The sequence below is a fragment of the Scylla paramamosain genome, chromosome 29, assembly GCF_035594125.1.
Source record: "Scylla paramamosain isolate STU-SP2022 chromosome 29, ASM3559412v1, whole genome shotgun sequence".
In the NCBI taxonomy this organism is placed as follows: domain Eukaryota; kingdom Metazoa; phylum Arthropoda; class Malacostraca; order Decapoda; family Portunidae; genus Scylla; species Scylla paramamosain.
The window spans coordinates 444832-516920 of NC_087179.1; the positions used below are offsets into that span (position 1 = coordinate 444832).

Sequence of the window (72089 nt, forward strand, 5' to 3'; positions counted from 1 at the left end):
GCCACTGGATGGTCTTATTATTATTATTATTATTATTATTATTATTATTATTATTATTATTATTATACCCGTCGCGTGTTCCCTCTGACATCTCAGTACATCCCCCTATGGTCAAGGTCGTCTCGACTACCCCACGTGGTCCCGTTACCTGCCCATCCTTTTACCTGGAGGAAGCGTCTGTGATGTCTGTGATGTCTGTGATGGAAGTGGCGGCTGCCACTTCCACTTTCACCGACTACCAGCGGTGTCGCTGACGTAATACTTATTATTATTATTATTATTAGAAAGGTTATGCAGAGTCGATGGGGCGTTTTATTTTTTATTAGGGCAAATACAGCTCATTGATTTATTAGGGCAAATACATCTCTTTCATTCAAAACATTTGCGAATTGAAGGCGAAGAGATCATCGTCATCGCTGTCAATGACGGGCGTAGTTTTAATAACTCTAGGAATCAGCTTCTTACGAGGGGTAGGTGGAGCAATGGGTGTGCTGACATCCTCTGTGCAAGTTTTGGTGTGCTGACATCCTCTGGCGTGTTAGGGGGAATATTTTTTTTTTTTTTTTCTGTTTTCCTGCGACTTCCTCTTCACCTCCTGATCCTCTTTGCCGCCTACTGCCGACTCATCTGACCGCCGCAGCTGTGTTTCGGCGGGGGATGGCATCAGCGACTCCTGAGGTGGGGGCATCGACTGCTGTGGTGGTTGCTGCTGTTGCGACTCCTATCCTAATGGAGCATCAGGAGGTGGACTGACCAGCAGCGGCGACATGTCGTCATCGCTAAAGATCAGTTTCTTCTTTGCAGGTTCTGACATTCTCTCCACATTGACATCCTCATAGTCGGTGCGGCTTCGCTTGCCCCCAACATCGCCCAGATAGATATCAAAGCAGAAAGAGATACGTTCTGTAACAGACAAAAAAAAAAAACGATGAGAACAATGGAAAAGTGTTTATTTTCCCCTCCCCCTCCCCCTCTTCTTATTCATTGGCAAAGAACGTTAATGTAATTTACAATGGCGAAGATGCAAGATGGCATGCAAGGCAATGGTGTACTCACCCGCGGTTCTCAAGATGAAATGCTTGTCAGCTTGCTCCATTCTTGGAGATGAGGCTTCGACGTCCGACTGGGTTGAGAGGCCATGGTGAAGTGACGCTTATCCGTCAGCAATTACTCCATATTGACCCCTTTCCCATCCCCTCAATCTACCTTATTAACGCTTTACAGATGTTACGACATCTCGCTCGGTTGCCGGCTGGGCAAAATGTAGGCATGCAATGGGGCATTTTACGAAATATTATGTAAGTCATACGAGTAATTTTTCTGTCATTATATAGATACTGATGCTTTTTGAAGGTGGCGTGAATAATGCACATTGCACGTTTTAATGTATGCCAACTCAGTAGAAGGCAAAAGAACATGCAACAAATGCCACACACAAGGGAATTCAACCCCTGAAGTCGATAATTTAATGTGCTAATTTTCATATGTGGACAAGTTTGCATAAAATGATGTAAGACAGCGGAATTGTATTTGGGGTGTAAGTTATAGCTATCGTAATAGCCTATGGTCCGACTTTGAAAATTAAGGTAAACAGTAATCCAGTGACCCATGGTCTTTGAGTCACTCAATGTATTTAGAATGAAAACGCATGGCTTCGCCTGTTTTCTGGCAAGATTTATCAGCTCTGTCACACGGCGACGGTCGTGACAGCCTAAAAAATAAACTCGATCGCCCAAGATGCCTGCTAGACCGGCTTGTATTTCACGTGCATTGATGACGGCTTATGCGCGGACAATGCAGCGAACGTGACGATAATGATCAATTTCTATGACGCCAGTAGTGTCGGCGAGAAACATTGTTTTTCGGTTGTGATTACGTTCCTTAGCAAAAGACAGATTAATTCTTAGATTTCCTGATTTATACAGAGGGATGGCATTGTGCACATCCTCTGTCACAAAGTTAAAGAAACATACTGTCCGATCTTTATTAAAAGCATCAAATGTTAGGGAATTACGTGTGTCCAATCCTAGTGACTCAAGGGTCGTGTAAAACAATTTTGACACGTGATGCGGGAAAGAGCTGCGAACGTTATAAATGGTCGCCCCGTTCACGGTGACATGTACATGTGACAGATCAGCGTGATGAAAATATAAACCATTCTTATCAATTACGCCTTGTAAGCTGTCCGTATCAACTATTGCCATGGCCAAATTTTGAGATATGATTTGCGCGAAAGGTAATTCGACAATCAAAGGTGTTTGATTGGCGGCTAATACATACGTCTTATTGAGTGTTTTATTGAAAGTGTATTGCATTAGATTTAGAGTCAAGGAGTTATTTAACGATTCTAAGGCGGGTGGATGCGGCGAGAAGCGGTCAACCCATAACTTAGCCATCTCGAGCTTGAATTTGAAACTGCTGGCGTCTTGGTGTGAATTAAGAATCCATGTTTTGTTAGCCAATTCTAATCGAATTCTCACATCAACAGAGTCAAGCAGATAAGCGTCCAGACTTGATATATCCGAAAACAAAGGCGCAATCATCGAAATGCCGTGCGTTTTACAATCTTTTATCATTTGTTTCTCGTCTTTATTCCCCCCCGTGAAACAGTCTTCATCAAATTTATTGATTATGCCTTTTGATCTATCATAATCGCAGTGGTAGAAGGCGACGCGACCGATAGATTCAATTTTATCCTGAGGGACAGTTGTAATCATTTTAATGAAGGCGTGATAGCTGAACAAAGAGGATGACTCCACAAGCTGTTCGTTAAAATAACAAGCGCATGACTTAAACATCGTATTATTCAAACCATTACTAAAAACGACGTGATCGTCAACGTCTAGTGGCGCGCCGTTCGCCTTCGCCACGCTAACTCACAATTCTAGAGACAGCGTTGATAGATCCAAAAATTGTCCTGGAATACCAGGCAGTCTAAATTCAATGTAAGGATCGTTAATCCCCGCATGATTATTAGCATTAGCGTCTAAATTAATGGGTAATATGTCCAACTTTCCCCTCGTAGCGACTGACGATTCGATGGTATGCAGGCGATTCACCCGCGGGAAAATTCTCACTCACGGCCGTCAGATAATTGCTCAGGGGGGTGGAGGTCACTCCCCCCTGCTCATCCGGCCCGTAATGAGTCATCTTCGCGACTAAGCTAAATATTGAAGGTATCTGCTTTATAGCAAGTCTTTCTTTTCAGTTGCTTGGTTGGTTGTTTTCTCTTTTTTTTTTTTTTCCCGACTCCAACTTTCCTCTTTTTCATTACTCGTCCGCCTCGAACTATCCTTTCGCCCACGCCTTTCACGGCTGCAACATCTCTATTTCTTAATGATTCGCGAAGTCGCTTCCCCTCTAAAACATCTGTTAATAAACCTTTTCCCATTTGGAGCGCTTCGGACGCCACAGTGCGCATGAGAAAGGGAATTGCTCTTTTACCAAAGCCACTCAAAACAGAAAATAGACCGCCACCTCTTCTTCAATGGGGTGGAATAAAAACCTGGATGTCGTCTAATCTCCCGCCTTTGCTTTGCGTAAAAAGCAAGTCATATTCCGCTCGAGTGGGAGATGTGAACGCTCTCGTCATGATGGACGTCACGTCATGAATAAGACGTCGAGCATAATCACCGGCTATTTATTTCTGTCTGATATGCAGTAAGAGTGTAATCCATTTACCCCTCCCAAAGTGAATGGCTCGGCCAACTTGATCCGAGTTGAATTGCAATCGAATCGATAATAGTTTTACTGAACGATTTATACGCAGTCTTTGGTGTTGCCCAGACTCGTCAAATACACATAATGCCCCGCTCCCGCCATGATCAAAATAAATAATAACGAGCATCCCAATTAAGGAATACATTTATACTCGATTCGTCAAACACACATCAACTTTATTTTAATAATTTACATGATATAGTTTATTCAGACTTCCTCACCAAAATAGTTTCAACTCCAAAAGGTTGAAGTCGCTGCGCCAGCCCTTCCACCATAGGCAGGTAATTATTCGTCCACTCATCCTGGCAGCGACCTCTACATCCCAGTCCTTCCGGGATAATAATTTGCTCTACTTAAGCGTTCGCCATGGCTAGCAGGGCAATCTTTTTTCAGGCAATTCTGGAAGGGTTCGCGTCACTTCACGCTTGTATCCATCTTGAGTCCTTCCATGTAAGGCAAATCCTTCGACGTCGCAATTGCCTGTCGCGCCTTCTCGTTACCCTCGACAGCCTCGCCCTAACCGTACTGAGTCACGCAGACCAGGTGAGGGAGATTTACGCTTCCTGTTGGAGGCGCGTGGATAATGATACGTCCTGGTTCATATCTCGTGTCTGCCGTGGCCCGATGAAGCGAGTAGAGTCTCTTTCTAGCTGCATGTGTATTCTCGTATGGATAAATCGTTTTGAGATCCTGCGCAATCATAACAGCAATATAACAGCGACGACCGCGGAAGGTGCCGTCGGTCAGCTTGCCCTCGACCACCTTCATCTTGACGAGTAATTGGAGGGTTGATCCACACATTGATCCCTCAGTGAGGGGAGAGAGGGGGAAATGTGACATCGCGGACCTTTATTCGCACGTATTGGTCGATATTACACCTCTTGCGTAGTAGAATTTATTAATTCAAATTAACGCAGGTGTTATTTTTTTTCCTTTGTTGGTGGGAAGGGATGGAGGGCAGGGAACGTATTATTTATTAGAGGATGTGGGTGATGGGGGCGAACCTTTTTTTGACCATAACCCATATCAATTATCCATCTGTAGGTCTGCACCCCTGACGCGCCTAACACGTGCTCTCATGTATTATTGATTTACTTACTCGTTTACAGAGTAAGACGAGGGCCTTCTCATTTAATATGCTTCCCAGATGTTACCGATCCCGCTGCCTATCAGTTTACTTCGTTGAGTCGTATTTCTGATGGCATCCGCTGGGAGTTGCGCCAAGCGAAGTAGCAGTGATAATAATAGACGCTTATCGGCTGAAAGTCTTTTCGCGTCCCCCTTTCCATGGCTGAGTACTCGTATGAGATCAAGCACGCTTATCCCTGAAAACGAAAAACGTTTCAGTGTCGGCTTGTGAAGCGTATAAGTGCGGTTGCCCTGCAGAAATGCCCTCACATCGCGAAATGTTAGATTCTTATGTCTATTTTTCCCCTCTCTGTAGAGTGCTTGCACACCTCCTAAAGCCGCAGGATTCGTCATATCCCGGTAAAGTTCGTCCAAAACGGCGTTCATAGCAGATAGACTTTGTCACAGGGTGCTTCATCCACAATATTCGTGCGCAGTTGAATTTCTTCGGGTGCGTTCGGGGATAAATCACACAACAAATAATTGTGATCTCGTCTAAGCACGACATTTTTATAAATTTCCACAAAGTGTTTGGTGCGCTGCTTTCCATAAAGTTGCCTGGCCAGACATTCAGTTAGATATATATCTCTATTTTTCATAAGAATGTAATGTGAGGCATTTAAAGTTATCGTTCCAGCATACTTTCCGGGGAAAAAGACATTCTGCGCTATCATTATAACTGACAAATTTTTATGTCTCCCTATGGTGAAGGATTCTGTATCGTTTGAGAATTGCCAGCCGTGAGGAAATTGTCATCTAATATCAGGAGTGTGTGCGTTTGCGGGTCAGTGTATGGGCTGTCATCATCCATCACGGGATCAATAATTTTCTCATGCACTTCGACCTTATCTTGAAAAGGAGAATTCTGCTGCAGCGAATGCGATGATACGCCACAAATGATAATTCTGTTAAATCCGTGCTGATATTTCTCTATAATTTTATTGCAGAGGTGTGTTTTGCTGGAATTTCTATAACCTGCAATAATTATACGTGCAGGATATCTGAAGAGATTCAGCATCTCTTCGCTAAATGTCTTGTCCATGTTAAGTTCAGAGGGGTACTAAAAGACGCTACGATATGTTTACAGTATTTATTGCTTAACCTTTATTTACATGGTCATGTAGGTAACAGCATAACTAGCCTCCCAGCTGCATTCTCATCCCTGCCTTCTAATTATGACGTGGATCTCCCCCGACTCACACCTCTTCCTCAACCTCCTCCTCCCTCTCCTTAACCTAAGTACAAATGTTCTTACATTACCTCCTCTTCTTCCACCTCCTCCTCCTCATCCTCCTTATCACACGTGGACAGTACAAATGTTCTTACATTACATGAACAATTCCCCTCATTCCCCTCCTTAACCACGTGCTCAAATCAAATGTTCTTACATTACATAAATGGCAGCTGCTAGCGGCCGCGGCCTCTCTCCACCCCTTAATTATGACGTGAATAATGTCATGGAAGGTCCCTCCCGATCACGTCACAACCCACTCATTAACCCATCCTCCGCCTCCTCCTCTTCCTTAGGCTACGTGGTCAGTGCAAATGTTTTTTTACATTACATGAAGGGCAGCTGCTAGCAGCGGCGTCCTCTCTTTCTCTACCCCTTAATTATGATGTGAATAATGTCGCGGAAAGTCTCTCCTGATCACGCCACAGACCACTCATTATCCCATCCTCCCCCTCCTCCTCTTCCTCTTCCTCCTCCTCCTCCTCCTCCTCTTCCTCATCCACCTCCACCTCCTCCACATCCACCTCCGCCTCCTCATCCATCTCATTCTCCACATCTCTTTCCCGCTGATCATTGTCGGGGTGATAATACGCCCTTGAGGTATAGCCATCGACGTGAAAGCGCTTGTCGTCAAAATGTGACAACGTACGCTTTTGCATCCGAGTGGTACAAATTTGTCCTTTCACATTCCTGATATTATAGCAATCCACCATCCCACATGCGACATTATTAAGTGTTTCCCTATACTGCTGATGCAATATATTTTGCTGAAGGTGAGTTGGAATGCCTTTACCTCGTGATACTTGCTTGTCATCTTCCAACAGCAGCGAATACATCTTTGGCTTTAATATAATCGCCTCTTTGATGAGCGTGGATCCGGTTTCAGATTTCAGCAAGCCTAGTTGACCCTTCCACTCCCCATTAAAACACGGGTGATCTGAAGCAAAGTTACTGGTGTCGAGAAAATTTGCCATGGGTCCATGTTTCAGTACATCATTTAAGTTTGTAGGTATGTGTAGACTGAATATGAAACTGTCAGTATCTTCATAAGCTAATTTAGCTCTCTCCCCATAATTAGCTTTGATGACACGATACCAAAAGTTGTACATGTACTTCTTTGCCACTTCTAAAATATGGTATCCCAAGTAATTTGGCTGCCTGATTTTAATCGTATTCTTACTGTTGACACATATGACTCGGTCCTCGCCTAATTGGTGGACCCTTTTAAAGGATGGATTTCTTGCATACTTCAGGAAAGACTTTCTTTTTGTCACTAATTTCTGTTGGAGCCCATACTTCACTTCAATTAACATGGATATGCCATAAACTGCGTTTGACATCAGTTTGGAAATGCGATTTTTAATGGCGCACGTCTCATTTTTACGCTGAGTGACGTTCCTTTCTATGAAAGGTTTCAGGTATGGAGCCTGTCTGAAGCTATATATAGCATGAACACATTGTATTTCCAGTCCAAGTGAGAGTAAAAGTTGCAGCAATTCCAGACTGATGAGATGATCTTTCAACCCCTTATGACTGGCCATGAGTTTACGATTTTTCCTCCCCAGCTTACGACCCTCAGCTTCTAACAGTCTTTTACTGTACGGCGAGATGTCATCTTCTGTAATAGTCATGTGTGCGAGGCACAGAGGGAACTCGTCCGTGATCCGAGCCACGTCGGGGGAAACGTCACAGCTGTCCAAATGCAGCCAGTAACCGACATCACCATCTGTCGCATGATTCTGGATGCCAACTTCAAAAAAATCATCCATCTCTGACTGAGAAAGTTTTTTGATATCACACATAGGCAGGGGGGATCACATAACGCTTGCATATAATGAATTATAGTCCAGATGGAACACATAGGTGCCGGGTCCGCCGTCGGGTTCGTGGTTTGACTGCAGGTGTGGTCTGACGCAAGTTATAAAGCCTCCTCGTACATTTCTTTTGATCAGGTGATACATGTTAGGGTCGTAAGGTGGATCAAGTTGAACGCCTGTCAACTTTAAAAAAGCGTCATAAGCATAAGAAGACAGTGACACATAATGTGCCACGTCCAACCCATAAAATTCATGTAGGTATGATCTATATTTGAGATATGTGTCGGCTAATAACCCCACATCAATTTCACAATACAGTCTTATGTAATCGCCTAAAGTGCGACAGGATGTCATACTCCTCACGCTTTGAGTGTGTTCATATTCTCCAGGTGAGAGAGCCTTCCCCTTGAGCGTGTCATAAAATGGTTCGCGAGGTGGCAATTGTCGATCTTCTAAGCGGCCAATGTCGGTGATGTACTCATAACAAAGAAATTGTTTTTGAGTGCAAAAACATCCTCGGGGAAGTAATTCACCATTTCCTGGGCGTGACGCATGCTATAGCCCGCCTGCACGTGACTCTGAGCGAGATGATCGAGGCCGGCATTTATAATGGAAAGCGTGTCCTGAAACTGCAATACCTTAATCCTTACTTTCAATAAATGCGATTCTGACTTGGCAAGGATGTCCACGTGCGACTCTGGCAAGTGAAGGTCTTTTATGATTAAGGAGACGTCAAAGCTCATATTATGTGCCAGAGTGATGAGATATTTCCTCATGTCATGACACTGGAGGTTGCATCACGCACACAATGCCCCCTTGTAATTATTTTGTGGTAATGAGTGGTCGTGATGTTTATGAGGTGGGATTTTCACATTAAAGGGTTGATGGAAAAGCTCGCAGTGACGCTGACGTTTGAAGTGGACTTCATCCTCCGCAGACATGCTAATTGGATAGCTAACTACACTTTCCTTGATGAATCGCCAAGCTTCGGATAGGCTATCAATGAAATTATTCACGGGATCTTCACCGAAATAACTTCTCTTTTCCACGACATCTCCATGCCTATTGATGATGAGATACGAGTAACCAATTGGGTCATGTTCAGCTATCACACTCCTATTCTCCTTAGGTTTTATCATACTTTCAAAATCAAAAAATGCTAAGTAGGCAGGCTGATAGGTGCAGGCAAAATTTTTGAATTTTACTTTTTCGCTGTCACCTGGAAAAAGAAGAGTTTGAGTGAAGTCGCAGTGACACTCGTGATCGCTCAAGCTGACAGACTTGGGAACTGAGCTGAAACATATTTTCCAAAACTGATGAACCTCTGGGGTGGGACAGCTTCTCGTTAATTTCCGGTGCAGCTTCTCCACGTCTTTAATGAGCGTCATATGTCTTCCGCCTAGTAAAAGGAGTGAGGCTACAATTTTATACTTGCGTGCGCCTTTTCTTGATAATGTTAAATAGTATATCTCACTGCTTTTGGTCAGTGTATAAACATCCAGAGACCGGCGACTTAACCTTTCTAACTGACTCAAGTTCTCCCAAGTCACTGGACTCTCTACTTTTCCGCGCGTGACGTATTTCTCTCCGCCATGCCATCTCCGTAATATTTTTGGAATTCTTTTCCAAGGTACACCTCGAGCGTGAAGTCTGAAAGCCGCCAAACACTGAATAACACAGGATGAATGTCGGCCGTCAGGATTGAAAATTCCACTCCCACCTCACACGCATCTAGGATAAGCAACATAATCTCCTTTGCCACTACATGCGATGTGCAAGCAATAGTTAATGAAAAAATTCTGTACTCTTGAAATGATAAAACCAGATCCTTCAGTCTCGCTGGTAAGGCTTTCCAGCCGACTGTTCAGCTGATGGATCCATAAATCAACAAGGTCAGGCACATCTTGATAGGTGATCAGCCGTGCTCTAAAAGCAATATCAATGACTCGATGTTCATCCTCGCCTAAGAGAGAGAATTTAACTAGTAACAGAGAAATGTGTGGAAATATTTTCAGGGTGGGGGGAATGGCGAGCCATGTGACGTGAAATATGATCTAATTTCCCGTATAAAGAACTCCCTGTATTCGGTAAGTAGGCCGAGTGGATCTCTGCTTACATGATCAGGTATGTCATATTGATGTCTCGTGAAGCTCCTCATAAAATTTTCCCTCGAGTCAATTAACCGCGGTTCTTCCGGCGCCCCGCGCTCATCAAGGTCTGCTTCCGCCGGTTCTCCCGCCATGCTACGCTCATCGTGGCCTGCTTCCGCTTGTGACGTGTCTGGGAAGAAAAATAGAAGTAGTAGCGACAGTTTATTATTATTATTATTATTATTATTGAAATTATATTACCTTGTGTAGGTAGTGAAGGACTTGAAGTCTCGGAAGAATTGAATACGTCCTCCGATAATCCACTCGGTCCTGGCCGTGGCGAGTCTTAAAAAAAAAGAATATTAGTAGTGGCGGCGGCACCGTATTTATTGGTTTATTATTTGTAGTATTTTTTTTTTTTTCTCACCTCTTCCTCCGCCTCCGCGTGGGATATTGCCTTGTGACGCTTGCCGACGTGTGTCTTCTACGCCGCCGTTCTGCTCAACCTCAATCGAGTGTGAGCCTGTACAAGAAGATGTGCTCAGAGCTCAAACTTGTAAAGATTGACAGTCATTTCATCTTTATTATTATACATTCCCGCCAAAATAAGTAATAATACTTACCAGAAGAAGCAGGATTCCCAACTTCACAGGTCTGTTCTGGTGGAGGATGTGGAAACAGAAATCCACACCGCTCGCATAAATCACACTGGTCTTCCACACGAGTGGTAGGATGGATTAGTGCGCCATCTCCCACACACTTCACATAAAAGCCGCGTCTCTGCTGTTCCACAGTGAACGCTCATTTTTCTTTTTCTTTTTTTTCTATAACATTGTCAACAATTGTGCCCCGTCCGCTATGCCGCGCGGGGAAACACTGAAGCTTCCCGCGCAGATGGATATGAGGCGCGTGGCTCGACTTGGAAGTAGGTAACACCTACCTGTTTCATTATCCTCCACTCCACCCTTATCCCACCTTGATCGATTCTCTTCAAAACTTTATGTCCGAGGCGCAAAGTTAACGTGGTCTTATATGTAACACGCAAGTAACACTGTTTTTCCGATCTTCAAACTGAATAGGTTTGCCTCTTTGATTAGCAATTTTGATGGCCACACTCTCTATAGTTGATACAGAAAATGGTTTATACGTAATTGAATTCGCACCTTTACTGGTGCTGTCGCCGAGGAGTGGTATGACGTCTAATATATTAACTAGTTGGTTACCAAATCGCGTGGGGGAAATGATATCGGTATAAACGTACATATAATCCGTCCCTGCATCAACTCGCGGCATGTATTGAGCGAATAATTTTATGGGTGATGAGGAGGAAGCTTCGCTCGCGCTGGAAGATGAAATGACGTCGCCAGATCTTTGAAAGTAGACGGTGTAGCGAAAATTTGGATTGAAACCCATAATGCGAGCTATATGCGATGCAAATTTTATACTTATATCACTGTAAATACGATCGTCATTAGGAGGCACGATCGCGTTGTTAACTACGACCCTCTCTAAGTCGTGGTCGTAATAGATTATTTCCGAGTAAGGGAAATAGATCTTAAAGGAGTCATTCAAGATTGTTTGAAGTTCTCTCACTATCTGTCCATTAATCGCCTTAATTATTGCCGGTATGTTCTTATCGGTAAAATTGGAGATGATATTCCTTTCCGGTAGATAAGTATACATGTTATATTCATACATATCAAACTCTGACTGCTTAACCCGACCATAAAACGATATACTGGAATTTGGATCCCCTTCCGTAATGCAGTAGAAATATTTAGGGAATAAGATATTACACAGGCCGACTTCATAATCCCTGCTGGTGTCTAAATGAATGGGTAAGATTCTGTTTTCAAATTCTGTTGTTGTGTTTTTGGGAAATGACCTACCACCTGCAAGAGAAGATAGGTATACGTATATATCGTCACTATCTCTCAATGACATGTTTTTTATACCTTGTCAACTAACAGACTGACTTTAAACTTTACCTTTTCATATCATATATACGTCGACAGGCTGGAGATTATAGCGGTACAGCGTGGATAGTCTCGGCGACCTTGACCATAGGGAGATGTACTGAGATGTCGGAGGGAACACGTGATGGCTATAATAATAATAATAATAATAATAATAATAATAATAATAATAATAATAAGGTGACCATCCGTCATAAGTATTACGTCAGCCACACCGCTGGTGGTCGGTGAAAGTGTGAGGTGGCTGCCACCCGCTCCGGCCATCACAGACGCTTCGTCCAGGTAACGGGATCACGTGGGGGCAGTCGCGACGACTATGACCATAGGGGAGGTACTGAGATGTCGGAGGGAACACGTGATGGCAAGTCTCGCCACCCAGACCGTCCAGGATCCGCGCGGGCGACTAGCGCGTGGATGCCACGCGCTAGTCGCCCGCGCGGATCCTAGACGGTCTGGGTGGCGAGACTATAGCCCTCAACTTCCCGTTCCCGCCCAAAAAAAGAAAAAAGAAAAAAAAACCCGCATGGTTCCTGGCGGCGTAAGGTCGCATGGGGCCTGGCGGCGTCACCTGCCACTTTCCTGACATGTGCAGGCCTCCCCCACTCCATTCCCCTTCAGCCCGACCTTGACCATCCAGTGGCGACGACCTTGGAATGTACTGAGGTGTCAGAGGGAACACACGATGGCAACACTCAGTCATCCCACCCTCCAGGATTCACATGAGTGAAAAGGCAACCTACATGGCTTGCCAAGAGAGTTCCCTAACCACGCGTGTGTGATGGGCGACTTCCACTTCTAACCGTCAGCCCCACCCCCTTTCCATTCAATTATTTTCCACCCACCATCATTGATTCATTTAGTCATTCCATCGCCGCCGAAGGATAAGGACACACGCCCCCACCTCTCCGTCAGTGTCGCCGTCACCGTCCCCCTCCCCCTGGTGGCACCGTCGTGAATCTCCCCATTCCCCCCAACCCTCACTAATTTACAGCCTGGGTCTCCATCCTGAAATGGACTGCCACTGAAGTCTACGGAAAATTGCTAACAGGGTCCACATTCACAATTTGGCCTGTCGTCAGGGTCGCCTAGGGGACCTGGCTTTGCTGTCAGGGTCACCTAGGGGCCCCCCTGAAAAGGCTTGCCAAGTGGGTTCCACATGGCAAGCCTTTTCAACGGGGGCGACCCCCATGGCAATTTCCCAACTACTCCCGCGGCCTCGTTGCACAAGACTTTCTTCTTTCTCTCACCCCTATTCTGTCCACCTTTCTAATGCAAGAGTTAAGCAGTATTCTCAATCATTCATTCCTTTCTCTGGTTAACTCTGGAACTCCCTGCCTGCTTCTGTATTTACGCCTTCCTTCAAGAGGGAGGTTTCAAGACACTTATCCATCAATTTTTGACTACTGCTTTGGCCCTTTTATGGGACTGGCATTTCAGTGAGCATTTTTTTTATTGGATTTTTGTTGCCCTTGGCCAGTGTCCCTCCTACATAAAAAAAAAAAGACGAAAAACTTTATGATCTTATCGCGGACATTTGCTCATTAAATAACTGCATTTCGGTAGGGGACTTTAATCTTCTAGTTACGAAGTGGGGTGAACCACTGACGGCTCATGCAGGCCAGCATCTCTATGGGTGTATACTTGAAAGCTCCCTCCACCAGCACGTCATGCATCCGACGAGAGGTAACAATATCCTAGATATTGTTTTAAAACTTGTGAAGAGTCAATAAAAGACGTAAAAAGTGAACTAGAACTTAGTTCCAGCGATTATCGGAGCTTACTTTTCACCATAAATTTTGACAAAGCTAAAGTAAGCGAAAGTAAAGAAAAAGTGCCAGACTAACGGCTTGCTAACTTTGAGAGACTTCGCATGCAAGTTGCATCTGATCAAATGCAGCAAAAAAAAAAAAAAAATCTGTTGAAGCTCAGATCACCAACTCATGTAAAACGAACCAAAATAATCTTACAGCAATGTAAAAACAAAAAGGGTTTTAACATCAACGGTTGGTCCACTAATAACAGAAAATGGCAAAAAAAAAAAATAAAAAGTGAAAAGGACATGGTGAACACCTTCAACGAATACTTTTCAAGTCTTCACGACTGCGGATGTTCAGGGCAGTTTGCCGACCCACACCATTCAATCACGAGGCACCACGCTACCGAAATTCACCATCACAGAAAATGAAATCCTCTCAGTCACGAAGAGCACGAACTTAAACAAAACACTGGGCCAGACAAGATATTATCCAGGCTTCTTAAAGAAGCAAAGAAAGAGCTCGTGAAACTGCTTGCGATTTTATTCAATAAAACTTTACTAGCGGGTAAAGTTCCCCACGAATGGAAACTGGTGAATGTCACGCCAATCTTTAAAAAAGGAAACAAATCTCTCCCAGGCAATTACAGACCAGTCAGTTTCACTTCAATAGTGTGCAAGCTCATGGAAACAATAATCAGAGATAAAACTATTAAATATTTAGAAGAAAATAAAATCATAAAGGATTCGCAACACAGTTTCAGAACCAAGCGTTCCTGCTAAACGAACTTACTAGACTTCTTTTATGAAGTATTTAACTCGTAGGACGAGACAAAAGCTGTTGATATTATCTACCTTGATTTCCAGAAAGCTTTCGACACTGTTCCCATAAGAGACTCATCAGTAAAGTGAAAGCTCACGGCATTGCCGGAAACACCCTGAAATGGCTGAGAGACTAGCTCTCTCATGTTGTGATGAATATAAAAGAGTCAGATTGGCATAAGGTAAATATCAGCGTTCCTCAAGGCTCTGTATTAAGACCAGTACTTTTTTTTATAATGTACATTAATGATATTGATGAAGGGATGAATTGCAAAATAAGTACTTGGACATCTGTGAAAAGACATGAAAAAGTGCAGGATGGTATCATCAGTGTAAGAGTGGATAAGACAAAAAGTTTGGTTTAGAAGATCATTAATGAGTAATAAGAAGAGAGTGGGTGACAGGACAGAACCCTAAGGAACACCACTGTTAATAGATTTAGAAGAAGAACAGTGACCGTCTACCACAGCAGCAATAGAACAGTCAGAAAGGAAACTTGAGATGAAGCTACAAAGAGAAGGATAGAAGCCGTAGGAGGGTAGTTTGGAAATCAAAGCTTTGTGCCAGACTCTATCAAAAGCTTTTGATAAGTCCAAGGCAACAGCAAAAGTTTCACCAAAATCTCTAAAAGTGGATAACCAAGACTCAGTAAGGAAAAGCCAGAAGATCACCAGTAGAGCGGCCTTGACGGAACCCATATTGGCGATCAGGTAGAAGGTTGTGAAGTGATAGATGTTTAAGAAGGTGAGGATAGATTAAAAAACTTTAGATAGGTAGAAAATTAAAGCAATAGGACGGTAGTTTGTGGAATTAGAACAGTCACCCTTTTTAAGAACAGGCTGAATGTAGGCAAACTTCCAGCAAGAAGGAAAGGAATAGGTGGCATGAAGTAGTCAGAGGGTGGAGAAGAGGGAGGAAGAAGCCCAGAATCGTCCAAGGTAGAGTTTTTTACCAAAGTTTCTAGCGAAGAGTTCAGCTTTAGAAATAGATGTGATAGCAGCGGTGCCATCTGGTTGAAATAAAGGAGAGAAAGAAAAAGGAAAGTTATTAGAGATATTTTTAGTTAAATGCCAGAAGTCATGAGGGGAGTTATATCTTGAAAGGTTTTGACACTTTTTGTTAATGAAGGAGTTTTGGCTAGTTAGAGAACAGACCTGGCATGTTCCGGGCAGAAATATAAAGTGCATGAGATTCTGGTGATGAAAGGCTTAAGTATCTTTTGTGGGCCACCTCTCTATCATGTATAGCACGAAAACAAGCTGTGTTAAATTATGGTTTAGAAGGTTTAGGTCGAGAAAAAGAGTGAGGAATGTACGCCTCCATGTTAGACACTATCACCTCTGTTATGCGCTCAGCACATAACGGGTCTCTGACACGGAAGCAGTAGTCATTCCAAGGAAAATCAGCAAAATACCTCCTCAGGTCCCCCCAACTAGCAGAGGCAAAACGCCAGAGGCACCTACGCTTAGGGGGATCCTGAGGAGAAATTGGAGCGATAGGACAAGATACAGATATGAGATTGATACAGATACAGATATGAGAGAAGAAAGGGTGACAGCATAAGCAGAAGGATTAGAGGTCAGGAAAAGGTTAAGAATGTTGGGCGTATCTCCAAGACGCTCAGGAATATGAGTAGGATGTTGCACCAATTGCTCTAGGTTGTGGAGGATAGCAGAGTTGAAGGCTAGTTCACCAAGAAGGGAGAGAAAAGCCAGAGCTGGTGGTGAACACTGAAGTTACCAAGAATGGAAATCTCTGCAAAAGGGAAGAGGGTCAGAATGTGCTCCACTTTGGAAGTTAAGTAGTAAAAGAATTTCTTATAGTCAGAGGAGTTAGGAGAGAGGTATACAACACAGATAAATTTAGTTTGAGAGTGACTCTGTAGTCGTAGCCAGATGGTGGAAAACTTGGAAGATTCAAGAGCGTGGGCACAAGAGCAGGTTAAGTCATTGTGCACAAAAACGCAACATACAGCTTCGGATCGAAAATGAGGATAGAGGAAATAGGAGGGAACAGAAAAGGAGCTACTGTCACTTGTCTCAGACACCTGAGTTTCAGTGAGGAAAAGAAGATGAGGTTTAGAAGAGGAGAGGTGGTGTTGTACAGATTGAAAATTAGATCCTAGTTAGCGAATGTTGCAGAAGTTAATGAAGAAAAAGTTGAGGGGGTGTCAAGACATTTAGGATCGTCGACAGAAAGGCAGTCCGACCTGGGGACATTTATGGTCCCCTACCCAGATGGGGACTCCGAGGCTGGTGTAGGAGTCGCCATGATAATTTTGAAATTTTTGAGTGAAGGGTGTGGGTGTTATTGGTGCTTGTGTGGAGGAAGAGAGTTGTAACATAGAATAATCGTGTTTTCTACTCCCCAACATTGATCTGATACTAGAGGTGATTCCAGGTTTGTTGTGTCAAGGTAAGGGTACAGTGAGAGGGTGTAATTCTGGCGATTTCGGATAGGTCGGGTAGGCACTCGAAGCCTTTAAAAATCCAGACCTTTAAAACTTTCCGGGATCACTGCAACGTGCACTTTCTTGGAAAGATAAAAGGGATCGTACGATCGTAATTAAATAGCGATCGTAACACTAGTTAGAAGTAGTTACCAAATAGCCTTGCAAGGACCAAAAAGGTCTGCTATTGTATGGCTTTCCTTTGTATTCCTTTGTATTCCTCCTCCTCCTCCTCCTCCTCCTCCTCCTTTTTCTCTCTCCTCGAGATGAAATAATTATTAATTGTATACTGAAGAAAAGATACACAAGTATTCCATGAATGATTGAAATAAATAAAATGGGAAATAATTTTTGCGAAACACTCATTAAGTTAAGTTAGAATTTGCCAGCCATGTGAATGAAAACTCATTGAGGGGCTCATTGCTGAGGCTTAGTGGAGATTAATAAAGGTGCAGAGAAATTGTAAGAGGTGAGCGAAAGAGAGGGCGGCAAATTAATTCTATACTATCATTGTCCATAGTAAAATAGCGTGTTGGGAAGAATCTTGAGGTAATGTTGGCAGGAAAATGTGAAAAAAATACCTGGAAGATGCACATGGAAAACACGAGGGTAGGGAAATGGTTTAATAATGAGCATAAAAGTAAAGGTGCAACTAGGAGAGGATATAAAGGAGAAAATAAACAGAAAGGACGGAACAAAATATGCTCAAAGCGAAAATATTGAAACGATTAGTATAATGAAAAAAAAAATAAATAATAATAACAAAATAACAAAAGAATGAAAATATATGGAAATGAGCAAAAACGAATAAAAAAATAATGTACATGGAAATAAATACTTGAAAATACAACATATAATAAAGAAATAAATTAATAGAGAGCATGAAACTAAACAAGCCCCGCCCGCCAAACACAAACACACAACAAAAATATGAATTAAAACAAGCATATAAGAAAAAGACTAACACATTTCTCCAAAACGAATAAAAGTATTAATAGAAGGACACGCTTTCAATTTGGAAAGAAAAGAAAATATGATCAAAATTAAAACTAAAATCTCATGAATCTTACCAACGAAAATCACGAATAGAATACGGAGCAAAACTGAAATTGTTAAAGGCATAAAATATAAGCTTGACACTCATTGTTTCTAAAATAAAATTGTTTGAAAATATTACCAGACTTAGAAATGGATGTGTCCGAAATTGTTATTGTATGTGAAACACAAAGACAAAGTTAGAACCAACTGAAGCATTGTATTATCATTATATATGTTTTTTTTTTTTTTTCAGAAATAAAGAAAAATATAAATGTGAATTGGAAAAAAATGCAAATAAAAAATGCTTTCTTTCCCGTTCGTTACAAGGTGAGAAATTAAACTGAAAACTGGAAGTGACATTTACATCCAAGAGTTAAAGAAAGATTTAAAGCATATAAGAGAGAGAGAGAGAGAGAGAGAGAGAGAGAGAGAGAGAGAGAGAGAGAGAGAGAGAGAGAGAGAGAGAGAGAGAGAGAGAGAGAGAGAGAGAGAGAGAGAGAGAGTGCTTCTCCTCACAAGTACTACCCATAAACATCTTATCAACTTCTCTCCTCTAACTGTCTTCAATCTCTTTCTCATCGCCGCAATGTTGCATCTCTTGCTATCTTCTACTGCTATTTTCATGCTAACTGCTCTTCTGATCTTGTTAACTGCATTCCTTCCGTCCTCCCGCGGCCTCGCTGCACAAGACTACCTTACCTTCCCTCACCCCTATTCTGTCCACCCGTCTAAAGTAAGAGTTAAGAAGTATTATGAATTATTCATCATTTTCTCTGGTAAAATATGGAACTCCCTGCCTGCTTCTGTATTTCGTGCTTCTTATCACACGAACTCTTTAAAGAGGGAGGTTTCAAGATACATCCTCTGTCACTTGATTTCTCCTTTTCAGCACTTTTGTGAACTACCACGCAAGTGGCCCTTTTTTTCATAATATTTTTGTTGTTTTTAGCCAATGCCCATCTTACATAAAAAAAAAAATAAATAATAGATAAAAATTTTAAAAAATCCCGAAAACCCAGGCTACAGTTTGGTAGGTGATGTAACATTAGGATGGTTACGATAATGCCACGAGTTGGAAGTAGGAGGAGGAGGAGGAGGAGGAGGAGGAGGAGGAGGAGGAGGACGAGGAGGAGGAGGAGGAGGAGGAGAAGGAAATGGAGGAGGAAGAGGAAAAGGAGGAATACAAAGGAATACAAAGGAAAGCCAAACAGCAACAGACCTTTTGGTCCTTGCAAGGCTGTTTGGTAACTACTTCTAACTAGCTACAGGGAAGAGAGACAGGACAGCATAGCAGAAGGCTCCTCCCCACCCACCACTCCCTCCAGCTTGCGCTGGCATGGAAATAGTTGGGAAAAGTACCATGCAGTATGAAAAAAAATTGACATGGAATTTTCATAGGAAAGGATGAAAGGAAGTTCTACTATTCACCCTACGGTGAACTATATACGCCTATCTCAAATTTAATACAATTTATATCAAAACTGGTGTCTGTAAAATAAGAGTTTATTAGTGAATTTAGTAATTATTCGGACAAGAAGAGAGCTTATTGGGGGTTTGCTTTTAAATATTTGTCTATTTTATTTTTGAATGATTCAATAGTATTGCTGTTCACAATTTCTGCAGGAAGTTTATTCCATATATTTACTATACGATTAAAGAAAAAATGTTTGGCCTCGTGGGATTTAAAACGTTTGGGTATAATCTTGAATCCACTATTTCTTGTTAGGTTAGAATGATCAATGGTAAAATATTTATATGCATCAATGTTACTATATCCTTTGAAAATTTTGAACACTTCAATTAGGTTTCCTCTTATCCTGCGCTTTGTTAAATTAAATAGGTTTAGTTCTTCCAGTCGGTCCTCATACGGCTTATTGCGCAGTCTTGGAATCATCTTTGTGACTCTGCGCTCTATATTTTCTAGTTTTTCAATATCTTTTTTGTAATATGGTGACCAGAACTGTACGCAGTATTCTAGATGAGCGCGCACCAGTGAGTTATATAAGGCAAGTATAACCTTTTCTGATTTAAATTCAAAGGTTCTTCCAATGAACCCTACTAATTTATTTGCCATCTTTACTGTTTCTGTGTAATGTTGACTCGGCTTTAGGTCGTTTGACACAACGACACCAAGATCTTTTCCTTTATCGGTGCTTGACAGTGGCATATTATTCATTACATATCTCGCCTGAACATTGTTGCTTCCGATATGTAGAATTTTACACTTTTCTATATTGAATCTCATCTACCATTTTTCTGCCCAGCTTGTTAGTTTATTGAGGTCACACTGCAGTTCCTGCCATTGTGACACAGACGTTATTCTACTTGTTATTTTGGTGTTGTCTGCAAATTTACTTATTTTGCAATTTATCCCTTCATCAATATCATTAATGGAGGAGGAGGAGGAGGAGGAGGAGGAGAAGCCTAGATTTCTCGGGAAACTCTTAATGAACAGCTTGTTGAAAGAGACGCCTAAAATATGTTGTCGCTGAGAAAGTTTTGTCAAGCTTAATTTAACTGCGGGTTCTCTCTCTCTCTCTCTCTCTCTCTCTCTCTCTCTCTCTCTCTCTCTCTCTCTCTCTCTCTCTCTCTCTCTCTCTCTCTCTCTCTCTCTCTCTCTCTCTCTCTCTCTCTCTCTCTCTCTCTCTCTCTCTCTCTCTCTCTCTCTCTCTCTCTCTCTCTCTCTCACTAATAGAGGAAGACCCTGCAGACAGTGGAGGGAAGACATAGGAAACTGCTCCCAGAGGGAAAGAGGAGACTTGACAGGGTTTGCAAAATAACGCAGAACCTTTGTCAGTTAAGAGACAAGACTTGTGAGTTATGCTGAAAGGATTCATGGCACTTTCCTCATTTTTTTTTCCTTCTTAAGTGTTTTTTCTTCACATTTTTCTGACGTGCTTTTTGAATCACTTTAATACAGTTTATGCTTCACTTTATCATGCGGTTACCAAGGAGAGATGAAAGGAAAAAAAAAAACTGGCTGCAGCTAAAATTGTTTGCGTGTTGCATTAGAATGACAGAGTAGAAATCGGTTGATAGGGAATGTGTGTGCGTGTGTGTGTGTGTGTGTGTGTGTGTGTGTGTGTGTGTGTGTGTGTGTGTGTGTGTGTGTGTGTGTGTGTGTGTGTGAGAGAGAGAGAGAGAGAGAGAGAGAGAGAGAGAGAGAGAGAGACACTTATTAAATGACTGAATGTGTAAAGGAAAAAAAATAAAGGAAAAAGAAAGAAAAAGGAGAAAAAAATGACAAAAGACAGAAACAGAAAACAAAACAAAGGATAAACAAACAGGCAAGGAAAAGGAACACAGACCATATCCAAAAAAAAGGGGACACAGAAAACTGAAAGATTAAAGGACAGACAGACTCACGAAAAAATAGAAGTGAAATAACAGAGGGATCCTGGAATCTCTTTAAACTTTGCTTCTTACAACAACACGAAAACAACGTGATGCAATAAGAGGCCATGAAAGACAGCCAGCATCGCCTCCCCCTTCTCCTCCTCCTCTTGTTTTTATTGCACTTTGTATTTAAGGTTCTGCTTTTTCGCTGTCAAAAGCGAAGAGGAAGCTGGGAAAGAATGGGCGGCAGAAGGAGAAGGAGGAGGAGAGGGAGTAGGAAGGTTGAGAAGGAAGAGAACAAGAACTAAATAAGAGGAACAGGACAATATTACATAACAAGAACCAGAAGTCTAAAAAGAACACACATGCAAGAACACACACTGAAAGAAAAGAGAATAACAGATGAAGAACCACAAACATAAAAAAAACAATAAAAGATATATTTTTACTCTTCACTGACTTTCCTCTCCTACAAATACCTTATCTCTCTCTCTCTCTCTCTCTCTCTCTCTCTCTCTCTCTCTCTCTCTCTCTCTCTCTCTCTCTCTCTCTCTCTCTCTCTCCTTTCTTACTCGTTCCTCCCCGTCATTCCCACTTCCATCCTACGCCAACATGTGCATTTCTGCTCCGTCAGTCCGCCTGCCCTCCCACTCACATATCCTCCTTCACGTCCATTTTTTCTTCCCCTTCCGCTGCCTTCCTTCATGAGATTTTCACCCTTTTAACAACATGTAGGAGGGAGGATTGGCCAAGGAAGGAGGTGAAGGAGGATGACAAGCAGCAGGAAGAGAACAAAGTGGAGGAAAAGAAGAACGAAATTGAAAAAAAAAAAAGTAAAAGAAACAAAACGAAAGGAACAACAGTAGGAGCCAAAGGGAGGTGGTGATGAAAATGTGATGAAAAGGAAAAGGAAAAGAAAGAAGAGGAACAAGACAAGTATGAATAGAACGAGAATAAGGACGAGAAGGAAGAAGGAAGAGAAAAGGAAAGAAATTAACAGAAACAGAAAGGACATGTTAAGTAGAAAATAGAGAGGTAAACAAATTGCAGATTAGATGAGTAAAGAGGTGAGCGGAGGACAGGAGAGGAGTACTTACCAAGGATGAATGGAAGGATGAGAGGAATGTGTGCATGAGGAAGGAAGAGGAGAGGCATTTCTTCTTTCTCTCATGTCATTTTTCTCTTTCCTCTCTTTCCTTCTTTCCATCGTTAACTTTCTCTCCATTTTATTTTATTTTTCTTTTCTTTCCTTCTTACCATTCGTGTCTTGATGCTCCACGAGAGAGAGAGAGAGAGAGAGAGAGAGAGAGAGAGAGAGAGAGAGAGAGAGAGAGAGAGAGAGAGAGAGAGAGAGAGAGAGATCACTATCATCATTATCACTCCGTCCCAGACGCTCCCTTTTTCTCCCTCATAAGTTTCCACTCAAGTGATGAAAGCCACCAGCCCTAGTCTTGGTGGCATGGACTGGTGCCGCGGATCGACTCACGAGACACACGGGGCAGGCACACTGACACGTGTGGATATAGGTGGGTATGTCTTTTACAGGCACTGCCACGTCCAGGACTGATGGTATCTTACAGCTTCCCATATTTTCTTATATTCTCAAGTTCTACATTAACACAGATCCACACGGGGCATTAGGTATCTCTAGAATGTCATGTCTTTGCCAAAGGTTCAGGCACCACAACAGTAGTCATGATCAACAGTCGAGGAACACTCTACACCCTCTTCCACTGTGAGAAGCGTTTGTCATCAGTTGTGAGTCCTCCGATCTTTTAAGAATCTATCAAGTGTCAGGTTCGTTAATACATTACTTGATCAGAGGGCACAAAAATATAAGAATACAGTAAAACAAGGCAAGCAGCAAGAAGCCATCAGATCTACACGCAAAACATGCCAACCTATTTTCTCCTGTCATCCCCATCCATCCACTTTCAAGAGTAGGGAAGACAGAGGGCGCAAGGCAAGTGGAGTGCTCCAGGTTACTCGGCTTCTGATGGCGAGGCTGGTGTGGGTAAGCTCGCCTCACAGGGAACGTGCTACACTTGCTATGACGAGCGTTGTACTGCTCTCTCTCTCTCTCTCTCTCTCTCTCTCTCTCTCTCTCTCTCTCTCTCTCTCTCTCTCTCTCTCTCTCTCTCTCTCTCTCTCTCTCTATCTATCTATCTATCTATCTATCTCTATCACCACCATCACCACAACGCCCTCTCCTCCCTACGTTCCAGTAATAAGTTCCTTGAACAAATCGACGCACTGTCTTCTCAGTACATCAGTAAGGGATGTTCGGCTCAGCGGATTAAGGCGCTGCTCTCACCTTGGCGTTTTGTGTTGGTGGTTCGATCCCCACAGAACACACGCCACGCAGAATATGTTACATGCCAACGTTTTCCAAGGATTGCGCCCTTCTCGGAATGTCTTTGCTCCTTGCAGCTTAGAAACTTTACTAGGAGGATCAACTCACTGCTACTACTACTACTACTACTACTACTACTACCCTCTCTCTCTCTCTCTCTCTTATGTAATAATTCCAGGCTCTTACCATCACCATGATCACTTTTCCTTCCTCCCCCAGTCACTTTCCTCCTCCCACGCTTCCCTCCTCCTACGCCTCCCTCCTCCCTTCCTTCCTCCTTTCCTCACTTCTCCTCACACCTTTCCCTCGTGGTTTCCGACAGGTCATGCTCACAAAACTACTGCGGCCGTCACCTCCAGCATCTGGATGAAAGGGGAAGGAAATAGGGAGAGAAGAAAAGATTTTTATACTCACCCGTGATCCTGCAGCTAACTTTTGGATCCATTTATCAAAATTTTTTCCTTTCTTTCAGCTCAAGAGGAGGCGAGGGTCAATCACAGCCACCTGCCTCCGTCGTGGACTTTCTATCCGCCTCTTTATGAATAGTTCTCCAAGCAGACCGAAAAAAAGAAATCTGCATTTTAAAATTTGTCAGTCCCAGACTGGTCTTACCCCTCACCTTCCAACACACCCCTCACCTACCACCACGCCTCTCACCAACCACCACAACCCTCACCTCCTGCCACACTTCTCACTTCTCACCAAACCCCTCACCTCTCACCACACTCCTCATCACACCCTCACCTGCCACCGCATCCCTCACCTCCCACCACATCCCTCATCCCCCACCACACCCCTCACCTCCCACCACACCCCTTATCCCCTACCCCACCCCTTACCCCCTACCACATCCCCTTCCCTCACACCACACCGCGTCACCGCCTTGCTTATCAAATGAAGCAAGGAGAACCACCCGCTATCTTTCATAATTATTACTATTGTACACGTTACTCCTACTTTACTTTTCCTTATCATTCCATTCATCCTCCTTTCTATCCCCAAATAGCTACAGCCACCCTTCCACCACGCCCACTCCACATGCCTTCTACTCCCATCAAACTTAAGCCTGTTAGATATTAAAGCCTTAATCTCCTCCCGTGAGGGACATTACGCATCCCTTGTATCTTTTTAGTCATTCTACTCTGCACTAACACATCTCTGTCACTCATGCAACACTGTGCATCACAGAACAGGTGCGGTTTGATTAATGCTACATATAATTTTAACATTACTTCGGATGTATGACATACATAATGGATGAACATAGTATACTCGTACATGAAACATCAATGTGAATAACTTCAAATGTCTTGGTGTTCATTGTACCCCAAAGTTCTGGAGCCCTTCAGCGCTTTGAGCGTTGTATTGGGAATGGATTTTCATTTTGACTTGGAAACAAATACCTTGCATGATGCTGTCTGGTTTCGTGTGCTTGTTAATGCCTTCAGAGGATGATGACATCATACTTATATTTACCTCGATTTATTCATGAAAACAACATTAATAATAAAAAAAATATTCATTACTTAAAAAAAATATATGTTATGTGTTGTAAATACAATGACAGGAGAGAAAGATTATTGTTTTTGAAAAGACGAAAAGGAGAGTACGTAGTGGGGAGAGGAGAGAGAGGACGTAATGGAGAGAGGGGAGAGGACGTGGCGGAGAGAGAGGGTAGGTGATGAAGGGAAGGTAAAGGACAGGTAAAGTGGAGGAGGGGAAGATTAATGAGCTGGGAGAGGAGAACTGCAAAAAGCAAATGTTTGAGGTAGGGGCAGGTGGAGAAGACGAGGAGAGGAGAGAAGGAAGGCTGTGAGAGAGTTGGGCATTGGGAGGGGCGGAGAAATTCATTAATTAATCGCGGAGAGAGGAGAGGGTAGGATTAGCAGGAAAGAGGAGAGGGAAAGGAGGAATTTTAAGAAACGTGTTGTAGAAAGAAAAGGTGGAGAGATATTTTTAGGAGGAGGAGAAGGAAGAGGAGAAGGAGAAAGAGAAGAAAAACACAAAATCTGTTTTTAATGCCCATACACACACACACACACACACACACACACACACACACACACACACACGCTCTTGAATCTTCCGAGTTTTCCACCATCTGGCTACGACTACAGAGTCATTCTCATACTAAATTTATCTGTGCTGTATACCTCTCTCCTAACTCCTCTGACTATAAGAAATTCTTTGACTACTTAACTTTAAAAGTGGAGCACATTCTGACCCTCTTCCCTTTTGCAGAGATCTCCATTCTTGGAGACTTCAATGTTCACCACCAGCTTTGGCTTTCCTCTCCCTTCACTGACCATCCTGGTGAACTAGCCTACAACTTTGCTATCCTCCATGACCTAGAGCAATTGGTGCAACACCCTACTCGTATTCCTGACCGTCTTGGAGATACGCCAAACATCCTTGACCTTTTCCTGACCTCTAATCCTTCTGCTTATGCTGTCACCCTTTCTTCTCCGTTGGGCTCTCATATCTTTATCTTGTCCTATCACTCCAATCCCTCCTCAGGATCCCCCTAAGCGAAGGTGCCTCTGGCGTTTTGCCTCTGCTAGTTGGGGGGACCTGAGGAGGTATTTTGCTGATTTTCCTTGGAATGACTACTGCTTCCGTGTCAGAGACCCGTCTTTGTATGCTGAGCGCATAACAGAGGTGATAGTGTCTGGCATGGAGGCGTACATTCCTCACTCTTTTTCTCGTCCTAAACCTTCTAAACCTTGGTTTAACACAGCTTGTTCTCGTGCTATACATGATAGAGAGGTGGCCCACAAAAGGTACTTAAGCCTTCCATCGCCAGAATCTCATGCACTTTATATTTCTGCCCGGAACCATGCCAAGTCTGTTCTCCAACTAACCAAAAACTCCTTCATTAACAGAAAATGTCAAAACCTTTCAAGATCTAACTCCCCTCGTGATTTCTGGCATCTAGCCAAAAATATCTCCAATAACTTTACTTCTTCTTCTTTCCCTCCTCTACTTCAACCAGATGGCACCACTGCTATCACATCTATTTCTAAAGCTGAACTCTTTGCTCAAACCTTTGCTAAAAACTCTACCTTGGACGATTCTGGGCTTGTTCCTCCCTCTCCTCCACCCTCTGACTATTTCATGCCACGTATTAAAATTCTTCGTAATGATGTTTTCCATGCCCTCGCTGGTCTAAACCCTCGGAAGGCTTATGGACCTGATGGGGTCCCTCCTATTGTTCTTCGAAACTGTGCCTCCGTGCTTGCACCTTGCCTAGTCAAACTCTTTCAGCTCTGTCTGTCAACATCTACCTTTCCTTCTTGCTGGAAGTTTGCCTACATTCAACCTGTTCCTAAAAAGGGTGACCGCTCTAATCCCTCAAATTACCGTCCTATTGCTTTAATTTCCTGCTTATCTAAAGTTTTTGAATCTATCCTCAACAGGAAGATTCTTAAACATCTATCACTTCACAACCTTCTATCTGATCGCCAGTATGGGTTCCGTCAAGGCCGCTCTACTGGTGATCTTCTGGCTTTCCTTACTGAGTCTTGGTCATCCTCTTTTAGAGACTTGGTGAAACTTTTCCTGTTGCCTTGGACATATCAAAAGCCTTTGATAGAGTCTGGCACAAAGCTTTGATTTCAAAACTACCCTCCTACGGTTTCTATCCTTCTCTCTGTAACTTCATCTCAAGTTTCCTTTCTGACCGTTCTATTGCTGATGTGGTAGACGGTCACTGTTCTTCTCCTAAATCTATTAACAGTGGTGTTCCTCAGGGTTCTTTCCTGTCACCCACTCTCTTCTTATTATTCATTAATGATCTTCTAAACCAAACTTCTTGTCCTATCCACTCCTATTCTGATGATACCACCCTGCACTTTTCCACGTCTTTTCATAAACGTCCAACCCTTCAGGAGGTAAACATATCACGCAGGGAAGCCACAGAACGCCTGACTTCTGATCTTTCTAAAATTTCTGATTGGGGCAGAGCAAACTTGGTATTGTTCAATGCCTCAAAAACTCAATTCCTCCATCTATCAACTTGACACAATCTTCCAGACAACTATCCTCTCTTCTTCAATGACACTCAATTGTCCCCCTCTTCTACACTGAACATCCTCGGTCTGTCCTTTACTTATAATCTGAACTGGAAACTTCACATCTCATCTCTAGCTAAAACAGCTTCTATGAAGTTAGGTGTTCTGAGACGTCTCCGCCAGTTTTTCTCACCCCCCCAGCTGCTAACTCTGTACAAGGGCCTTATCCGTCCATGTATGGAGTATGCTTCACATGTCTGGGGGGATTCCACTCATACTGCTCTTCTAGACAGGGTGGAATCAAAAGCTTTTCGTCTCATCAACTCCTCTCCTCTAACTGACTGTCTTCAGCCCCTCTCTCACCGCCGCAATGTTGCATATCTAGCTGTCTTCTACCGCTATTTTCATGCCAACTGCTCTTCTGATCTTGCTAACTGCATGCCTCCCCTCCTTCCGCGGCCTCGCTGCACAAGACTTTCTTCTTTCTCTTACCCCTATTCTGTCCACCTCTCTAACGCAAGAGTTAACCAGTATTCTCAATCATTCATCCCTTTCTCTGGTAAACTCTGGAACTCCCTGCCTTCTTCTGTATTTCCACCTTCCTATGACTTGAATTCCTTCAAGAGGGAGGTTTCAAGACACTTATCTACCAATTTTTGACCACTGCTTGGACCCTTTTATGGGACTGGCATTTCAGTGGGCATTTTTTTTTATTAGATTTTTGTTGCCCTTGGCCAGTATCCTTCCTACATAAAAAAACACACACACACACACACACACACACACACACACACACACACACACACACACACACACACACACACACACACACACACACACACACAGAGAGAGAGAGAGAGAGAGAGAGAGAGAGAGAGAGAGAGAAAGAGAGAGAGAGAGAGAGAGAGAGAGAGAGAGAGAGAGAGAGAGAGAGAGAGAGAGAGAGAGAGAGAGAGAGAGAGAGAGAGAGAGAGAGAGAGAGAGAGAGAGAGAGAGAGAGAGAGACCTTGGAACATTAAAAACAAATTTGCATTAATGTGCACGAAAAAAAAAAATAATAATAATTACACGTGAATTTGCATAACACATTTATAAGGGAAATGATTAAACTGTTGACTATGAAGTAAGCGGCTGGGAAGGACACATAATGTAAGGAAATGAAAATACAAGGCATTATCTCGCGCTCTTAGAATTTCGAGAGAGAGAGAGAGAGAGAGAGAGAGAGAGAGAGAGAGAGAGAGAGAGAGAGAGAGAGAGAGAGAGAGAGAGAGAGAGAGCAAAGCGACTAAAACTATTAATTAAAATACAAAAATCATCAAGCTCCATCTTCTCTTTTAGGAGGAGGAGGAGGAGGAGGAGGAGGAGGCCAAACAGCAACAGACCTTTGGTCCTTTCAAGGCAGTTTGGTAACTACTTCTAATTAGCTACAGGGAAGAGAGAAAGGACAGCACAACAAAAGGCTCGACCCCACCCACCACTCCATCCAGCTTGAGCTGGCATGAAAATAGTTTGGAAAAGTACCATGTAGTATGAAAAAAAACTGACAAGGAATTTTCAAAGAAAAGGATGAAAGGAAGTTCTACTATTCATCCTACGGTAAACTCTATATGCCTATCTGTAAATTAACATAATTTATAATAAAAATTGGTGTCTGTAAAATAAAAGTTTATTAGTGAATTTTGTTATTATTTGAACAAAAAGAGAGCTTGTTGAGGATTTTGCTTTTAAATATGTCTATTTTATTTCTGAGTGATTCAATGACATTGCTGTTTACGGCTTATGTAGGAAGTTTGTTCCATATATTTAATGTGCGATTAAAGAAAAATGCTTGGGCTCGAGGGATTTAAAACGTTTGGGTATAATCTTTAAACCCTTATTTCTTGTTAGGTTAGAATGATCAATGGTGAAATATTTATTTACATCAAGGATACTATATCCTATAAAAATTTTGAACACTTCAGTTAGGTCTACTCTTATCCTTCTCTTTGATAAACTAAATAGGTTTAATTCTTCCAGTCGTTCCTAATACGGCTTATTACGCAATCTTGGAATCAGCTTAGTGATTCTACGCTGTATCTTTTCTAGTTTTTCAATGCCTTTTTTGTAATATGGTGACCAGAACTGCACACAGTATTCTAGATAAGGGCGCACCACTGAGTTATATAAGGCAAGTATAATCTTTTCTGATTTAAATTCAGAGGCTATTCCAATGAACCCTATTAATTTATTTGCCGTCTTTGCCGGCTATGGGATAGGTGGGAGAAGAACATGCGGCGCCAGCTAGGAGTCCCTGGAGTGGGCAACAAGACTTGGTGGTCCCTTATTAATAGCAGACAGGGCCTCAACCGTCAAGACAATGTCCCTCCTCTCACAAGGCCAGACCTTGTGCTGGCCAGACCTTGTCCTTGCTGCTGGTGGCCACCAGCAGCAAGGACAAAGCCCAGCTGCTGGCCACCCTTTTCGCCGGAAAGATGGAGGTGGACGACCCTGAAAGGTCACCGCCTCTTCTGGAGCAGCAGTGCAGAGAGACTGTAACGAAGGAGGAGATGATGCAGGGGCTTGTCGAGCGTCTGCTGCAGGGGCTCGATGTACAAAAAGCTACCGGTCCCGACAACATCAGCCCGCACGTTCTGAAACAATGTGCCCGCGAGCTGGCTGTACCCCTCACCACAGTCTTCTCTGCCTGCTTATGGGAAAATACCTGGCCCTTAGTGTGGAAAGAGGTCCGGGTAGTTCCCGTACAGAAGAGGAGCTCCAGATCTGACCCCAAAAATTATCGACCCATCTCCCTGCTCTCTGTGGTGGGGAAAGTGTTCGAGAGAATGGTGGCAGATGTGGTGTGTCGCCACCTCCAGGACAATTACCTCCTCTCGGACCAACAGTTTGGGTTCAGCCCTGGGCGGTCCACCTTCGATCTCCTCATGCTCCTCACCGGGGACTGGCAGGACGCCCTTGACGGCGGCCTCGACTCTGTTGTGGTGGCCCTGGATATAGCAGGAGCCTTCGACAGGGTCTGGCATGGGGGCCTTCTGGAAAAGCTGAGGGCAAAGGGGATCCAGGGTGACCTCCTTCAGCTCCTTGGCGACTACCTCCAAGGAAGGACCCTCCAGGTCGTTGTCAATGGGTAGGCGTCCGAGTCCCTCCCGGTGAGAGCGTCAGTGCCACAGGGCTCGGTGCTGGGGCCAGTCCTGTGGAACATCTACGTGGACGATCTTCTCCGACAGCTGCCGGCGGTCTCAGCTTATGCTGACGATTGCACTCTCTCCTGTACCTATCATCGACACGAAAGTGTGCGTGCTGCTGAAGAGATCAATCAGCAGCTTGGGGTGATACAGGAGTGGGGGGCACGCTGGCAGGTGACCTTTGCTCCGGAGAAGACCCAGGTAATGGTAGTTTCTCGATCCCCCGCTGCCGAGCTAGCAGTGGAGGGAGGGCTAAGCTTTGGTGGCCTTCCTCTCAAACTCCACGAGTCCGTCAAGATTCTAGGGGTGGAGGTGGATCGAGGGCTGCGGTTTGACCGCCACGTCAAACACATTGCCCTTAAGGCCTCACACCGAGTCTCCTCCTTAAGGAGGGTGGCCAACTTGCTCGACAGGAGAGGGAGGCTCTTGCTCTACAAGGCCCAGATACGGCCTTATTTAGAGTATGCCGCCCTCTCCTGGATGTCCTGTGCTGCCACACACATCAGCAAGCTCGACGGCATCCAGCGACGGGCGCTGCGACTGGTGGAAGCAGCAGGTGCCCCAGCCCACCCTGAGGCTCCCGTCAACACGCTAGAACACCGCAAGGACGTGGCGGCTCTTGTGGTGTTCCAGAAGGCACAGGTGCAGGGTGTGCCACATCTGGCGGGACTACGGCTCTCCACCAGAGTCACCTCGCGGGACACGAGAACGGTGTTATCCAGTGGTGACTCAGTGGAAATGCCGCGTTCCCTCTCCAGCGTTCCCTCGACCAGCGCACCTTCTGGGGGCGAGTCTCCAGACTGTGGAACGTCTTCGCGTCCTCCGTCCCTCATATCAGGGGGATGGATACCCAGGACGTGAAGTTAGCAGCACACCACTGGAGGGGCTCGTTCCCAACCCCCCTGCTAACAATATTAACATAAGTCCATAAAGAATGTATATATATATGTATATATCTTTATATTTATATTTGTGTGTTGTGTCCCACCCCTAAAATAGGTTGCACACGGCAGTGCGTCTTCGGGTGATAATGTACCTATGTTTAAATAAAAAAAAAAAAGGGATGAATGATTAAGAATACTGGTTAACTCATGCATTAGAGAGGTGGACAGAATAGGGGCGAGTGAAAGAAGAAAGTCTTGTGCAACGAGGCCGCAGGAGGAAGGGAACCACGCAGTTAGCAAGATCAAAAGAGCAGTTAGCATGATAATAGCGGTAGAAGACAGCTAGAGATGCAACATTCCGGCGATGACAGAGAGGCTGAAGACGAGAGGTTTCAGTGAGGAAAAGAAGATGAGGTTTAGAAGAGGAGAGGTTGTGTTCTTCAGATTGAAAATTAGATCTTAGATCGCGAATGTTGCAGAAGTTAATGAAGAAAAAGTTGAGGGGGATGTTAAGACAGTTAGGATCATCATCAGAAGAGCAGTCCGACTTGGGGGCATTTGTGGTCCCAACCTAGATGGGGACTCCGAAGCTGGTGTAGGAGTCACCATTATAATTTTGAGTTTTTCAGTGAAGGGTGTGTATGTGTTATTAGGTGCTTGTAATTTTGTGTGGAGGAAGAGTTGTCTTTAGAAGACAGGCTGTGACTGCCCCCTCGTGTTGTGAGACACAAAGGGAAACGTTCAGTGAGGTCACAGCTGGGTTTAATGATAAGTTCAAAGCGCTCCCTGATCCAGTGCGTTAGACCTCACTGGGAGTAATTATCGTTTCGGCAAGATGCCTATTGCCTCCTATTATGACTGATGTATAAAGATATAGTGAAATGAGTATATTGAGAATAAAAATTGATGTATAAAGATATAGTGAAAATGAGTATATTGAGAATATAGATTGATGCATAAAGCAATAATGAAATGAGTATCTTGATAAATATGAGTGTATTGAAATATGGTTTGGTGCATGAAGAAATGGTGAAATAAGAATATCGAAAATTGTGAGTATATTGAAATATATAGTGATGCGTAAAGATGTATTGATAATTATGAGCATTGCATGTTAAAATATAGAGTGATGCATGAAGAAATATTAAAATGAATATATTGATAATTACGAGTAGGCTGACATATGAATTGATGCATGCATGAAGTAGTGAAGGGAGTATACTGGTAATTGTGTGCATAGTGAAATATTGATCAATGCATGAAAACATGGTGAAATGAGTGAACTGGGAATTATTGAAGTGAGGTACAAAAACAAATATATAAATGATTGGTTGAAGAAAAAAAGTATATGATGGAGATGAGGTGTATATTGAGAAAAAAAAGTAAAAAAATCTATATATGCAGTTAACCAAATAATATTTTGGAACAAATGAAATTATTATGCGTAGAGAATTGTGTAAGACATATCGATGAAGATATATTGAAATTGCTATTAAGAATAATCGATATATAATCGATATATAGAACTAAAGTTCAGAAGGTTAAGAGGTGAGGAAAAAGGATATAAAATACTGAAAGGATAATTATGATAATCAAATATGAATTGCGTAAAAAATGCATATGCGTTTTACTGAAGTGATTAACTCAATGGTGAGTATGCACAAGTTGAGTTAGATGTTGAATGTTGAGAAATACAACTGTGCATTATATAGTTCTAAGAAACTGACGCATCATATTATTATAAATTACCCTAATATACGCCCAGCTTGTACCTAGCGTACATTCCCTGCTGGCCTAGGGGCACGACAGTGAACAAGTTACTCCATCTAGGTGTTAATTTTTGTTCAGAGAGGAAAGGAGAAAAGGGGAAGGATATATTTGCCAATCATGTTTGAGGATTAGTAGATTCAGAAGGATGGGGGACGACACCCCAGATGCTTTGTGTCGACAAGTACCCAAATGTGGAAAAGCTTGAGCGTATACATACACAAGGATTTGTAATTATACAGAATTGGACCCACAAAGAACAAAGAAAAAAATATACTGTAACCACAAAGAACAGAGAAAAATGTACTGTAACCACAAAAAAAACAAAGAAAAAAAATATATTGTAACCGCAAAGAACAAAGAAAAAAAATGTATTGTAACCGCAAAGAACAAAGAAAAAATGTATTCTAACCACATAGAACAGAGAAAAATATATTGTAACCACAAAGAACAAAAAAAATGTATTGTAACTAGAAAGAACAAAGAAAAAATGTAATGTAAACTACAAAGAAAAAATAAAATATATATTGTAACCACAAAGAAAAGAAAATATTAGCCACAAAAAATCAAAGCCACTAAGAAAAAATATTAAAGCCACAATGAAAAAAAACAAAAAACAAAGCCACTAAAATAAAATATTAAAGCCGAAAAAAAAAAAACATTGAGACCACAAAGAAAATAGAACATCGAAGCCACATAGAAGAATCGGTTGAAAATGCAATAAGAAAAGTTGATTGCATGCCACAAAGAAAAATTAATTAAATATATAATTGTTGATAATCTTTCGATATGTGTTTGGTAAGATATATGATTATTAAGCTGAAAAACGTGTTTCCGGAAAACTTGTGAGAGTGGAGATAAAGTATGCTAGCACAAAGGGTATGAAACATTGCTTACAGATCAAATACAGATATCTAAAGAACTAACACCACTACACAGAGAAATGAGAGTAACAAAAGACCTTTAAGGTGAAACAAGGGAAACTAAATTGCTGAAGAACATTGCGGATAGCGATACAAAAAATAATTCACTGAAGATGATCATGGTAAGAAAATGATTAGTCAGACGACAAAATGAATATATTTCAAAGCGTTATATTCACCTAGTTGTGAGCAAGATGTGATGATTAATCATGAGGAAGACTTAAGGTCTAAACGAATGTACGTACCTTATGGTGTTCTCTTATCAGATTGTTAGCTTTGCCTTAGGATGATTACTTCCCTGATATACAAGGACTGAACATTTGAACATTTATTAATAACTAACAGTTACGATTGGGAGGAATATACATACACACATAGCATAGTGAGGATTAATGTCATTGTAGTTGGCCTTTTTAAAGCAGAGCTTTTCAGGCAAAATTATGAGTAATAATGGGTAATATGGCAGATGACAACAAGGATATAACATGTTGTACAGTTCATTTTCAACGTTAGTTAATATGATTTATGAAGATAATTGCATTAATAAATGGTTACAAAACAAATATAATAAATAAATATGCAGTTATAATAAATAGATATAATAAATAATAATGATAATAGATAATCCATATATAATAAATATTTATAATAAATAATACATATATAATAAATAAAATATAGGAATATCAAATATTCTAGAATATGTATAGTAGATACAATAACAGTAGCATAATGATGATTTCAATAGAAGGCAGCATATTATATATGATAACAAGAGTCTGGGTACACTGTTGCTTTAGAATGAAGTAATATAATATTTCAAATTAGTAGGTAGCTAAGATCAGATTTTTTTTTTATTTTCTTTTAAATGTGGTGATAGAGAGTGCATCCTGAATTTGGAGAGGTACAGAGTTCCATGCACGAGGCCCTAGATAAGAAACTGAGTGCTGAAATTGTTTTAAGTCGATGAGGTTATCACGATTGCGGGTGCTATGGTCATGAGATGGAAGATTCTGTATTTTATTCTTATTTGAATACACGCAAATAGCGATAGAAAATTCAGTAATGTCATCTAGTTTTAGCATTTTTTGTTTCTTTGAAGAGAGGATTTGTATGTTCTAAGAAATTACTATTGGTTATCATTCTTACTATTTCCTTGAGTTATAATTTAAGAGAAATTAAATAAGTTGGATAAGTTGTGCGCCATATTGGATTGCATTAAGTTAATAGTGGATATATGAGGGCAAAATAAATGGTCTTAAGTACTTCTTATGGCATGTATTCTTTTGCTTGATAAAGTAGAGCGACGTGTCTTTATACTTTTAAAGTGAGGTTATTAAGTGATGCCTAAAAGTTAATGAATCATCATCATTAACACCAAGAAATTTTATTTTATCAGTTCTTAAAATAATTTTGTCATCTATACATAATTGGGGAATGTTTAAAGTTTGTTTTACTCTAAATAGCATGAAGTAAGCTTTTACATTGATAGTGAGTCTGTTGCTTAGACAACATATATGTTTTTTTTTTTTTTTTCATCATTAGCATTATGTATAAGTTGATCTGAGGTTGGGCCTAACAAGTACATTGTCATGTCATCTGCAAATAATATTGTTCTAGATTCAGAAAAAAAAAAGTGAATAAAATTGAAATGTCATTAATGTATATTAGAAACGATAAGGGACCCAAGACACTACCTTGCGGAACACCAAGTGTGGATGTTGTTATGGAAGACTTTTCATTATCAAAAATACCATATTGTTTTCTGTTTGCTAAGTACTCTTTGAAACATAAAAGAATTTGTCCACGAATTCCATATTGGTGCATTTTGTTCCAAAGAATTTTATGGTTTACAGTGTCGAATGATTTAGCGAAGTCAATGAAGATTGATAGAACTGATAATTTGTTAACTATGGCATAAAAAAAAAATCATTAGAAAATTTATTTAGTGCTTTAAAAGTGTTATTGTTTTGCCTAAAACCACATTGGGAGAGATTTATAATGTTTTTGCTTTCCAGATAACGCATTAAATGTTTTTTTTCATAAGGGTTTTGAATATCTATGAAAATGATGTAATTTGAGAAATTTGTCAGTATTTTTTTGGATCATTGGCAGGTCCAGATTTGTGTATGGGAGTAATTTTGTCAGTTTTTTAAATACCTGGAAAAGTTCCATTTGCAATAGATTGATTGAATAGTATGGACAGAGGGACTGATAATATGTTAGAGTTTCTTTTGATAATAGGAGCAGTTATGTCCTGTATACCATAATTTTTTATTGTTTAATGACTTTATTACTGCATTGACTTCACACGGTGTAATGATAGGAAATACCATCGAGTGTGGGTAATTGTCTCTTATATAATCAATTGAGTTTGTATTAGATTGTGGGAAATTACTGTCTAGTTCCGGGGCAATATTAGAGAAGTAATTACTAAAAGCTTCAGAGATGTCAGATGAGCTGCTGGATATGAAATCATTATACTGCAATGTCTTTTTTTTTTATGTAGGAAGGATGCTGGCCAAGGGCAAAAAAAAAAAAACAATAAAAAAAAGCCCACTGAAATACCAGTCCCATAAAAGGGTCAAAGCAGTAGTCAAAAATTGGTGAATAAGTGTCTTGAAACCTCCTTCTTGAAGGAATTCAAGTCATAGTAAGGTGGAAATACAGAAGCAGGCAGGGAGTTCCAGAGTTTACCAGAGAAAGGGATGAATGATTGAGAATACTGGTAAACTCTTGCGTTAGAGAGGTGGACAGAATAGTGGTGAGAGAAAGAAGAAAGTCTTGTGCAGCAAGGCCGCGGGAGGAGGGGAGGCATGCAGTTAGCAAGATCAGAACAGGAGTTAGCATGAAAATAGCAGGTAGAAGACAGCTAGAGATGCAACATTGCGGCGATGAGAGAGAGGCTGAAGAAAGTCAGTTAGAGGAGAGGAGTTGATGAGACGAAAAGCTTTTGATTCCACCATGTTTAGAAGAGCAGTATGAGTGGAACCCCCCCATACATGTGAAGCATACTCCATACATGGACGGATAAGGCCCCTGTACAGAGTCAGCACCTGGGGGAGTGAGAAAACTGGAGGAGACGTCTCAGAATGCCTAACTTCATAGAAGCTCTTTTAGTTAGAGATGAGATGTGAAGTTTCCAGTTCAGATTATAAGTAAAGGACAGACCGAGGATGTTCAGTGTAGAAGAGGGGGACAGTTGAGTGTCACTGAAGAAGAGGGAATAGTTGTCTGGAAGGTTGTGTCGAGTTGATACATGGAGGAATTGAGTTTTTGAGGCATTGAACAATACCAAGTTTGCTCTGCTCCAATCAGAAATTTTAGAAAGATCAGAAGTCAAGCGTTCTCTGGCTTCCCAGCGTAAAATGTTTACCTCCTGAAGGGTTAGACGTTTATGAAAAGATGTGGAAAAGTGCAGGGTGGTAACATCAGCTTAGGAGTGCATAGGACAATAAGTTTGGCTTAGAAGATCATTAATGAATAATAAGAGAGTGGGTGACAGGACAGAACTCTAAGGAACACCACTGTTAATAAATTTAAGAGAAGAACAGTGACCGTCTACCACAGCAACAATAGAACGGTCTGGAAGGAAACTTGAGATAAAGTTACAGACAGAAGGATATAAGCCGTAGGAGGGTAGTTTGGAAATCAAAGCTTTGTGCCAGACTCTATCAAAAGCTTTTGATATGTCCAAGGCAACAGCAAAAGTTTCACCAAAATCTCTAAAAGAAGATGACCAAGACTCAGTAAGGAAAGCCAGAAGACCACGAGTAGAGCGGCCTTCACGGAACCCATACTGGCGATCAGATAGAAGGTTGTGAAGTGATAGATGTTTAAGAATCTTCCTGTTGAGGATAGATTCAAAAATTTTGCATAGGCAGGAAATTAAAGCAATAGAACGGTAGTTTAAGGGATTAGAACTGTCACCCTTTTTAGGAACAGGTTGAATGTAGGCAAACTTCCAGCAAGAAGGAAAGGTAGATGTTGACAGACAGAGCTGAGAGTTTGACTAGGCAAGGTGCAAGCACGGAGGCATAGTTTTGGAGAACAACAGGAGGGACCCTATCAGGTCCATAAGCCTTCCGAGGGTTTAGGCTAGCAAGGGCATGGGAAACATCATTGCGAAGAATTTTAATAGGTGGCATGAGTCAGTCAGTCAGACTGAGTCAGAGGATGGAGGAGAGGGAGGAACAAGCCCAAAATTGTTCAAGGTAGAGTTTTTAGCAAAGGTTTTGGGGAAGAGTTCAGCTTTAGAAATGGATATGATAGCAGTGGTGCCATCTGGTTGAAATAAAGGAGGGAATGAAGAAGAAGCAAAGTTATTGGAGATATTTTTGGCTAGATGCCAGAAGTCACGAGAGGAGTTAGATCTTGACTTCCTGTTAATGAAGGAGTTTTTGGCTAGTTGGAGAACAGACTTGGCATGGTTCCGAGCAGAAATATAAAGTGCATGAGATTCTGGTGATGGAAGGCTTAAGTACCTTTTGTGGGCCACCTTTGTATCTTGCATAGCACGAGAAAAAGCTGTGTTAAACAAAGGTTTAGAAGGTTTAGGTCGAGAAAAAGAGTGAGGAATGTACGCCTCCATGCCAGACACTATCACCGTAGCCAGATGGTGGAAAACTCGGAAGATTCAAGAGCAGGTTAAGTCATTGCGCACATAAACGCAACATCCAGCTTTGGATTGAAAATGAGGATAGAAAAAGTAGGAGGGAACAGAAAAAGGGGTTACTGTCAGTTGCCTCAGACACCTGAGTTTCAGTGAGGAAAAGAAGATGAGGTTTAGAAGAGGAGAGGTGGTGTTGTACAGATTGAAAATTAGATCTTAGACCGTGAATGTTGCAAAAGTTAATGAAGAAAAAGTTGAGGGGGTTGTCAAGACACTTAGGGTCGTCGACAGAAAGGCAGTCCGACCTGTGGACATTTATGGTACCCTCCCCAGATGGGGACTCCAAGGCTGGTGTAGGAGTGGCCATGATAATTTTGAAATTTGCTTGTAGTTTTGTGTGGAGGAAGAGAGTTGTCTTTAGAGGGCAGACTTTGACTGTCCTCTTGTGTTGTGAGACACAAAGGGAAACGTTCAGTGAGGTCACAGCTGGGTTTAATGATAAGTTCACAGCACTCCCTGAACAGTGCTTTAGACCTCACTGGGAGTAATTATCGTTTCGGGAGGTGTCTACTGCCTCCTCCATATAATTGTGTTTTTATTTTGTGTATTGCGTCTTATTTCATTGATTGTTTGCCAGATTTTCTTTGTGTTGTTTCTGAAATTACTAAATATTTAACGATAATGGTTGGATTTGACAGCATATATAACTTGAGTTAGATTGTTCCTATACTATTTGAATATCATGTGTAACCAAGTTTGACCAAGTTTATACATCTTAAAAAGTCTACATTTATATTTAATTAAATTAAATATTCCGGTAGTTAGCTATGCGTTTTGGAGTGTTTTTTTTTTCTGTCACTTATTTGTTTTTTACTGGAAAGCATTTGTTATAAAGTTCATAAACAGTATTAAAGAATTCGTTAAAATTATCATTTGTGTCTACTAGATTAAGTATTTCATTAAAATTTACCCTTTGTAGTTCACTAGTAAATAAACTTTGGTTATTTGTGTTAAAGTTTCTTAAAGACAATCTTATGTTTGGTATTTAGCACAGACTGTTGAACAATATTTATAAATATAGGAAGATGATCAGTCATACAATAATGAAAAATACTTGATAATGATGGAGGTGTGAAATAAGTCCAGATATGGTCTAGTAATGATGGTTGACCAAGGTCAGGGCTGTTAGGAAATCTTGTTGGTCGAGATATATGAGGAAAGTAACTTAGAGTTTGCATTGTATTGAGGAATAAGTTGTTAGGGAGATGAGTGGAATGTTCAAGTAAATTAATGTTAAAATCCCCAGTGAGAAGTGTTTTGTTATTCTTAAGTTTCAGGAACTAGTAAATTATTGATAATGTTTGTGAATTCATTAACAGTTATATGTTTACTATTGGGCCTGTAATTTACTGAGATAATATAACTGGTGCTTCCTAGGATTAGCTTTGTTGTACTTATTTCACCTGAATCCAAGAGGATGATGAGGGAAAATTTTGGGCTTTGTATCTGAAGATATGAACCCATGATAAAAAGCCAGAAATATCATGGCATAGATAGTCTTGGTCAAGTATAGACCAATTTCATTTCAAGTTAAATAGAGTGTAAATTCCTTGCAACAAAGAACTAAGAACCGCATTGTAACACAACGGCTTTTGAAACATATAATATGATCTATATTGTCAGAGATAGAAAAGAATATTACTCATTTGAAGAAAAGAAAAAAAAAAAACATTGCACGCAACGCAGACTCGGATAATTTCACGCATAACTGCCTTAGTGTTGTATATTCATAAAGCGAGGAAGGAAAAGGAATACTTAAAGTGATTGAAAGAATATGAATAAGAATATTTGTCTACGCATAATGGGAAGTCATTACTTATATGGGAGACTCTGATGTTGTCCAGTTCGCTATTAATTCCATTGCAGCAGTTCATAATGATTTTATGATGTGAATAAAAACCATGAAGAAAGTACGTTTTGAAATAAGTATTGTTGTTCTCTTTACACATTTGAGAGCAGAATGTAATGTTTATTCATCTAAGAGAGTAGAGATAGATGAGTGTACCCAAAGCTGATATGAGCGACTGCATTACAAACTTGGGCTGCTACTTACAACTTTTAAAGTGATTCCCGCCGACACCTTTTGATGTCCGTAGGATGACCTCCCTTCCATTATTTCCTTATAAATATAAGTGTTTTCTGACTGCATCACTCTTCTAGTCATATTGAGAGTACTCGGAACTGATGTGAAAAATATGATTGATTGTTGATCTCTCCTCTCACTAGTCAAGATATTGAATGTTATATTTTGTTTTCTCCACAAAAAGCTCTATTTTTAAACTCGCAAGTTATAAATTATGCTAATATATGCCTTCCTAGCAGTTATGGATGGATACCTTTGTCTCTACACAATGTAAAGATAACCTGCAGTTCCTGCTGAAAGCATCAGCTTCCTGGGACCCGGACTGGCACGACTACCTGTTGACAGTGTTGATTGTTAGGGTCACCCTGGTGTTCGTGGGCGTGGGTGAGGACTGTACCTATGGCTCCCCCGGCTCCGGCAGCATGGAGCGGGCCTTCCAGACCCACACCCTGTACCACCTCCACGGATGAGTAACCAGTCGCGCGAGGACGCGCGATCATAAAGAGGAGGTCATGTTGCAACCTAAGAAACAAAAAGAAATTAGACACGTAAGAAGAAAAAAAAATAAAACATGAATGAAGAAATTAAGAAATTAAGAAGGAAATAAGAAGTAGAAAGAACGAATGAGGGAAGATGATGAACACGAAAGCATGTACCAAGAAGCTATCACTACCCTGAGAGATGAGAGACTAGACGTGACCACCAAGGAGAACAAGATGCGGTTAGTCATCACAAGACTAATAGAAACGGATATTAGCACCAGATTACAAGAAGCGATACCCAGGTGGCTATCACTGAATTAGTATACGAGGGAAGCAGAGGTCACCGGAAATAGATGACGTGGACAACAAGGACAGGTCGTTCTAAGATCACGTGTATATTATGAGATGTAGGAGACGAAAATAGACAGAAGCAGAGACAAGTTAAACAGAACTGTCAGACCAGAGAGGCTCAAGATGAGTAAGCCACTTGTAACATTACTAGAAAGATGAGCTAAACAGTTGTAATGCTGTCAGTGTTATATATTGACAGAGTGGGATTGGGTAGGTGTAAGATGTGTTCCTCATTGAATATTAGTTGCGAGATTTGTGTAGGATGTGATTTATTATTGAATATTAAATATGTGAAGTGATTTGAAACGGAAGTGTTATGTGAAATGTTCGAGATATTTAATGGAATTTATTTGAAGAGAGAGATGAAACAACTTTCGTAGTTTTTCGCTGTTGTCAGAAGTCGTATACGATCGTCTGAGTGTAAATATACGTAAATAATACAAACCAAGTAAAAAATATAAGAACTTAAAGCGTTCCCTTTAACCCACAAAAGCCAGTCTTATAGATTAGGGACGCAGCAAGATCAAGCAACGTAGAAGCACGACAAATCATCAACTGCCTGCTGTGGGTCCCCCACCACCCTGATATCTCGTTGCTCTCCTCGCACCTTGTTGGCCTCATTCCTAATTGCCTTAGTGCTTCGCATTGCAGCCAGTGTTCCTGAGAGGCCTTTCCAGTTCCACTGCCTCGCTTCACACCTAGCAACGCTACGTGCTTTTGCAAAACACTTCTTGTAGTGCAATTCTACTTTCCTGACTTCATCCGCTCCTGATGAGCTCTTCTCCACGATTTGCTCCAGGCTGGACATCTGTTCATCCTGTGTATTATCTTCTCACAAGTGTCCTCTTTTCTCGTTTCCTGCAACAACCACCGCTATTCGCTTCACTCAGTCCTCATAGAATGCATGTACATCGTCTGTAACTCAGAAATTACCTTGAACACAGGATTGGCATAAAAAAAAAAAAAAAAAAAAAAAAAAAATTTTCGTATCGAAATTAAGTTCTACAGCATATTGATAAATAAGGTCTATATATATATATATATATATATATATATATATATATATATATATATATATATATATATATGAAGTTAGGTGTTCTGAGACGTCTCCGCCAGTTTCTCTCATCCCCCCCAGCTGCTAACTCTGTACAAGGGCCTTATCCGTCCATGTATGGAGTATGCTTCACATGTCTGGGGGGGGGGTTCCACTCATACGCTCTTCTAGACAGGGTGGAATCAAAAGCTTTTCGTCTCATCAACTCTTCTCCTCTAACTGACTGTCTTCAGCCCCTCTCTCACCACCGCAATGTTGCATATCTAGCTGTCTTCTACCGCTATTTTCATGCCAACTGCTCTTCTGATCTTGCTAACTGCATGCCTCCCCTCCTTCCGCGGCCTCGCTGCACAAGACTTTCTTCTTTCTCTCACCCCTATTCTGTCCACCTCTCTAACGCAAGAGTTAACCAGTATTCTCAATCATTCATCCCTTTCTCTGGTAAACTCTGGAACTCCTTGCCTGCTTCTGTATTTCCACCTTCCTATGACTTGAATTCCTTCAAGAGGAAGGTTTCAAGACACTTATCCACCAATTTCTGACCACTGCTTTGACCCTTTTAAGGGACTGGCATTTCAGTGGGCATTTTTTTTTATTAGATTTTTGTTGCCCTTGGCCAGTATCCTTCCTACATAAAAAAAATAAAAAAAAAAATATATATATATATATATATATATATATATATATATATATATATATATATATATATATATATATATATATATATATATATATATATGAGGGAGAGAGGGAGGCTGGCGGGACAGTCAACTTATGAAAACTAATTTTACTTTAACGATTTTCCTGAGGCTGAACGCCTCATGCAGTTGACACTCTCTGAGAGACGCAAAAAAATAATCAATGGGAACATTCTTGTAGCAGAAATCCTGAACTTGTACCCGTGGATTCAGACTTTTGATGGTGTAAGAGTGTATATATGTACACTTTATGGATTTTGCTACATATTGTTACTAATTGTCAACTTTATTTGTAGGGCTATAATGTATATAACTATTTATATTTTATAGTAGGTAACTGATATTTAACTACCGGTACTTCCATTCTCCCTCTCAGGCTCAAAGGCCTCAGTGACGGGAGTTGAGCACTCATAACTAAGTACAGTTATTACAGATGCTCATCTCTGTAACCTCCACTTATAATTATTTGATGCTTATATCTTTACAGATAATCAAGGAGTTCCTGAGATTAGAACCACATGCGGATGAACCAGACCCAAGAGTAGCAGTTTTGAAAGGGCTGGAGAAATATAGGCTGCCAATAATTGCCATTCTCAAAAAAAGAAAAGCAGTTCCTCTGTATATGGAAACCTTACTTGAACTCTATGACCATGATGAAAGTCAATGTGAGTAATGTCTAGTTCAACTTGTTCATTTCAGTAGCTGGTAGCAATTTAATATATGTATCTTTTCATCATTAGCAATGCATCTTTCACTTTTATAAGCATAGTATTCATGAAACTATGACTTTTATAAGCATAGTATTCATGAAACTATGACTTTTATAAGCATAGTATTCATGAAACTATGCTGCATGCAAAAACCAAACATTGTATGAAGCATGACCTATCTACCTGTAATGTTTGCACCAATTTCTATAAAGGTACTCATTTAATTGTTAAAGTCCTGCTCTTCTATCAAATTTTTGGCTGAGTGCTATGGCTAAATAATTGTTTGCAGCATAAGTGATGTTAAAGATTTTAATAGGTGTAAAGCATCTCTCTCTCTCTCTCTCTCTCTCTCTCTCTCTCTCTCTCTCTCTCTCTCTCTCTCTCTCTCTCTCGTAAGGAAAGACATTATTTCTAGTGTAAATAAACCCAATAGGCTGTCCAATTTGAAATTTAAAATGTAAATATTATCAATCTTTTTAGAATTGTTAGCTGCATCCTCTTCCCTTGCAGTCCAATAAGACAGGTCACTAATTCGCGTGGAGATAAAATTCTTGGAGTCACCTTTGCCAGCGCTGGCGCAAGTGCAAACAGTCTGATAAAGGTTTCTTCCATGGTTGTGATGAAGTTCAGGACTTCTCACACTGTTTTGGTGGATATGATGAGAAGAATCGGGAGTTCGGAACATCAATGCGTTATGTCGGGGCATGTAGGTTCGGCTGGGGTTTTTTTTTTTTTTTTTTTTTTTTTTTGATCAGTACTCATCATATTCTTAAGAGGACTTGCTACACGAAGCATTACTGCATTATGATATTACCAAAATAGCGTCTCAAGTAAAAAACATAACCGCATACTCGTACAAAAAGATTTGCTGCTGTGACACAAAGGACAAAAATCATTAGTATACTGGTCGTTCTGAGCATTCAGTCAAAATGCTTGTCATTCATATAATTAGGAGAAGCTTTACTTTTGTTAATTCTTATGTGATAAAACAATAATTACAGGAGGCTTTTAAAAGATTGGTACTCAAATTAGTGGACTGTCCTATTGGATGTGACCATATCTTCACTTTTTCCTTTCACAGTTAATTTTCTTTTGTTTATTTGATTTACTTATTATCAAATTTATTTATATATTTATTTATTTGCACCAGATGCTTGCTTAGTTATATTGGGGTTACTTCACCTGCTTGGAGAAAGGAAAGACTCCATTTTTACTAAGGTTAAATTTCAGTACCTTTGATTTTAGAGTGGTGTGTATATATTGAAATTTCTGAATATATTATCGCCTTAAGATATATATATACATCTACATATAAATTTTATTTTAATGTCAAAATGTTATTAATGTTTACAATATTATTTCTTCCTTAAGGTACCAGAAGAAGAACTAAGAACAGGGCAGTCTAGTGTGTCCATTCAACATGTTGGGGACATACATGTCAGACAGATTTTGTGTATTATTTGATGGTGCACCTGTAGCTGAACCAACATGTATTTCTATGGCTATAGTCTCATTGGTAGCAGGGCTTTATGTGTTTAATATTGAACACCCAAAAAATTGTGAACATTTCCTCCATTTCACAACATCCCATCTCTTAGGTATCAAGTATGACAAAGGTAACACTTCAAAAACAAGATCTCTACTTGTAAAACTCAATGAAGTAAAGACAGAATTGAGCTACAAAAATGCATAAATCTGCTTCCAGATATATTAAACTCCACACATACTCGTAATGCCTCTCTCTCTCTCTCTCTCTCTCTCTCTCTCTCTCTCTCTCTCTCTCTCTCTCTCTCTCTCTCTCTCTCTCTCTCTCTCTCTCTCTCTCTCACACACACACACACACACACACACATACACACACACACACACACACACACACACACACACTAGTCAATTACTAGTTAAAGATTAATTAGTGAAATACATAACATTATGTTAATAAGTTTTCTAAAAGGAAAAGGAAATATTTGTACTTCCCCTTCCCCCCATCCAGTATTCATGAAATCTTACTGAATTGTTCTTATATATATATATTTATATATATATATATATATATATATATATATATATATATATATATATATATATATATATATATATATATATAATGAATGGTGAGTAGACTCTCTCTCTCTCTCTCTCTCTCTCTCTCTCTCTCTCTCTCTCTCTCTCTCTCTCTCTCTCTCTCTCCAAATTGGGTAGTATTCTTCATGTACCATATGATGCATATATTTTTTTTTTTTATGCATTTTTTACCTTTTTTTATTTTATTTCTCTGTTATTGCAACTGATACGTGAAGCTTCTTTTGTTACTGTTCTGAGCATTTCTGTAGATTTGTTTAGTTAGTATATCCCATAGAAATACTCATTTTCTTTTTTTGTGTGGCTTTAAAGGATTAATAGTGACATATGGATATGATCTGGGTTAAAAGCTTGTACAAATAAGGTTAAATGTCTATTTTTGCACTGGTTGTTTCCCTAAGTTTCTTAAAAGTAGTGTGATATAATGATTAGCAGTGGACTAATTAATTATTCTTTACAGAGTCTGTAACTCCTTACATTTAATTTATGTTAACTTTACTTACATATTTTTTCCTTTAGTTTATGAATGGGAGGAAGGTTTAATATTCATATCTTAAGAGATGCTTACTTTCTTTTCCACATTGCAAGTTTTAGTGATTAATACTCACAAATGTGTATTATTTACTTAATGGCTTGTCAAAACAGGTTGTTTTTGTGTTTTTTTTTTTTCTCATACTAGGATGAAGTATTACTAATGGAGTTTATTTTTTACATGTTTTATATATCATTACAGTTTTGAGGGGAGCTTTCTGTTAAATGTTCAAGTGAAAAGCATATTATACTATAGATGATAAAAATTAGTGTTTTTTTTTATTTATTTATTTATTTTTTTTAATGCAATGAAATGGAGGGAACATTTAATTGTATATGAATATATTGAATTTATTATCTATTTCTTTCCCTAACCTTCAGACAGCAGTAGCTAGCTGCTAGTATCAAAGGTACTAATAATACATCATCTGCCTAAGAAAGACTCACTAATTAGTCATTTAATTGACTAACACCTATGATCCACTTTACTAATGTGGTTAGTAGAAGCAGTGAACAGTACGAAGGCATTAGTCAGATATATTTGAGTAAGACCATACTCAGGTTGAGTGCTCAGTTAGTCACAAATTGACTAACATTATGTTAGTCACTGTGACTAATGCTGCCACTCGTTCTAGACCCCATGGGTTTTACTAAGAAAAGTTAGTCAGCACGACTAACTTTGGTTTTGTGTGTACCTGCCTCTCTAAAGTTTTGAATCTATCCTCAACAGGAAGATTCTTAACCATATATCACTTCAAAAACCTTCTATTTGATCACCAGCATGGGTAAAGATCATAGCGCCCTACTGGTGCTCTTCTGGTTTTCCCTCTTTTAGGAAGTTTGATGAAATTTTCCAGTTGGCTTAGACATATCAAAAGCTTTAAAAAGAGTCTGGCACAAAGCTTTAATTTCCAAACTACCTTCCTATGGCTTCTATGCTTCTCTCTGTAACTTCATATCAAGTTTCCTTTCTGACTGTTCTGTTGTTGCTGTGGTAGACGGTCATTGTTCTTCTAAATCTATTAAGAGTGGTGTTCTCCGGGTTCTGTTCTTTCACCCAATATTCATTATTCACTACTATTCATAAATAATCTCTTAAACCAAACTTTTCCTACCACTTGTTCTATCCACTCCTACGCTGATGATACCACCCTGCACTTTTCCACGTCTTTTCCTTGACGTCCAACCTTTCAGGAAGTAAAAAGTTCTCACAGGGAAGCCACATAACGCCTGACTTCTGATCTCTCTAAATTTTCTGATTGGGGCAGAGCAAACTTAGTATTGTTTAATGCTTCAAAAACTCAGTTCCTCCATCTATCAACTCGGCACAACCTTCTAGATGACTATCCCCTCTTCTTCAGTGACACTCAGCTGTCCTCCTCTTCTACACTGAACAACCTTGGTCTGTCCTTTACTTATAATTTAAATTCGAAATTTCACATCCCATCTTTAGCTAACTCTGTCCAGGGGACTTATCCGTTCATGCATGGAGTATGGAAGGGGGTTCCATTCATACCGCTATTTTAGACAGTGTGACATCAAAAGCTTTTCTTCTTATCATCTCCTCTCCTCTAAATGACTGTTTTCAGCCTCTCTCATCGCTGGAGTGTTAGATCTCTTGCTATCTTTTTACCGTTATTTTCATGGCAAATGCTCTTCTGATCTTGCTAATTGCATGTCTCCCGTCCTCCCGCGGCCTTGCTACAGTATTCTCAATCATTCATCCCTTTCTCTGGTAAACTCTGGAGCTCCCTTCCTGCTCCTCTATTTCCTCCTTCCTATGATTAGAACTCTTTCAAGAGGGAGGTTTCAAGACACTTATCCTTTAATTTTGACGACCGGCACCTCAGTGGACACTTTTTTTGTTTTATATATATATTTTTGTTGCTCTTGGTTGGTGCCCCTCCTACATAAAAAAAAAAAATCAGATCTATTTCACTTTAGATTACTTTTACTTACTTAAACTTATTTACATATAAATGTGGAAATAAACAAAAATAAATAGAACCCTTTAAAAGAATGAAAAAAAACAATAAAACCACATTTTTTTTTTCCAACTTACTTGCACGTGTCCTCGAGACCTTTAGTGTTAAAAAGACACGCATAATCAACTCATCCTCCCTGCAGATGTGTTAGTGAGTTACTTCCAAGCAATCTCACGACATTTTGGTAATCACGGAACTGGTGCATAATACTGCCATTCCAGATCCTGCTGCCAATGGAACCCAGTGCACTATGCCGGGTATTCACCAACAACTGAAGCGTCATGAAACACTGGATCGGGTAAGTTGTTTAACTTCAGTGAATTTTGATGCAGAGACACATTAATATAAGTAATGACACCTGCAGCAAGATGAGCTGCTATAGACTCAATGCCTTCATGCTTCCCAGGCGGCAATACCTACTTAACAGGTATACTTTGTTTTACATAAATCGCCATATCCCGCACACCCTCACCAGCAGGAAGAACAAAATGTTGGTGATTACGAAGAAACACAAGGACAACATCTCGATCCAGAGCCTCCTGTGACGCAACCACATCACTATTATTGTGATGTATACAGCAATGGAGATCAGTCAATCAAGAATTCAAACTGTTTACATTCCAGGATGTACATGTGATCACCATTGCATTCGTTCCTACTGCTGTTTCCTACTACTGTTTCCGTTCTCAAAGTGATACCCATATACGCCATACTCGCACTTCCTTGATTCTCATCACCCAACAACACCGCTTTTTTGACAAGAAAGTCATTCAGCATACCAATAAGCGAAGTTATTCCTTCCTCAGGTCTCACCCTTGCGGTTCCGTTGTCTGCTGCTCACGCCAGCTGTCCTCCTTGACGCTACTCTAACTTTGCGATTCTTTCTTGTAACTTCTTGTTTTGCTCCACCAGTTTGATGATGTGACATCCTCGTCCTCTTCCATCTCTGTCGCCGTGAATGCACCCGGGCTGGGCACTGTAAACTATATTCCGATGCTGACACTGACACCGCCGCCATGGCTTTCCTTCCCGCCACAACCCGCGTTGTGGGACGACCTTCCATCATTGGTGTCCCAACCTCATCGGCCTGGTGATAGTGTCCAGCCGCGCGTTGTGGTAAAAGTGGAACAGATTCAATCATGTACTGTTCGTTCATCGCGCTCGCTCAAGGTAGGGAACCATGCATTCTCTCTGGTGGTCCCGCCACCACGAGCTTCCTCATTGACTCCTTCATCTTTCTGTCATTTTAGTGATCAGCGAAGGTCTTTCTCTCACACTCAGCCAAGCCTGCGTTACGAGCGCCGCCACAGTTGCATCGCTTTGGTGGCATCCTCTCCCCTCCTTCATCTTACCAGCACATTCTTGTCTTTGATGCTTTCCACCACAAAAGCGACAAGCCATGTCATAACGACAGTGCCACGCCTCATGACGGCACCGAAAAAAAAAACTATAGCACATAGAAAGCAAATCAGCATATTTTTTGGCATTCCTCTAATCATTGCCTGCTGTATCAGTCGCATCAGTCATAACAATTATTATTATATATATTCATCAATCATATATTTCATTGTTCAGTATTCCACGTGCACTGTCCTCATGTAGCCAGTCTGATCTATTTTTTTTTTTACCTTTCTCCTTCCTCTCTCCCTCTCAAGGGAATATCACACCTTCCCTACATTCTTGCCAGTCCATAGAGAAAACAACTGTATTGCTTTCTTTTGTCTTCCTCGCAAGGCACTGGTCAGAATAACGACCTCCTGCCATTGGTTCTTTCACCCCATTTACATGCACCTGACTGGCCATCCCTTCATCTCAGATTCATGAACCTGATCCATCTCTTTCACATAAATAGTCTAGTCTGTATGCGTAGCTAGAGAGTTCAGATCGGAGAGAGACAGCTCAGAGAGAGTCAAGCATCGTTACGTCCCTCGTAATCTGTCTCAGTATCACGCATGTACATCTCTGTCCATCATTAAATCAAGAAAGTACATCGGTCTGTTGTGTTGCCTTTACTCGCACAATGAACTATAATCTAAACCACTACCAACGTACTCTGCGCTAAAAGCATTCATCGGAAAATCAACAAACCACTATCATCTATCTTGCCACCGTCATTTCCATTAAGTCAAGCAACCAGGGACAACAATCTAGTGCAAAGTGACAGTGACTCCTCGATAAAATTAGCGGGCTTAATACGTTTGGTGTGCAGCCTTTAAAACACTGGCACCAATTATTCATTAGCATACCTGTTGAGTAGGTATTAGGAGGCTGATGCGGCACGTAGCTGCTCCCAGACTGGAGAATGGTATCATGGCGAGGTCTCGTATGCCAGCCCGAAGCTGTAGGAGCGCAGGCCGGAGACCCTGCGACGACATAAGGTTGGGGCCGACAACACACACCTGTGCCCTTGTGTCTGCAACCGCCATCACTGCAGTCTCAGCCCCTCCCAGCTGTGGGGTCATGCTCACTTGCAGTAGCGGCTCCGGTGATACTGCCATGCCGCCCAAGGTGACGTTGGTGACAGCTGTCTTGCTTTCTGGCCGATCAGCATACCTTTTTCACATGTCCCTTCTTACAGCACGACTTGCAAAAGTGGTTTCGTGCCGGGCAAGGCGCCTTACCATTCTTCTCCCCACAGTAGTTGCAAGGCTTGCTAAGCGAGCTGCCTGCGTGAGGTGCAGAATCAGGCCGATGGTGCGCTGGGCCGCGCTGGTGGTAGCCGGCAACTACCGGCTCCTCCTCCGTGACGTCAGCCCCCGTCACTGCACCTTCCCGCTCACTTTTCCCGCCAACGGTGGCGTCGCGTCAAGCCGCCTCAAAAGATGCATTGAACTCGCGAAGGCTATCAATGTCACTGAAAGTACTGCACTTCCTGTATATTTCTTGCCTTGAGCAAGAAAACTGAAAACCACAGTCCGTCGCCTCCTGAGCACACCAGGTCATGTACACACAAACCAACTCACTGCTGCCCTGACGCGTGCCGAAGAAGTCACACCACTTCACTGCCTGGTTCGACGACTGTTGCACGAGCTTACCTACGGCATCCAGTGCCTCCTTGGGCGTCAGCGCTTCCCACTGTTCGGTATCGTACCTCGCGTCCAGCGTGCATTGCAGAGAGGGGGCACAGAGTAGCCGTATGTGTAACACCATCTCCTGGTCAGGCCATTTCGCCAGGTACAACCAGGATTCCACTGGCTGACGCCATGACCAGAAGCTTGCTGACGTCATTTCCACAGCACACTTCTCAGGTGTGGCAGCAGCGGGTAGCCTGCCACCCGACGCATGGCGGGAAGTGTCCAAGGAAGCCATGCCGGCGCGCATCAGCGTCGCGGCATCTGCCATTGAGAGGGAGCGGGACAGTCTAGCCTTCGCCTGCCGACTGCGGTTCGGTGAGAACCTGGGTTGCCTTGAGGACGCCATCTCACTGTGCCATGTAGAGTGCTCAAGGAAATACAAGGGCCGTATTTCTGTGGTTTAATGAGGAATGCAGGTAGGTACAGTACATTCAACCATCAGGGCAGCTTTCCAGAAACTGCCTGCCGCGAGTGGAACGCGGGCTTCAGTTTCCTCAGAGCTTCCTGGGTTTCCTCAGATGCCAGAGGTCGCTATCTTACAACGGTCCACTCACTGTTATTTTTTATTTTATTTTTTTATTTATTTTATTTTGTTTTTATTTATTTATTTATTTATTTATTTATTTATTTTTATTATTATGATTTTTATTTATTTATTTATTTTTTTTTTTTTTTTTTTTTGTCCTCCCAGCGACAATGGCGCCTCCAGCGGCCAGAGCGAAACATTACTCTCGCTCGCATAAGGTTACCCTTACCCTCACCATTTAAGTTAATTTTTCTTGAGTTATCATGCACACTACCTTCACTGTTTAAAATCTGGCTACAGAAATGATAGATTTATGCATCATGTTCAAATCTGATACAAATGAGGGTAATATTTTGCGTTAATTCCTTTAGTAACCAAAGCTGTAGGTACTATATCACACCATTTAATCTCTCTGCATGCCCCTCAAATGAAAAATTCCACAAGACCCGCTGTAGCCTCTTGTGCCACATTTTGTGGCAAAGCCACCGATGGTAATGCTAGCAAGGCCTCTATACTTGGATATACAGAGTCACCTTGATATTACTAGAGTAGTACAATTCCTTATTCCTCATGCTGCTTTGCTTATCCATCCCAGTGGTTTTTAAGACGCTTACATCACATCTCATTTCTTTTTATGGTATACTTTCATAGTTTCACAGCTGTTTAACAAATAATTCATTTTTTTGTACAGTAGAATGCTTTAATGACATTCCAAGCTCTCCGAGCCGTATGTTAGGGATGGTAGAATGTACTAATTACCTATGTACTTTTTTTTTCTCTTATTGAGAGTGGGAAATTACTCTTCATAACATTGCTTGGTTTCCAGAGACGCTCCATCCTATTCCTGTCCTTCTGTTGCTTTATTTATTTATTTTTTTTTTCACGTTCTAGCTCAAACTATTTTTTTTTCCTATAAACACTGTTTATTCCTAACACATTCTATGACCTTATTCTCGATTTTTATGTCTGGAAATCGTACCTTGTCCTAAATTTCCAACCTATAAAAATATTAATCTTAATACTGAAATATACTGCTCTGCATTAGTGCAGAGTGGACTTGAATGTTGGCATGATTGGTGAGCTAACACATTGTGGCAGGTAATTCCACACCGTAGCCATCTTCACACCACAAATTCATTGCATCAGAACTTATGAGCTGGATTCGAAGAATGGCCTGTCACCTGGAAAACCCCGTATACTACCAATAACACAGACGTCTGGTACATTAGGAGTTCATCACACAAAATAAGGAGGAATTCCCGAGTATATTAAAAAGTTACCTCTCCTCTCATGATCCTTGGGAAAGCCAAAAAAGGACAGGTAAATATATATATATATATATATATATATATATATATATATATATATATATATATATATATATATATATATATATATATATATATATATATATATATATATATATATATATATATTTTTTTTTTTTTTTTTTTTTTTATGTAGGAAGGATACTGGCCAAGGGAAACAAAAATCTAATAAAAAATGCCCACTGAAATGCCAGTCCCATAAAAGGGTCAAAGCAGTGGTCAAAAATTGGTGGATAAGTGTCTTGAAACCTCCCTCTTGAAGGAATTCAAGTCATAAAAAGGTGGAAATACAGAAGCAGGCAGGGAGTTCCAGAGTTTACCAGAGAAAGGGATGAATGATTGAGAATACTGGTTAACTCTTGTGTTAGAAAGGTGGACAGAATGGGGGTGAGAGAAAGAAGAAAGTCTTGTGCAGCGAGGCCGCGGAAGGAGGGGAGGCATGCAGTTAGCAAGATCAGAAGAGCAGTTAGCATGAAAATAGCAGTAGAAGACAGCTAGATATGCAACATTGCGGCGGTGAGAGAGAGGCTGAAGACAGTCAGTTAGAGGAGAGGAGTTGATGAGACGAAAAGCTCTTGATTCCACCCTGTCTAGAAGAGCAGTATTTATTTATTTTTTTCAATCGTCAAACTATTTCGGACGAGACTACATCTTTCTGAGAGATTTTTATGTGCTTTGAATGAAACTAGTGGAGGATTCCGTCACAAGTTTTTTCTTATGTATCCCCACACACGTAAACAAGCACAAATTCATAAAAAAATAAATAAATAAATAAACGTAAATAAGCAGAAATGTATATATAAAAGAAAACATTAACTAAACCTAACCTAACTAAACCTAACTAAATCTAACCTAACTAAACCTACCTAAACCTAACCTAGCTTAACGGTAAATTTGATAAAAGTTAATATATCAGGCACGAAGAATTTGCGACGGTGAAGATACACACAGAGGAGGAGGCAGTAGACACATGCCGAAACGATAATTACTCCCAGTGAGGTCTAAAGTACTGTTCAGGGGGTGCTGTGAACTTTTCATTAAACCCAGCTGTGACCTCACTGAACGTTTCCCTTTGTGTCTCACAACACAAGGGGGCAGTCACAGACTGCTCTCTCAAGACAACTCTCTTCCTCCACACAGAACTACAAGCACCTAATAACACACACACCCTTCACTCAAAAATTTAAAAATCATCATGGCGACTCCTACACTACCCTCGGAGTCCCCATCTGGGGAGGGGACCATAAATGTCTCCTGGTCGGACTGCCTTTCTGTCGACGACCCTAAGTGTCTTGACACCCACCCCTCAAGTTTTTCTTCATTAACTTCTGCAACATTCGCGGTTTAAGATCTAATTTTCAATCTGTAGAACTCTCCTCTTCTAAACCTCATCTTCTTTTCCTCAATGAAACTCAGGTGTCTGAGGCAACTGACAGTAGCCCCTTTTATGTTCCCTCCTACTTTCTCTATCCTCATTTTCGATCCAAAGCAGGATGCTGCGTTTATGTGCGCAACGACTTAACATGCTCTCGTGCCCACGCTCTTGAATCTTCCGTGTTTTCCACCATCTGGCTACGACTACAGAGTCACTCTCATACTAAATTTATCTGTGCTGTATACCTCTCACCTAACTCCTCTGATTATAAGAAATTTTTTGACTACTTAACTTCCAAAGTGGAGCACATTCTGACCCTCTTCCCTTTTGCAGAGATCTCCATCCTTGGAGACTTAAATGTTCACCACCAGCTTTTTCTTTCATCTCCCTTCACTGACCATCCTGGTGAACTAGCTTACAACTTTGCTATCCTCCATGACCTAGAGGAATTGGTGCAACACCCTACTCGTATTCCTGACCGTCTTGGAGATACGCCCAACATTCTTGACCTTTTCCTGACCTCTAATCCTTCTGCTTATGCTGTCACCCTTTCTTCTCCGTTGGGCTCCTCCGATCACAATCTTATATCTTTATCTTGTCCTATCACTCCAATCCCTCCTCAGGATCCCCCTAAGCGAAGGTGCCTCTGGCGTTTTGCCTCTGCTAGTTGGGGGACCTGAGGAGGTATTTTGCTGATTTTCCTTGGAATGACTACTGCTTCCGTGTCAGAGACCCGTCTTTGTGTGCTGAACGCATAACAGAGGTGATAGTGTCTGGCATGGAGGCGTACATTCCTCACTCTTTTTCTCGTCCTAAACCGTCTAAACCTTGGTTTAACACAGCTTGTTCTCGTGCTATACATGATAGAGAGGTGGCCTACAAAACGTACTTAAGCCTTCCATCACCAGAATCTCATGCACTTTATATTTCTGCCCGGAACCATGCCAAGTCTGTTCTCCAACTAGCCAAAAACTCCTGCATTAACAGAAAATGTCAAAACCTTTCAAGATCTAACTCCCCTCGTGATTTCTGGCATCTAGCCAAAAATATCTCCAATAACTTTGCTTCTTCTTCTTTCCCTCCTCTATTTCAGCCAGATGGCACCACTGCTATCACATATATTTCTACTCTTCTCAAACTCTTCGCTCAAACCTTTGCTAAAAACTCTACCTTGGACGATTGTGGGCTTGTTCCTCCCTCTCCTCCACCCTCTGACTACTTCATGCCACGTATTAATATTCTTCGCAATGATGTTGTCCATGCCCTCGCTGGCCTGAACCCTGGGAAGGCTTAAGGACCTGATGGGGTCCCTCCTATTGTTCTCTGAAACTGTGCCTCCGTGCTTGCACCTTGACTCTTTCAGCTCTGTCAACATATACCTTTCCCTACATTCAACCTGTTCCTAAAAAGGATGACCGTTCTAATCCCTCAAACTACCGTCCTATTGCTTTAATTTCCTGCCTATCTAAAGTTTTTGAATCTATCCTCAACTTCTTAAACATCTATCACTTCACAACCTTCTATCTGATCGCTAGTATGGGTTCCGTCAAGGCCGGTCTACTGGTGATCTTCTGGCTTTCCTTACTGAGTCTTGGTCATCCTCTTTTTAGAGATTTTGGTGAAACTTTTGCTGTTGCCTTGGACATATCAAAAGCTTTTGATAGAGTCTGGCACAAAGCTTTGATTTCCAAACTACCCTCCTACGGTTTATATCCTTCTCTCTGTAACTTCATCTCAAGTTTCCTTTCTGACCGTTCTATTGCTGCTGTGGTAGACGGTCACTGTTCTTCTCCTAAATCTATTAACAGTGGTGTTCCTCAGGGTTCTGTCCTGTCACCCACTCTCTTCTTATTATTCATTAATGATCTTCTAAACCAAACTTTTTGTCCAGTGCACTCCTACGCTGATGATACCACCCTGCACTTTTCCACGTCTTTTCATAGACGTCCAACCCTTCAGGAGGTAAACATATCACGCAGGGAAGCCACAGAACGCTTGACTTCTGATCTTTCTAAAATTTCTGATTGGGGCAGAGCAAACTTGGTATTGTTCAATGCCTCAAAAACTCAATTCCTCCATCTATCAACTCAACACAACCTTCCCCTCTTCTTCAATGACACTCAACTGTCCCTCTCTTCTACACTGAACATCCTCGGTCTGTCCTTTACTTATAATCTGAACTGGAAACTTCACATCTCATCTCTAGCTAAAACAGCTTCTATGAAGTTAGGTGTTCTGAGACGTCTCCGCCAGTTTTTCTAACCGCCCCCCCGCTGCTAACTCTGTACAAGGGTCTTATCCGTCCATGTATGGAGTATGCCTTACATGTCTGGGGAGGGTTCCACTCATACTGCTCTTCTAGACAGGGTGGAATCAAAAGCTTTTCGTCTCATCAACTCCTCTCCTCTAACTGACTGTCTTCAGGCTCTCTCTCACCGCCGCAATGTTGCATATCTAGCTGTCTTCTACCGCTATTTTCATGCTAACCGCTTTTCTGATCTTGCTAACTGCATGCCTCCCCTCCTTCCGCGGCTTCGCTGCACAAGACTTTCTTCTTTCTCTCACCCCTATTCTGTCCACCTCTCTAACGCAAGAGTAAACCAGTATTCTCAGTCATTCATCCCTTTCTCTGGTAAACTCTGGAACTCCCTGCCTGCTTCTGTATTTCCACCTTCCTATGACTTGAATTCCTTCAAGAGGGAGGTTTCAAGGAACTTATTCATCAATTTTTGATCACTGCTTTGACCCTTTTGTGGGATTGGCATTTCAGTGGGCATTTTTTATTGGATTTTCGTTGCCCTTGGCCAGTGTCCTTCCTACATAAAAAAAAAAAAAAAACATGTTAAATATGACCTTCACTTCACTGATTTATTTTATTTTTTTTTTTTTTGCCGTGAAACAGGTGAATATGTATATTAATACCAAAGGACAAATCCTTATTCCACTTGTAACATGATCAAATACTCATCTTGGCAATATACATGCGAAAAAGAAAAAAAAGCTGCGTCAGTCGACAAATCTCATCTCTCCCCACGTTCTTCAGTACGCCAACTGTTTTATCCCTCCGGCAAGTCTCAAAAGTGACGTCTTTAAATTGTGCAGTAACATTATCAGTGATCACATGATCATAACCAAATCATTGGATGGTTCCATAAACGTTAACTCTCATCAGTGGAAACAAAATCATATCTACATCACAGTAGAATGTCACCACACTTATGAATATCTTAACAGCTCCTTAGGGAATGTAGTGTGTTTTGAATCCTTGAAGCCATGGCCCCTAACACACCCAATGATTATAAACAGTCACAGAACCGCTTGACTCGCAATGAGGAAACTTATACAGGGATGCTCAACACACGGTTTGAGAGCGAGTGCCGTCAGCCATCAAAGAAGTTTAATGCGACCCTCGGCAAAGTAACGAAAATTACTGTTCTCATCACTATACTATGTCATAATACTAAATGTTCATATTTGATTATAATAATTAACCGGCATGAGCGCTGGCTGGCGAGCCTCACTGATTTTCTTGTTGTGACATGTGATTTGTTGGCAGTTATACCATCGTTATAGCCAGTCGATGTCTTGTAGTTAGAGGTTGCACGTCGTCGTGAGGAGCACAACGACGTGGAGTATTAATTACTATACGCATGTTTACATTAAAGGCAATATGAGGTTCTCATCACACAGTGACCATCTGATGTGGCTTTGTCAACCAAAAAGGTTGAGCATCACTGTTCAACATTAGTCTAATGTAAAATAAGAATAAAAATATTAAAGTCGCTACATGGTCGACGCCAGCTGAACCAAGTCTTGAACACACGGCGCACCAAAACGCAACATCATCCCTGCCAAGCGCGTATCACGTTACCCGATAACTGATAAAGAGAGACTGATTCAAGCCAGTCTCGTCATCAGCTGCTGTCACCCTGAACCAAATTCTTATGAAAGAGCTAAAAAAAAAATAATAATAATAATAAATAATAATAAATAAATAAATAAATAAATAAAATAAAATCTTTGCTCACAAAAGACACTTCCAAGTAAATTACAGTAAATAGTACATACATATTTCAGTAATTATTTCCTATGGATATATACGGGGCTCAAACATAAGGATGAATTCCAGACGGAGAGATGGGGGAATTAAGAAAAAACATTGGAACCCTACATGCGCAGCATTAAGAAAATGGGAAATCACTAATCAGCTCTTCGATGCACATTAGATTTATTCGACATACATAGAAGGACGCTACGAGTCTCGCTGCCACGAACAAACCCTCAAAGCAGTGCGAGGACTTGACAAGGTCCATCCTCGTCCACCGTGAAGCTTCATCAGTTCAGTTCAGTATTAGGTGTGGTGTAAGCCTTGACATCAGCTTCCACTAGGCTTGTTTCTCAAGTCGTGTTGCAATTGTTGTGTTTTACTGTATCTCGTTTTCCACATAGTCTTGATATATCTTATATATATATATATATATATATATATATATATATATATATATATATATATATATATATATATATATATATATATATATATATATATATATATATATATATATATATATATTTGTTTCTTCGATCACTGAAAAGTAATGTTTTTGCTATTATTTCTTATATTTTCATAACCTTTACTTTCTAAAAGAAAATGTTGTAGTGTTTCCTTATCGCAGTCATCATATAGGCAATTCTCATTGATAACAATTTAAACTTAATATGTTGGTTCATTCAATGATAACCATTTCTCCAATTTAAACTTTGTGTGTTGGCTCTTGCTCTCATCATTAATTTTGATTTTTCAGTGTTATCTATCCAACTCTCTTCCCATACATTACTCTTCTGTTTTCTGTATATATTTAGTGTAGATTTTTGTTCTGCTTCTATCTTCCCACCTTAATTTTCTTTGCCCCTTCAAGGTGTGTTCGATATATAATAAAATAGAGGAGTTACCCTCCCCGATTACCTAGACAGTTTTTGGCTAGCCTCTCTAATATACCCATACTGACTTTTATAAAGAAAAGTTTTGTTTAGAGCAGAGTGAAAGTGAGGCATGTGGCATGTGCTTGGATTCGTCATGCTTCTACTTTAGGGATGCTCACCCGCTACGTTCTAGACACTGCAAGAGGTACTGTCTTGAACAGGACATTCTTCACCTGGCTAATTCTCAGTTCATTAGTCATGAAAGTGCTGGGCAGGAGCTTCTTTTTTTGACAAAAAAGATGGTGGGGCAAAGACCTATACTTCTTCCCTCCAATCTAATGTGACCTCTTCCACAGGTAATAAGGTTGTGACATCTTCCCGCCTTTCTCAACCACTATCCTCTACCACTATCCTCCTCTACGTCTCCAGCAAAGCCCTCCACTACATCACCAGCAAATCCCTCCATTGCATCTTCACCAGCTGCATCACAGACTCTTTGTACAGGAGTTCATATTGCAGATGTCCGCGCCCCAGTGGATGATCAACCACGAACGACCTCCATGACTTTTAAACCTCCATAAACAAATGCAAACAAATCTCCCAAGCTCCCTCCGCAGTCCCACCAGAAACGTTGCCGGGGATCTGGCGAGTCCCTAAACTAAATGGGCATCCCCCTTGGAAAGATCCCTGTGGGAGCGTCAGAGGACCCTGAACCAGGTGTAACTAATCAAAGTGATTCTTCCACATCCGAAATGGACATAGAGAGTCTCCCTGCCCCTCTTCCCAATAGGTCCTCCTCCAAGAGCGATACCATACAGTTTTTTGTCGAGAAATCCTCTTTTTAGGAGTTTCCGAAACTCATGTGCGGGTATCTATCCCAGTTACTCAATCTCAAGTTTCTGCCCCTACAAGCAACGTAGGACCAGATAAACCTCGGCCCTCAAGTAAGTTACCTAATCAGGTTGACAAAGGGAAGCTTCTCTCTGGGGCTTCCCTGAAACCGCTCCCTCAAATTAGTAATATTCAAGATTCTGCAGTAGAATTGCCGCGGTTTGTGTGCCTCCTGGGAGGAATTCCGGATGTTGATCTCTAGGTTTTCTCCTGTTTGCATTTGTTTGCAAGAGACATTGCTCGGACACTCCACTCACTTTAGTCCGCCTCGATATCGGACTTTCTTCTCGATTCCAATTCCTGGTCAGGGCCACTGCTATGTTGAATTTTTTTTTTTTATTCACATACAAGTTTACTCGCCGAAACAGGTTGTTGCTATTAAGGTTTTTATAAATCGTTTTGTAGTTTGCATCTGCCTCCCAGTGTTCCTATTGAAAGGAATCAGCTTGATAACCCTTTAAATACTCTTTCCTCGCCTCTTCTTTTATTGGATGACCTCATTGGTTGCCATCATTTGTGGGATGATGCTGTTAGACCTCGTGGTCTTTTATTCGTTTCTTTTATCGAGGAATCAGGATTAGAGATTTTAAATTCTGGAGACGTGACCCACTTCCATAGTCAAACCGGTACTTTTACATCATTAGATCTGTCTCTTTGGACCTCTAATTCCTTTCTTGATTTCAACTAAAAAGTTTTACCAGATTTATATAGAAGCGATCACTTCCCAAATTTATTGGAGTTAACTGATTCTACACCAGTCATATTCCCCCGGTGACGCCTGAATAAGGCGGATTGGCAGCTATTCACAGAGTTCGGGAACCCTTGCTCTCTCAGTGGATGAGATAGGTAACTATGATAAGACTGCAACTCATCAGTACTCTGCTACTCTTCAATCTATCCCAAAGACCTCATTTCAGTTTCCTAAACGTCCTGTTCCCTTATGGAGTGCGAATTGTACAGCTGCCATTTGAGAAAAGCGTGCTGCCTTTTCTCGCCTTCGACATCGTGGGAACGCTCACTGCTTGGAATCTTTGCGACAAGCACGTGCCTGTGAGCGTTACTCCTTAAAGATTGCTCGGCGGGAGTCTTGGAAGACTTATATCTTTTCCATCACCGTAGGCATTCCACTCACCGAGGCCTTCAACAGAGTCCGCAAAATATCTGGGAAGTACTCTGCTCCTCTCCCACCTATTTTATTCCATGATGGGAACACAGTGGCAAACCCAAAGATATTTCCCAACTTGTTTGTTGAGCACTTTGCAAGTGTTTCTAGAAAGGATCCAACTACACCTAAGGCACTTCATCATCGAGATTTGGAATATGCTGGCGTCAATTTTGCCTCCCCCCTGATGGAGAGTCTCATAATATCCCATTTTCTCGGTCTGAGCTATGCATGGCTTTTTCCCAGTGCCATGATTCATCCCCGGGTCCCGATGACATCCCATATTACTTTTTGCGCCACATGTTCGATGAAGCTTTTACCTTTTCACTTGACTTCTACAACTTTATTTGGAATACCAGTGATTTTTCATCTTGGGATGTGGCTGTAATTATTCCCATTATAAAGCCTGGAAAAGATCATCAGTTAACGACCACTTACCGCCCCGTTTCTTTAATTTCATCCAATTGTAGATTGATGGAAAGGGTGGTGAATATCAGGCTAATGTGGTACTTTGGGGAGAGGCAATTACTTGTCTCCTGTTCAGTATGGTTTCCGGAAAATGCGATCTACAACTGATGCTTTATTGTCTCTGTAATCTTCCATTTGTGAGACATTTCTTAATAAACAACACCATGTCACAGTCATTTTAGATTTAGAGAAAGATTATGACACAGCCTGGCGTCATGGCATTTTACTTAGTCTTTTCGAGTTTGGTCTCCGTGGCCGACTCCCCATTTTATACAACAGTTTTTTATCTCATCGCTTTTTACAGGTATGGGTTGGTGGCGATCTGTTAGGAGTTCTCCCACTTGAAGATGGCGTGCCGCAAGGAAGCAGACTTAGTGTCACACTTTTCACTGTAGCTATAAACCGTGAAATTAATGTACTTCCAGAAGGAATTCGTGGAAGCTTATATGTCGATGACTTCTCAATCTCCCTTTCTGGGGCGCGGATGCCTTTGATTGAGAGGAAACTGCAGTTAGCAATTAATGGGATTTCTTATTGGACGTGCATTATTCTTGGAACACTATTCCTTACATTCCGAGTTCATCTCTGTATTTACATACGGTTGAAAACCAGAAGATGTAGTCGGATTTGATGTTATCTTTCATTCTGTCATGGTTATAACCTCCCCGGTGTTGCCCCCGTTTTTATATGGCAGTACTGTCTGCCATTATTTTAGCTTAAAAATTTTTTTATACTCTTCTCACCTCATCTTTTCCAATTTTTAGCAATTCTTAGTGTTCTTTCTGCTATTCAACATTTTAACACTCCTTGCCTTGTGTGTAAAAATGAGTAACATTAAAAGTGTTAAAAAGGTAACATGAGTGCCTCATGTTACCATGAGGTAACATGGTTACCTCATGTCCCGGAAAACCTAACAATTTTGTGATGACTGCTTAGTTCCCCTTACAGTGCGATACTTTGTAGTGGAGTGTCCCAGTCTGATGGAGCTGCAGGAGTGATATCTTTTCCGTTGCCACGATTAGGATGGTATTTTCTAGATGTCGCTGATACTTGGAGAGAGGGATCTCCCCTGGACATGAGGTTCTTAATTTTATGGAGAAAGCTGGTCTGCTGAAGAAACTATATATTACCTTTTAACTATTCTTATTTTATTTATTTTATCATTAATATAGTATTAGTTAGAACTTTATCTTTTGCACTGGCGGCAAGTGAAGAAGACACGTGATGAACAACACCAGGTCTTTGGGCCAGGGTCAAGTGGGTCAGTATCTTGGACATGCAACGAACAATGTCAGATATCTGGATCAGTGGGGTCAGTGTCTTGGGTACGGAATGAACAACGCCAGACACAGTGGTCTGGGTCAGTGGGGTCAGTACCCCTTCAATTTGAATATATTTAAGTAATTAAAACATTATTATACCAACCCTTTTATATTTATCACTTAATTTTTTTTTATTTTTTTTATTCTTCCCATTTCCTTTTTAATGTTTACTTTCGTAGTGTCCTTAAGATTTTTACCATACCTGTAATCTAGTTTTTAATACCGATATTTTAAGAATTGCAATCTTTGACGCTTTTAAAGATCTGTAGCGGCGACATATGACCGCTATATTGTGGTGCAATAAATTAAATCAATCAATTAATATTTTGTGCCATAACTATAAATTTCTTTTTAATATCAACATTCTAAACTGCAAAGTCTGTTGCTTTTAAAATTTGGAGCAGCGCCATATAAACGCGATCTTGCGGCGCCATAAGCTAAATGAATGAATCAATCAATCGAATCCCGAAGTATGTACCTTGACTCGCGGGTGCTGCTGCCGGATTGGAAATGCTTGTGATTGCTGCTGCACAATCATCTGGCTGAAGCACATATTGAAACCCAACTCTCTTCTTAGTTTGCAGCAACAAGTACTGCATGATAGATCGTAGGAGATTACTGTGTGCATATTTAACTGGCATGAGAGGGAATATAACTACAGACAAATTAGAGAGTCAGAGATATACAAGAAACGTATTCATGTTCTCATTTTTTCACTGCTGGTTAACCATTCCATTACCATCTAACTTTTAGTTATATATATATATATATATATATATATATATATATATATATATATATATATATATATATATATATATATATATATATATATATATATATATATATATATATATATATTTATTTATTTATTTATTTATTTATTTTATATATATTTATTTATTTACTTATTTATTTATTTATTTATTCATTTATCTCTGCAATCATAGGTAGTTGGTACTTGAATATTGCTGAGAGAAAGGGTTGGAGGTAGAGGTAGCAGATGTAATGAAAAACTTTACTGTAGATGGAGTGGGTGAGAATGGCAAAAATTCTACGGAGAAGGATCTGTTCTTAGCTAATTCTTGCAGCACAAGATGATCCACATTTATACTTAAATGAAGAGAACGAAGAGGGGGGTTGGGTAGTTGTGTAATTATGCACCAATTGGCTACAAGCTGAAAAGTATATACTAGATCCCAAAGTGGTGAGAGGAATTTAAAAGGTTCCTTATCATTAGTGTTCTACATACAGTAATTAAAGAAGGAATGAGATGGAAATAGGAATATATACCAAGATTGCAATAAAAATAAGCCACACTGAGTAGCCGGTTCCCGAACAGAGTCAAAAACGTTAGTCAAAAATACAGGATAAGTGTCCTGAAACCTCTCTCTTGAAACAGTTCAAGTCATAAGAAGGTGGAAATACAGAAGCAGGCAGGGCGTTCAGAAGCTTATCAGAGAAAGGGATGAATGACTGAGAATACTGGTTAACTTAAGAGTTAACCGGTATTAAAAACGTGGACAGAATAGGGATGAGAGAAAGAAGAAAGTCGTGTGCGTCACGGGAGGAGGGGAGACATGCAGTTAGCAAGACCAGAAGAGCAGTTAGCATGAAAATAGCTGTAGAAAATAGCAAGAGATGCAACATGGCGGCGATAAGAAAGAAGCTGAAGACAGTCAGTTAGAGGAGAGGAGTTCATGAGACGAAAAGCTTTTGATTCCAGCTTTTTTTATTCTTTCTAAAAGAGCGGTACGAGTGGACCGCCACCCCACCCCCCAACCCCAGACATGTGAAGCGTACTCCATACATGGACGGATAAGGCCCTCGTGCAGAGATAGCAGCTTAGGGGGAAGGGGGTGAGAAAAACTGGCGGAGATGTCTCAGAACGCTTAACTTTAAAGATGTTGTTTTAGCTAGATATGTAAAGTTTCCAGTTTATATTATAAGAAAAGGACAAACCGAGGATGTTCAGTGTAGAAGAGGGGAACAATTGAGTGTCATTGAAGAAGAGTGGATAGTTGTCCGGAAGGTTGTGTCAAGTTGATAGATGGAGGAATTGAGTTTTTGAACTACTGAACAATTCTTCTGCCCCAATCAGAAATTTTAGAGAAATCAGAAGTCAGACGCTCTATGGCTTCCCTATATGAACTGTTTACTTTCTGAAGGATTGGACGTTTATGAAAAGACGTGGAATAGTGCAGGGTGGTATCATCAGTGTAGGAGTGGATAGAAAAAAGAGGTTTGGTTTAGAAGATCATTGATGAATAATATGAAGAGAGTGGCTGACAGGACAGAACCCTAAGGAACACGACTGTTCATAGATTTAGGAGAAGAACAATGACCGTCTACCACAGCAGCACATAGAAGGGTGAGAAAGGATTGAAGCCATATAAAGGTAGTCTGGAAATCAAAGCTTTAATCCAGACTCTATCAAACGCTTTTAATGTCTAAGGCAACAGCAAAATTCTTACCAAAATCCCTAAAAGAGGATGACCAAGACTCAGTAAGGAAAGCCAGATCACCAGTAGAGCGGCCATGACTGAACCCATACTTGCAATCAGATAGAGATAGATTTGATAACAGTGGCTGTGAAGTGATAGATATTTAATAATCTTCCTGTTGAAGATAGATTCAAAAACTTTAGATAGGGGGGAAATTGAAGCAATAGGACGGTGGTCTGAGGGATTGGAACGGTCACCCTTTTTAGGAACAGGCTAAATATAGGAAAACTTCCAACAAGAAGGAAAGGTAGAAATTGACAGACAGAGTTGAAAGACTTTGACTAGGCAAGGTGCAAGGATGGAGGCGCAGTTTCGGAGAACAATAGGAGGGACCCCATGAAGTCCATAAGTCTTCAGAGGGTTTAGGCCAGCGAGGGCATGAGAAACATCATTGCGAAGAATTGTAATAGGTAATAGGAAGTAGTCAGAGGGTGGAGGACAGGAAGGAACAAGCCCTGAATCATCCAAGTTAGAGATTTTATCAGAGATCTGAGCGAAGAGTTCGGCCTTAGAGATAGATGTGATAGCAGCGGTGCCATCTGGTTGAACTAAAGAAGGGAAAGAAGAAGAAACAGTTATTGGAGATATTTTTGGCTAGATGCCAGTAGTTACAAGGGGAGTTAGATCTTGGAAGAATTTGAAACTTTCAATTAATGAAGGAGTTTTTGGCTAGTTAGAGAACAGATCTGGCATGGTTCTGGGCAGATATATAAAGAGCATGAGATTCTGGTGATGGAAGGCTTAAGTACCTTTTGTGGTACCTTTCTATCACGTATAGCACGAGAACAGGCTGTGTTAAACCAAAGTTTGGGAGGATTAGGTCGAGAGAAGGAGTTAGGAATGTATGCTTCCATACGCCTCCATGCGAGACACTATCACCTCTGTTAGGCGCTTGGCGCACATAGACAGATCTCTGTCACGGAAACAGTAGTCATTCCAAGGAAAATCACCAAAATACCTCCTCAGGTCCCCCAAACTAGCAGAGGCAAAGCGCCAGAGGCACCTCCCCTCGATCCTGAGGATGGATTGGAGCGATATGACAAGATACAGATATGAGATTGTGATCGGAGGAGCCCAACAGAGAAGAGAGGGTAATAGCATAAACAGCATGATTAGAAGTTAGGAAAAGGTAAAGATGTTGGAATATTTCCAAGACGGTCAGGAATACGAGTAGGGTGTTGCACCAACTGCTCTAGGTCATGGAGGATATCAAAGTTGAAGGTTAGTTCACCAGAATGGTCAGTGAAGGGAAAGGAAAGCCAAAGCTGGTGGTGAACATTGAAGTCTCCAAGAATGGAGATCTCCACAAAAGGGAAGAGAGTCAGAATGTTTTCCCCTTTGGAAGTTAAGTAGTCAAAGAATTTCTTATATTCGGAGGAGTTAGGTGAGAGGTACACAACAAAGATGAATTTAGTTTGATGGTGACTGTAGTCGTAGCCAGATAGTGGAAACTCGGAAGATTCAAGAGCGTGAGCACGAGAGCAGGTTAAGTCATTGCGCACATAAAAGGAACATCTAGCTTTGGATTGAAGATGAGGATAGAGAATGTAAGAAGGAACAGAAAAGGAGCTACTGTCAGTTGTCTCAGACACCGGTGTTTCAGTTAGGAAAAAAAAGATGAGGTTTAGTAGAGGAGAGATGGTGTTCTGCAGATTGAAAATTAGGTCTAAGACCGCGAATGTTGCAGACATTAATGAAGATGTGAAGCATACTTCATACATGGACGGATAAAGCACCTGCACAGAGTTAGCAGCTTGGGGAGGTGGGGGAGGGCGGAGGTGAAAAAAACTGGTGTAGACGTTTCAGAACGCCTAACTTCATAGAAGCTGATTCAGCTAGATATCAGATGTAAAGTTTGCAGTTGAGATAATAAGTAAAATACAGACCAAGTATGTTCAGTGTAGAAGAGGTGATAATTGTATGGAAGGTTGTGTCGAGTTGATAGATGGAGGAATTAAGTTTTTTAGGCATTGAACAAATAGACCCTGTTATAATCTTTGAGAGGAGCGGTTTACGTAAGAGTATAGTATGTACAAATATGGACTAATCAACATTTTTAAAGTGAGTCTTAAAATTTGTTTGGAATCATTATAATGGTAATTATATATAACTATTTTTTTTTAAATAACAGTAAATAAAAAAATAATAATATCTAGCTACAACCGAACGATGACGAACAGCAGCCACATCCCTTTAATGTTTCCTTATAGTATCATAATATTTCTGTTACTTAATGACATGTTAATATGCGCGATGCAGTGTTATTACTAATAACATACCTTTTAGAGCATTAGGATAATGTATAACTATAAAATCGAACTTCGGACGCGACATCCTGCTCAGTGATCTAAAATATCATAGTTTACCATATTAAACAGCATTGCCCGCTTACATGTAACCTCTACTTTCGACGCTTTGAACCTCCTCAGTCCTCAGCAGTCACCTCACCCGCGGCACCGGTCCACGTCTGTACGATTAAAGTTAGGTGCTCGATGTGTTCTTGCCACACTGACATCACGGACAGTTCTTAGTATGCAACTGGTGCAGCCTTCCACCAAATGATGAATGAAAAACCTATTCCCAAGAGTTTCTTTTAGCAAGAAACTTCAGCAATCTCATCAGAAATAATCAACATTCAACCGCGAACTGTTTGCTGCTTATGGGAATGTTTTGCATTTTAAGCATCAGCTTAGTACCCGCTGTGTTACATTGTTCACTGATCACAAGCTTCTTCAGTCAGCCTACACGAGGAGTAATTCCCCTAAATCCGACAGACAACGACGTCACTTATTAGTTATATCAGAGTATGTGACTGATGTACGAGGTGAAAACAACATCGTAGCGAACTGCTTTTCAAGATGAACAAATGCTGTTACCAACGATTTAAGTGACCCTACAGCAGTAGCTGAGCTTCAAGTAAATGATCAAGACTCACCAGAGCTTCAATAAAGACCTGTACCATACAAGATCAACAGAAACCTGCAGCTACTCCCTACCCACGCCCTTATATGCATACCTAGATATCACTGGCCATTCATCTTCAAGAGTCTACACGACTTCACTCATCCGTGTATGAAAATATTTTTGACCTTACTTAATCAAGTCCCGCTGCTTTTGGCCAGATAGGGGCAAGGAAATTAGAGTTTGTAAATGTACTGATTGGCAGCAGTCTAAGATTCACCGACACACCAAGAGTGGTACCTACATTAAATTTTCATCTGCCATCAGTTCGTCTGCAGGCTGTACACATTGATATCATTGGACCATTGCTCCCTTGCAGAGGAATACTAACCCGTACATATACGTATTGACCTGCATCGATAGAGCGACCTGATGAATGGGAGCCACTCCTCTAGTTGGGTCAGATCTCCATGTCTTTACAGACAGAGGTTTGAGTCTTAGATCTTCTATGAGTTGGCATCATTAATTGGATTCCACCATTTACGTAACAACTTCTTATCATCCCCAAGCCAATAGCCTCGTGGAAAGGATGCACCGCACGCTGAAGACTGTCGTCGTTGTACGCGAACAATCATAGTTAACAGCTCTATCTATTGTTTTACTTGACATTTGTGCAGCAATTAACGAATCTGGGTTTTTTCAATGCACATCTCTGACGGGTGCAGATAAATGCTTTTACCACTGATAATGACTCAGGAGGGAACAGAACAAGAGTGTTATCGTTCGATGCCATCAAGCAAATCCACCAAGAATTATACTAGCTCGACTTGTCTAAGATGTCAACAAGTCATCATCACCACACATACATTTTGTATCTTCCTAAGGACATCAAGACGGCTCCGTATTTACAGAAAAGCACCTTATGTAGGTCCATAAGAAGTTTTAGCACGTCATCTGAAGGATTTTATCATTGAGCTGAAGCACGACGTTCAACAATCTGTCTGCATTGACCGCTGAAAACCTGGAGTACTATCAACTGACCTCTCCCAGGAAACGGCACAGCAAAGATCGGCGTATTGCCAACATCGGATAGTGTGTCCTGTGGTTCCTCAGTCTCACGGTGATTTTTAGAAAGGACAATGACTATTACTGTTATTAACTCCGTATTGTGGTGAACCAGGCCTTGTATATATTTTTTTTTTTTACTTTTGTTTCTTATTGTTAATATCACATATATGTATTAATATTATCGTTGCGATTTAGTTTAAGAAATTTAAGGAGCACTCACACGAAAGAGTTTCTTGAGAATTTTTTGCCTTAATTTATTCCCGTCAATTTACTACTGGCCATTTATCACCACGTTTGGTCACACAGATGACTGTCGTATTCTAGGAATTATCGATTAAAAAGAATCAAAACAAACATGGTTCAGGAATTTTTAATTAATCTGAATCAGTGAATTAATCTGATATTTGTTTCTCAAAAATAAATGAGTAAATAAATAGATAAATAAATAAATAAAAATTGAAGGGGGGAGATAGAAGATCTTAATTTGGGGTGGCAAGCCAACCGCAAGGTCCACACGGGTTTAAACAAACCTAACCCCAACCTCAAATTACGAAATGATAAGTAGCTTAATATTAAAGGCAAGCTTCACTGAACTCATTGTGGCAGAATCAACAGAGGGACACACGGAGATAGCGAACTACTGGAGCTATCAGCAGACCTCCTTCCTCTTCTTGTGACCACAACTTGCCGACTCTCGAGATTAAATAACCGACATGCTGGTGGTCGAGGATTGGCGGAATATTCCGCAAGTTTCCCTTGAAATGCTACTGACTTTGAATCTCGGCACAAAATTCTCGAGAAACTCTTTTGTGACCGCGCCTTTATAGTTTAGTGATTATGTCATTTATGCGTTTAGGAAACTTATAGTTTGGTGATTCCGTCCTTAATATAGTTATGAGCGCACGGCTGTCTAAGCAGAAACCCCAGCAGGAGCAGTTCCACTCTACTTGCTTATCCTCCCCATGTTGGGGTGTCAATCTGGGGGCGGGAGATAAAAGAAGAAAAAGTTACCGGGTTTCTGTGTCACCTCTAGTTTAAGGCTGAGTGCTTCATGGCGTCTCTTCCACACTCCTAAAACACGTGCTATTTCTGTCCGCCTTTTTTGTGTCCGAGAATGCGTGTTCCGTTCTCTGGCTACCCAATGTTGACTCTGTTACCCACAATACTTCTTATTTTTTTTATGATATATTATCTTTTATATTGTCTGTTTTCGTTTTTATTTATATTTTGTTATCTTAATTTGACACGAAAGATTTATTTATTTATTTATTTATTTTTGAGAACATTATATTCTCAACTTACGAGTATATCGTGTTTCTAAAGTATGACATTAACGCTCAACACATTCAAATAATGTAAATGTGCAACGCACTCTTGAATATTTCTCAATTTTGTACTTTTTTTTTCCCCCTCTGAA

The 72089-nt window shown here is 40.9% G+C and overlaps 1 protein-coding gene and 1 long non-coding RNA gene across 2 annotated transcripts; both read left to right on the plus strand.

Annotated features, from left to right (window-relative positions):
* The first annotated feature begins 24751 nt into the window (after nucleotides 1–24751).
* LOC135115794 (uncharacterized) lies at nucleotides 24752–41704 on the plus strand. Its single transcript, XM_064032808.1, has 5 exons — nucleotides 24752–24781; nucleotides 30120–30847; nucleotides 31013–31234; nucleotides 31412–31592; nucleotides 41474–41704. Exons 1-5 carry the CDS (start codon nucleotides 24752–24754, stop codon nucleotides 41702–41704), a joined length of 1392 nt encoding a protein of 463 aa, XP_063888878.1.
* Nucleotides 41705–44313: 2609 nt separating this feature from the next.
* On the plus strand, nucleotides 44314–46230 carry LOC135115769 (uncharacterized). Its single transcript, XR_010276050.1, has 3 exons — nucleotides 44314–44487; nucleotides 45683–45750; nucleotides 45904–46230. It is a non-coding gene; the product is annotated as an uncharacterized LOC135115769 (long non-coding RNA).
* Nucleotides 46231–72089: the final 25859 nt, after the last annotated feature.

Excerpts from the sequence above, each read along its gene's own strand:
- LOC135115794 (XM_064032808.1), top strand. The coding sequence starts at position 24,752 with ATGCCTTCTACTCCCATCAAACTTAAGCCT. Across the intron at positions 24,782-30,119 it reads CTCCCATCAAACTTAAGCCT|ACCTTGTCCTTGCTGCTGGT; the intron begins GTTAGATATTAA and ends TGTGCTGGCCAG. Across the intron at positions 30,848-31,012 it reads CTCCAGGTCGTTGTCAATGG|TGTGCGTGCTGCTGAAGAGA; the intron begins GTAGGCGTCCGA and ends TCGACACGAAAG.